Source organism: Nicotiana sylvestris, chromosome 3, assembly GCF_000393655.2.
Source record: "Nicotiana sylvestris chromosome 3, ASM39365v2, whole genome shotgun sequence".
Lineage (NCBI taxonomy): Eukaryota > Viridiplantae > Streptophyta > Magnoliopsida > Solanales > Solanaceae > Nicotiana > Nicotiana sylvestris.
In genome coordinates this window covers 11402307-11473760 of record NC_091059.1, presented here as the reverse complement: position 1 = coordinate 11473760, position 71454 = coordinate 11402307, and the positions used below count along the sequence as shown (strand labels likewise).

Sequence of the window (71454 nt, the reverse complement as noted above, 5' to 3'; positions counted from 1 at the left end):
CTAATTTTGTTTGGTCTTAATTGAAAAGACCCAATTTCGGATAGCCCAAAATATTGAGCCCATACTCATTCCCCATTTGACCTAACCTTATTCCTACCCCTATAAAAAAAACCTAAATTCTAGATTTCCCCATCTTTGAAAACAAGCACGGCAGCCACTCACCCCAATTCCAAAAGCTTCACCCATTTTCACACTTAAAGAAAAAAACTTGTTTGCAAAGCTTCTGCCATGGAATTTCTCTAAGCTAGCAACGACACACACCAAGAAAAAAGGAAAAGTTGGCAGTGTCATCCATTCCATGGATTGACAACCAAAATAGCCACCCATCACCCAAAAGAACGAACCCCATTCCCAAAATTAGAAAAAGCGGCAGACATCACCTTCTTTGTTCAAATTTCGTCTAAGAACAATTAGACATAGCAAATAGGCAGGGTTAACAATAGAAAGAGGCAAGTCTTGAACAATCGATGAACATAATCACATAGAGGTGGTATAAGTTAGGCTAAGAACTCAGTAAGAACACATTCGGGGCAGGGTAATCACAGAAACTTAAACAAGAATCGAGTAATCATGCTAACACACAGAACCAAACAAAGAAAATCTAGAAATATTAGGGATTTTAACATATGCGAGTTGAAAAAGCAGTAAAAACATAGAATCAGTCGAGATATGCAAAGTATAGAAGTTTAAACATAAAAAATGGTTTAAACAAGGTGTAGAAGAAGTTCCGAAAAACTCTAACTTTAAAAGAAAGTAAAAACAACTTGAAATCGATGATTTTTGTAAAAAAAAAAGGTTCAAGAAAAGTGTAAAACATAAAAGGAACATACTCGAATCGCTTAAAAATAGCACAGATCTAAGAGAGGCAAACAAAATTTAGGGTTTCAAAAGAAACCCAAATAGATATGGAAGAATCTGCTTAGAACTTCAAAGATCGTAACAAATACAGTGTGATTTTGCTCAAAATCACACCGGAGTATCCATGAACAGCCAAAACAGCAAACCCTAGATACAAGTCGGCGTGGCTGAGGGCCCTTAAAGGCCTCAGAGAAGATGAGTGATGCAATTGAGGAGCCATTGAAGGCTTGGGGTTGAAGGGTGGTCACCGGAGAAGACCGGAGAAGGGAGGCGGTTGAAAGAGGGTTAGGGTTAGGTTAAGAGAAGAGAGGAGATGAGAGAATCTGAGGGAGGCGGTCTTTTGGAAATGAGGCTAGGGTTATGGTCTTAGGAATTAAAAAAAGGTAAGAAATAATACGGGCCGTTTATCTGGGAGATCAACGGCCAGGATTTAATGGATTCTGGGTCGGGTAAATGTGTATAGGGTCTGGGTCGGGAAACTAGGTATGAAATTGGGCTGGGGGTTGGGTCCAATTTAGGCTATAATTGAAATGCAAATCTGGCTAAAATTTAAATAGCCAATTTTTCCCTTTTCAATTTATAATAAATAATAAATAATAAATAAATTCTAGAAAATAATTTTATGTACAAAAATAATTTAAAATATGTATTTATCATTTTAAAAATATAGGGACCAATTTAACGCGTGTAAAATGTAATTATACATTAAATGGGCTAATATTACAATTATCTGCAATTTAGCTTTAAAAATACCAAATGCAATTATAAAAATGCATAAAAAATATATTAATCATATTTTGGCATAAATATAAAAATTGAATGACTAAATCATCATAACAATAATTTGCGAAATAACTATTGGGGATTTTACGAATAAAAGGGGAGGAAATAAATCAATTTAAATTGATAAAATTATGGGAAAAAATTGTAAAACACGTGTGCATGCTTATATATGCATGTATATGCTATTTTGAAGAAATTGGGTTTCAACAATTAAAATCTCTCTTCTGACATTATTTTTTAAGTACAAAAATCATGAATAATGATACAAGCAAAGCTCTCTCTAGTGAGAAAAGTATCTTCCAAGAAAAGAAAAAAAGAGAAGTATCTTTTAGGTTGAAATATAACTAAGCTTATTTTCTCCAAGACCAACATTATGATTACCTATCCTCCCAACCACTCCTCCAATTGTGCTTCTTTATCAGCCATAATCTTCATAGGTTTCTGATGAAGAGAATTGTTGATCATTGGACATGCTTATATTCACCTGCATCACGTGTAGCTCATTATTAGATGGATTAGATAATGGAAACTCTTCATCGTTCACATCTGAAACTGTGAACAAAGATCTGACTGCTGCAGCTAACAGTGCATCATAAGTATAGTTTACATCAGATCTTTCGGACTTTAATTGAGGCCACTTGAAGATATTAGTTTTTTCTTTTGTTGGTCTGAAGCATAAGTCAATGGAGCTCATTTCACTGGGTTAAACTACATTCAGCACTTCTGACACATAGTATAGATATATACTAGTTTGCCCGAACTGAAAAGTTTACCTAGATTGATAAGGCACCGGATGCCCATCGCACCCCATCGGTTTAGGTCGTGACAGAGGTACTAGGAGAGAATGAGGAGTCTGAGGCGGGGGGAGTGAATTGGTCCAAGCTCGTGAAGACGAGCTTGATGTGGAGGATCACCACGAAGCCGAGATAGAAGAAAATATTCACCAGGAGGGAGGGGTCGAAACTGAGGAAGATGAAATAATAGAGGAGAAGCAGTTGGGATGCGGACACCACCAAAATTACACATCGGTTTGTTTATGTGATTATGCTACTATTGTTATCTATAAATTGAGTCTATCTTATCCTCTATCCACTTCACAGTATCACTCACGTACGCCTTATCCTTTTAACACAATATGTGAATTGCGATACTGCACCACATGAATCGGCTCATTTCTCTAAGGCCGTGAAATATGGCAAGTGGAGAGAAGCAATGAGATTAGAAATACAGACGCTGGAGAGTAACAGAAGATGATTAATAGAGGATCTGCCTCCTAACAAAAAGACTCTCGGTTGCAGGTGGGTTTACAAGATAAAGTACAACTCTGATGGAATATGCGCGACACAAGGCCCGACTAGTTATTCTCGGGAATAATCAAGTAGAGAGGATCGACTATAATGAAATGTTTTCCCTAGTGGAAAAAATGATGATTGTCCACACATTTTTGGTTGTAACAGCGGCAAAGAATTAGGAGTTACATAAAATAGATGTACATAATACCTTCCTACACGGGGATCTTCAGGAGGAGGTGTACATGAAATTACCTCTTGGGTTTCGAGTAGCAAGTCCAGGAAAAGTGTGCATACTTTGAAAGTCACTTTATTGGTTAAAGAAAACGCCAAGGTGTTGCTTCGCTAAGTTGTCGGTTGCCTTGGAGACTACGGTTCAAGCAGTCATACTCTGATTACTCTATTTTTATTCTGAAAAAGGCTGAAGTTCGAGTAAATGTCCATGTATATATTGATTATCTCTGGCAATGAGCCCGAGGCTATCCGCGAGTTCAAACCCTATCATGGAAAATACTTTCATATGAAGGATTTCGGTAGATTACAATATTTTCTAGGAGTGGAAGTCTCCAAAAATTCAGAAGGCATCTTCTTGAGCCAATGAAAATAGGCCTTGGATATTATCTCAAGGGATGGGTTATTAGGTGCTAAGCATGTGGGAATGTTGTTGGAACAGAAGCATTGGCTGGTATTTGCGGGTGGACGGGCGCTGGATGACCCTGGGCGTTATCGTCGTTTGACAGGACGACTTATTTATATATGCTTCACTTGGTCGGAACTGTCCTACAGTGTTTATATTGTATCTCAATTTATGCAGCAACCAAAAGAGGAGCACTAGGATGCAGCTTTACGGGGTGTTCGCTACTTGAAAAAGAATCCACGACAAGGTATTTTGTTGAAAAGAAAATATGATCTACGTCTCTATGGATGGTGTGACTCTGATTGGGCTAGTTGTCCCTTGATTCGACGCTCGCTCACATGTTGGTTTATCTCATTGGGTGAATGACCCATATCTTGGAAGACTAAGAAGCAACATACTGTCTCGATCATCTGTAGAGGTTGGATATCGTTCTATGGCAATGACAATCTGTAAGGTGAAATGCTGGAAGGAAATTTTATCTAGTTTAGGAGTGACTTACACTTCCTCTATTCATCTTTATTGTAACAGTCAAGCAGCATTGCACATAGCAAAGAATCCAGTCTTTCATGAGAACCAAACACATTGAAGTGGACTGTTATTTTATTCGTGACGAAATTGACAATGGGAATATCTGTACTATCTTTGTGCCTTCACATGAGCAATTGACAGATACCTTTACGAAGGCATTAGGAAAATCTCAGTATGTTACTCTCTTGTGTAAGTTGGCATTTGTAATCCGAATGTGCCAACTTGAGAGGGGTATTAAGGAATGTGTGTGCACATGTGTCTGGGTATATATGAATAGTAAATATATTGTATGTTTAGGACTAGAAGAGTTTTCCTTTTCCATAATTATTAGGACTAGTTTTCCATATTTGTTAGGACTAAGGTTTACTATTTGACTTGTATATATATTCTTGTTAATCAGTTGAAGAAGGCAAGACTTTCCCTTCCACGCTTGGCCATTGTGTGCTTGCTTGTTTGGCAGATTACCTTTTATACATCCCAATAATTTTTTGTTTCTTTTTTAAATTCTATGTCCAATCAAACACCTTAAGCGAAAAGACTATAATGTTTACAGTATGAAACAAACTTTATATTTGCTATAATATTTTCCTCCACAACAATAATTAATATACAACACAAGTCAAATTTTTTTAAAAAAAATTGCTTATAAATATAAAGGGTAACAAGCAAATTCAGTCTACTAACAATATTTAAACGCGGTATCCAGGTAAGCACTATCATAAGAACTACTAGTATTTAGGAAGTAATTTCTTTATTAAATAGCTAAAATTGAAATATTAAGAGATAATATCCAAGTCAATGGTTCTCTTTAGTCAAAAATCATATAATTTCACTCATTAGAACTCATCACAAAGTTCGAACTAAAATATATATAAAAAAAATAATCTACTATAAAGTCATATTCATATGATATAAAGCTAGCTTTGAAGCTACTGATAAATATTTTATTGTAAAATCTTATTTAAAGCTAGATTGTCCACAAAATGAAACTTAGCAAATAATATAATTCTTTAAAGTTGAATTAAATAACCTTCAAAATCAAGAGATAATAATTAGATTCGATATATAATAATCTGATTTGGTATTTAAAATCATTTATTAGAACCTACCCATCTGACTCATAGTATATAATTGAATGGTAGAACAAATACTTAACCGCGGACCCAAAATTTAAACAATGACAGAGGCAGCATCATCGACCACAGAGAAAAAGTTCTTGACTCTGAAGTCGTCAGATGGTGATGAGTTTGAGGTGGAAGAATCCATCGCCATTCAGTCTGTAACAATCAAGAACATGGTCGAAGATGGATGCTCCTCCAGCGTCATCCCGCTGAGCAACGTCAACACAGAAACCTTGATCAAGATCATCGATTACCTGAAGATGCACTCCTCGACTTCTTCAAATGAAGAAGAAATCGTGAACTTTGACAAGGAATTTGTGAGCATTGGCTTCAAAACCATCTTTAATATCTTAGAAGCTGCAAATTTCCTTGACATAAATAGTTTGCTTGAGTTGTGCGCTGAGACGGTGGCTAATAGGATTAAGAACAAGACGCCTGAAGCTGTTCGAAAGATTTTCAATGTCACTAGTGACTTCACCCCAGAGGAAGAGGCAGAGATTCGGAATGAGACTCCATGGGCCTTTGAAGGGGATCTTGATCACTCCCTTGATTAATTTATATTTGTGTCTTTACTGTTTATCGTTTCATGAGCTTCTAGTTTTGTTTGCGCCTCTTCTCTTTTGAGATGTGATTAATAAGTTATGGCATGAGTCCTAGTGTCTAAATAAAAGTTTTTTGGTAAATTTAGGGGTCGTCTATGTATTCAACGTATATTTATTATATATGTTGTTTCTTTCAAAAATAATTCATGCATTATTCTACTTTTCTTTTATTCGATGTGTCAGCAATATGCTTATTGACTAGTACTCTACCCATGAAAGGTGCTAATTCGTTCATTAGTTAATTAATCACTAGAACTCTACTATATTTTTCTAATCTATTAATTAATTAATATTGATAAATTCCCATTAGGGTGTAGAAAAGATACATTTTCTGAACATTTATAGTTGAAAACAAATAATGGCAAGGATTTGAGTGAAGAAAATAATTCATCTCGTGAGAATCCCTAACACCGAGAATTCACGTCCTTGGACTTTCTTATCCAAGCAATTGAAAGCCATAAAAGGAAAACTTTCTCTCATTTTCCTTTCCATGGTTTGCAGTGGCACCCAAGAATATCAATTAAACAAAAAATGACATATGGAGATTAATTTGAAACAAACTGGAGATAATTTTTTAGATTAATTTGAAACAAACTTGTTTCTAAGATTATTCACTTAGGGGTCGTTTGGTAGGAGGCATTGCAAGCATTAGCTCTATGCATTACTAATACCTTGTTTGGTACCTTTTTTCAACTTGTGTATACATCATACTTGGCATTATTCTATGCATAAGTAATGCATAGAAAACCATGGCATTAGTAATACCAAGGCTTTAATACATGCATTAGCATGGTCAAAGACAACATTGTCCTTAAAGCTAGAGAATATGGAGGGCATTTTTGTAAGCAACTATTTTTTTTAAAAATTATGCAATGCATTATAATTTTAATACACCACACCAAACAATAGATAAGAAATAATATTTGCATAACTAATGCTTGCATTACTAATACATGTATTACTAATACATGCATTACTAATACACATTATTCCGTACTATTCTTATACACCCTACAAAACGACCCCTTATAATTCTGGTAGGAAAAACTTCTCTTTTAGTGGGTATTATACGCCACGAATTCTAATTAGTTGAACAACAATGCGAGTGTTAAGAAAAAGACGGTTTAGCAACTCCAATTGGATGCGGTGCCATTTTAATTTTAGTGGAGAACATGCAATCTAGGTTGGATTTCTCATTTGTAGCTAAGATGAAATTTCAAGAGATCACAATCCTCGATACAGAAGGAACTCTTGCTCATCCAATCCTCCCATCCAGTTGAAGAAAAACTTAATACTCTATTCGTTCCAATTTATGTGACGTAACTCAAATTTCGAGAATCAAATTTCTTAATTTTAACTGTGAATTCAGCCATAGAATCTCTAAATATTTTGAAATAAAATTTATATATTTGAAAATGACATAAAAAGTGCTATAAGTCACGATAGTTAACAACTCAAAATATTTAATAAGTATATGTGAAAATCATGGTCAACTCAAAATCCTAACTGCATTACATAAATTTAGTCAGAGAGAGTAATATTTATGCACATTTAAATTTACTTGTTGAAAAGCAGGATCAAATCTCAAGACCATCAAACTCGAGTCTTTAATTTCCGTTTCCCTTACTATTAAAATCTCTCTCTAACATTTATTTTTATAGTACAAAGATAATGAATATTTGATACGATCAAAGCTCTCCCTAGTGAGAGAAGTATATTTCAGTTTGAGATTTAACCAAGCTTATTTTCTCCATGACCAGCATTACGATTGCCAATCCCTCCCAACCACTCCTCCAATTGTGCTTCTTTATCAGCCATAACTTCTTCATGCTTTTCTGATGAAGAGAGCAGTTGATAGTGCATCATTTGTAGCTCATTATTAGTTGGACTTGATAATGGCAACTCTTCATCATTTGCCTCTGAAACTGAGAACAAAGATCCGGCCGCTGCAGCTGATAGTGCATCATCAGTATAGGTTATTACATCAGATTCTTTGGACTCTAATTGAGACCACTTGAAGCTATTAGCTTTTTCTTTCGTTGACCTGAAACAGAAGTCAATGGATTTCATTTCATTGGTTTCAACTAAATACAGTACTTCTGACACATAGTATAGATATATATATATGTGTGTGTGTGAAAAATTACTAAAATTTCAACAAATATTAAATCTTGAACCCATAATTTCAAGAGTGCAGTGGACTCGATAAGAACCTTAAATTCTAGATCCGCCTCTGACCTGAAAACATTTGAGAGATAACCACTCTCAGCATCCAATTCTGGAACTGTACTTCGACCCCAAGTGGCAGGACTCCAAGAACTAGTTCGCCCTAACTGAAAAGTTGACCTGGACTGCCTTATTAACCCTTTTCTCAATTGCCTACTCTTCGACACAACAGCTAGAGAATGTCTCAGATCTTTAATCATCTCATTAGCAATTGGTGCACCACAATCTTTCATCGACCTGATCATGGTGATAGAATCCTCTGAATCTTCCGCGTGCAAAGTCACTTCACGAGATTTTTCCTCAATATTGTTCTTGAGATTGATAAGGTTGGGAGCTGCACTCTGAGTATGATGTTGAATGTAGAAAAGACCCATGGATGGCTCATTAGCGATGAACTTTATCATGTCCGCCAAGGATTCAGTTATCTCTACAAAGCCATCCGTCGCAGAAAATTCGTGCATTTTCTTGAAGGCCAAAGGTTCATCATCACTGGTGGTACAAAAACAAGGAGCAATTGAGTTATAAACAAATTATTAAATTCTTTTTTTAACAAATTATTATATTAGTCTCTTTTCCTGCAAATGAGAAGAAGCTGATACTTAGGTGTAAAAATTTGGCACGGTTTATTTCCAAAATGCAGACTAAGGTTCTTTTTCTTGATCAATATGATGCCATAATTTTGAACCACACTTTTCTTTAGTCACAGCAAGTATTTCATGCGCTTAGGTTGAAGATTCAATAGACGTGGCTAATTAATCCTTAATTCAAATACAAATCATCTCGGGCAACTATTGAACTCCAGTCTAAAACAACAAAAACATGTCAACTGGAGTTTTAAATAAGTCATTATGCTCTCTAACAATTGATTGAAGTACATTAAAAGTAATGTTGACCGACCAAATCCTCATAATCAGAAGCATGCAGACAATGAACAAAAATTACTCTTATTTCACAAAAAGGTCCTGGTAACTCAGCGCCTTTGGCAGATCAACAGAAATGAACCTCCCAGCCTCTAATAACAAGTATCATTAGAAGTACTACCTCGTGGAAAAACGAACCATTTGTTAGTTCCAACAGAATGTAACAGGCACAAAGGTGATGGATCGAGAAGAGACTCCATGTCGTATACACCAGCATCACGTAATATAGATAGACACAATTGTGTATCACGATTATGAAGATAAGGTTAACTGAATGCGCAACTGTCTTCCTCCTTTTCATAAGTTATCTTCATAGAAACTTTATAGGTAGAAATGCTTTAACATGCGTATTAGAGACCAAAATGAAAACCAAATGGATTCGCTAGTGATTCTGACTTCTAGTCAATTCATATCAGAACTAAATCAACCGATTATCCCCCATGTGACCCTCTTATCTACTACTCCTACCATCTAAAGCCGAAGTCAAACTGTCAAACAAAAGTTCTTCGACCACAGAGAAAAAGTGAGCAAGAGGTATTCAGGTTCTGCACTTATCATTCAAATAATAGAGACATTCAAGATGCACCAAAGTGCTGATATGGACTACTCAAGAATGTTAGCAGGTGATACCAATCATTACGTCTCCTCCTAGCTGTATTTTGTTGACTACACTAAAGCAACAGCTTATCTAGACTCCATAATGTATCATTCTATGCTACTTTCGATAATCATGGACTTGAGTTGCAGCTTCACATTATCCATAACGCCGTAACAACATACTATATTTCCAAAACAACTAGCAGTCCATTTAACCAAGAATAATCGAATGGATTGTCCCGGAGAAATATATCAATTTGTCAAACATGATTCTAAGGAAAAGAAAGAGAAAAGGGAACACAGGTGTTTATTCTATTTTCTTTAAATATCTTACTTGAACATAGATCTTGCCCACTGAAAAGCCAAATTGAAGCTGTAGACAATATAACATGCGGCACAACCTGCAGACTCAAGTATCAGCTTACAAAGAGAATTCTTATTTGGTAATATTTGCTACACTTTCCATCAAATATGCAGGAAAAGAAACATGCCTATGAGTAATATAATAAAAGGGCAGCCCGGTGCACAAAGTATCCTGCATTGACGCGGGGTCCTGGAAGGGCCCCGCCCGAGGGGTGTGACGCAAACAGCCTAACCTAATGCAAGCATTAGAGGTTTCTTCTACGGCTCGAAGTTGTGCCCTATTGGTCACACGGAGACAACTTTACCGTTGCTCCAAGGCTCCCCTTCAATATACTCTTAGGTGCAAAGACTTAGTTTTTTGAAGTAAACTTGCTGAGAGTAAAGGGCGCCCGGTGCAATTAAGCTACCGCTCTATGGGGGTCCGCGGAAGGGCCGGACCACAAGGGTATATTGTACGCAGTCTTACCCTGCAATTCTGCAAGTGACTGAGGTCACATGGCAGCAACATTACTCATATTTTATAAGTCAATGACACATATATATTAAACTCTTCACCTAATGTACATAATTTGAACAGAAGTTCATGCAAACCTCAAAACAATTTTCTGAGGGAGTTTTGCGAAGGGAATTTCTCCTTTAAGATGATGAATTCAATGGTATATGGGGGGTTTTAAATCTTCTGAGTATATAATTACGAGTAAACTGAAATTAAGTCCTATAGCTAGTCAAACTGCATAAACACAAAGATAAAGCTCCATTTATAAAATAAACCTAAAAAAATCCAAGTTCAACAAATTAATTAATGAATACCCACCAAGATTAAGAAAAAGACACAGTCATATTGTCTATTAATTATGTAATTAAACAGGAGTAAAATTTATTTATTGGACTTACCGGACAAACAAGAAAAGAAGCAAGTATCAAGTTGGGGAAGCCATGTTTAGATTGTAAGCTGATTTTTGTGAAGCTTTGGTTCTGCTTGTTGCTCTACTTTCACATCATTCGGATAAGTTCTTGTTTTTGTTTTTCCTTTTTGTCCTTTTTCGTGTAAAGGGTCAGTGTTTGTATGACATTTGACGCATGTGATAACAACAGGGTTTAAAGTTAAACGGACGACAGATAAAGACAAACTTCTTTTTTGAATAAAATAATTTTGTTACGAAATATAACTTAAAGTAACAATATGGAACAAGAAAATAAAAGCAATTAAGTAAAACATGAACAAGAAATGGAGATAGAGAGAAGGAAGAGATTTTCTTCTTCAATTGTGTGTATTTTGCTATCTATTACAAGGTCTTTATGTAGGCATAAAATGTGAAGAAAATATGTCATGGAATATGTCATTGAACATACAAAATATGTCATTGAATATGTCATTAAGCATTTGAGATGAAGATCATGAAAGAAGAATAGACATTCACCATAATGTGATATTTATCATAACACTCCCCATTGGATGTCCAAAGATAATGTGTCTCGTTAAAACCCTATGGGAAAAAATCCTAGTGAAGGAAAAGGAGTACACATGATTAGAAATACGTCCTTTTATTGCCTCGTTAAAAATCTTGCAAGGAAAACTCAGTGGGACAAAACCTTGTAAGGGAAAAAGAGTACAACGCGTATTAACTCCCCCTGATGAGAGCATCAAATCACATCCTTGAGCCTTCGCATCCCAATTTTGTACACCAATTTCTTGAAGGTTGATGTTGGTAGAGATTTGGTGAACAAATCAGTCATATTATCACTTGAACGAATCTGTTGCACATTGATATTACCATTTTGAAGATCATGTGTAAAAAATAACTTTGGTGAAATGTGTTTTGTCCTATCTCCTTTTATGAATCCTCCCTTCAATTGGGCTATGCATGGTGCATTGTCTTCATACAAAATTGTGAGTAGTTTTTCACACTTCAAACCACATTTGTCTCGGATAAGATGTATTATAGACCTCAACCAAATACATTCTCGACTTGCTTCATGAATAGCAATTATCTCAGCATGATTAGAAGAAGTAGCCACGATTGATTGCTTAGTCGATCGCCAAGATATGGCAGTGCCGCCACATGTAAACACATAACTTGTTTGAGATCGAGCCTTATGCGGGTCAGATAAATACCCAGCATCGGCATAACCAACAAGATCGGGATTGCAATCATTGCCATAAAATAAGCCCATATCGGTAGTCCCTTTTAGATATCGCAATATGTGTTTGATCCCATTCCAGTGTCTCATTGTAAGAGTAGAGCTATATCTTGCTAAGACATTAACCGAAAAAGTTATGTCAGGCTTTGTAGTGTTAGCAAGATACATTAGTGCACCAATTGCACTAAGATATGGTACTTTAGGACCAAGAAGCTCTTCATTCTTTTCTTGAGGTCGAAACGGGTCATTATTCACATCAAGTGATCGAACAATCATCGGAGCACTTATTGGATGTGCTACATCCATGTAAAACCGTTTCAATACCTTTTTAATGTAGGCAGATTGATGAACAAAAATCCCATTTGTCAAATGTTCAATTTGCAAACCGAGACATAATTTGGTCTTTCCGAGATCTTTCATCTCGAATTCCTTCTTTAAATAATCAATTGCCTTTTGGAGTTCTATAGGAGTTCCAATAAGGTGTATGTCATCGACATATATGGCAGGTACAACAAATTCCGATGTTGTTTTCTTTATAAAAACACATGGACAAATGGCATCATTTATATAAACCTCATTTAATAAATATTCACTAAGACGGTTGTCACACCTCCTTTTTCCTACGCCCGAAGGTATATAAGGGAGTTTTTCCAATTAAAGTGACACTATTCGAAATGGGATTATTTAATTATTTCAGAGTCGCCACCTGGGATAATTTATGGTGTTCCAAGTCACCGGTTAAAATTCCGAATCGAGGAAGTTGACTCTTATTTAATGGTCTACGAACACAGAAATCCGGGTAAGGAATTCTGTTAACCCGAGAGAAGGTGTTAGGCATTCCCGAGTTCCGTGGTTCTAGCACAGTCGCTTAGTGATTTATACTTGGCTAAAATTGCCTAATTACTTATTTTAAAACCTATGTGCATTTACCTTTTACCGCTTTTAATCACTTGATTTGTTTGTAATTAAAGAATTGAGTTATGCGTACGTATACCCTTTTCTTTTGGCGCGTCAGAAAATCATGTCACGCAAACGTGCCCACAATTAATAACGCTTGGTTTATTTATATTAAGGTTTAGTTGAAGTTGCGCGAACGCATCCCTCGAGTTAATTTTTGGAATTAAAATCGCAATTATGTTATGGGAACGTATACATAATCACAATACTAGTCTAAATCGAGCCTAAAGCAAACTACGATGTTCTTGAATTATTATTATTCCTAAATTAGATAACCACATGGACAAATCAACCAACGATATTCATGACTAATCAACCATCTATTGCGTTAATCTTCTTTTTCTTATTTTGAATTACAAGCAGCAGTAGTAGTGGTATCAATTAGGTAAGTAATTAAGTATGACTATTTTCCTTTTCTTTTTCTTGAGATCATACAAATATACATCCCCACATATGAATTACTACAATATAATGAACAAGTACGGATCAACATAGTGCAGATGCTTTTGTACCAAAGTCTCAATGTGAAATTAATTAACAAAGAGGCTACTAAAACAAAATATATGAGATGAATTGTTGGGATTAAATTAAAATCTTATTCTAACACTTTTTTTCATTTAGTGATCTTTCAAAATGGTCTTAACGTGAAAATGGATCATACAGACCCATAATTGGTACTAAAAGCAAAAAGTGAAAAATACTACTAATATTTAAGCCGCTTTTAATATTTTTGGAAAAAATTCAAAGTTATTTAAAATACATCGTAAACCACGCTACATAAAATGCACTCGTGGTTCACGACACATTTTATATAACATTGTTGGAAATTAGAACCGGGCCACATGAAATGTACTCCCGAATTTTAGTAGTCATGATAATTATATAATTAACGTGCCTAAAGCAAACTAAAAACATTATTTACTCTATATTACTTATATACACATATCAAGAACAACAGTAAATTAAAGAGTGATTAAATCACAAAACAAGGCTACAAAATATACTTTTTATTCTCGAGCCAACTTTGTACTACAGCTCTGTGAAAATTGCCCCTTGTAAAATGAATTATACACTTCCTTCAAAGATGATTTATTTACCACAATGGACAAAGGATTAAAACTAGAAAAAAGATAATTCACTAACAGTAGTACTTACTATTACTCAACCAAAAAGAAGAACTCATTTCCTAACTTAACACAAATAGTTAAATCCATTCAACGAGGAAGTCTTATAGTGTAAAAATTATTGACTAGTGCTAAAACTGTACGAAAATGAATGGCAGTCATGAGATAGTCCCTTGTATGTTTGTTCAACCTAGCTAGGAGTATTTCGTCCACTCCTAAAAGCTACCATACACACAAAATAAAAGATGAAACACCCATACCATGCGAATTACATGAACAAAACCAATACAGAGAAGCAAAATATAATCAAGATCTTTCACCAAACAAGTAAAATGAATATGAGATAAAATAAACACAAGGAAGAGAACCTGTAGTATTGCAAAGCAAAGTACTTATTTGATATGATGATACCAATCGTCCTCCAACCCATACAGCAAATCATTAGAACTATAACCAAACATCGTTGATCTCATCGACGGAACATCAGACAACGACCACCTCAACGACGGCTTGGATTTTCAAAGACCTTGGGGCTGTTTCGTGGCGTTAAAGGGTGGTTTAGGAGCTAGCTTCAGGTTGAAGCAGCAATGGACGAGAGATGGGAGATGACGACAGTGCGGACGAAGTTGGTGAGAGATCTGGCGGGTATGCGGCTGAAGCAGTGACGTTTCACATGGGTTTTTCGACTGTGATTACACGCTGGAATTTCATTGTATTTTAGTTGGGTTTTGGCTAGGACTTTGGGGTGTTTTATGGGGTGTTTTTCAAGTGGAAAAGATGAGCTCTCATGGCTCTTTCATGGTGGATGTTAAGCTCCAGATGTAGAATTTTTAGGAGGAAGAAGGCCCTCTTTTCGTTGGATGCCTCTGTATATCCAGTGTATATCGAGAGTATCTCTAGTGTATATAGAATGTATACTGACCGTATATCGACTGTATACCCTCTGTCTCTGTTAAGAAGAAGTCATCCCTTTTTTGTCTCTATATTTTGAACTTCTCCTCTCGTTTCTTCTTACTTAAATTATTGTTTTTCTTTTTTCTTTCACTAAGTCTTTGTTGTCTCTTTATAGAGAAGACAATTGGTAATTTTTTTGTTCCTCCCCTTTGGAGTGGAGAACGTGGGTTTTGAGTGGAGGAAAATGGGAATTGGCTTAGTGAAATTATGAGTGGAATGGAGTGGGGATGTGGGATTGTGAGTGGAGAACAAAGTGGGGGACAAGAAGTGGGGAACAAAGGGGATGGATGTGAGGAAATAAAATAGAGTGGGGGGACCAGTGTAGGGGACAAGGAAAAGTGGGAAAGATGGGTGAGAAGTGAGGTATTGGAGAGATAAGTGGAAAAAAATTCAAATACGGTCAAAATTAGGTGTTCACAACGGTTATACCACATTCTTCCTGATTGCTTTAGACCATACAAAGATCTTTGCAATTTGATTGAAAATATTTCCCGAGACTTTGAATTCTGTGCGTTAGGCATTTTAAATCCCTCGGGAATTTTCATGTATATCTCATTATCAAGTGAGCCGTAAAGGTAGGCTGTAACTACATCCATTAAATGCATGTCAAGCTTTTCATGGACAACAAAACTAATGAGATAACGGAATGTTATAGCATCCATAACAGGAGAATATGTCTCTTCATAATCGACATCAGGCCTTTGTGAAAATCCTTGTGCAACAAGGCGTGCCTTATATCTTTGTACCTCATTTTTCTCATTCTTTTTGCGTACAAAGACCCATTTATAGCCAACAGGCTTAACACCATTAGATGTTTGGACTACAGGCCCGAAAACTTCACGTTTTGCAAGTGAACTTAACTCTAATTGGATTGCTTCTTGCCATTTTGGCCAATCAAGTCATTGTCGACATTCTCCAACAGATTGAAGTTCAAGATCCTCACTTTCTTGCATAATGCTAGATGCAACATTATATGCAAAGATGTAATCCACCACTATATCCATTCGATTCAAATTTGTCTCAATATCGATTGGATTTATTGATAATTCCTTATTTTCTTGAGTCTCGGACTCATTGATTTCCTCATGAATCTCAGGATTTGGTTAAATCGTGAATTTCATTATGAGACTCTTTTGTAGTGTCATCTTGATCATTTATTTTCCTTTTTCTAGGATTTCGATCCTTATAACCTAATGGTCAGCCACGTTTTAGGCATGCTTTTGACTCATTATCTATGACACTAGAAGATTGTCCAATAGGGACATCAATACGGATTGGAACATTCTCTGCAGGGATATGTGATTTTGTTATCCTTTTCAGATCCGTAAATGCATCTGGCATTTGATTTGCTATTTTCTGCAAATGGATAATCTTTTGCACCTCTGTGTCACAAATAGAGGCACGTGGATCAAGATGAGACAATGATGTATTTTTCCACAAAATTTTACGTTTGGTTTCACTAATTTCTCCCCCTAATTTTGGGAAGAATGCCTCATCGAATCGACAATCTGCAAAATGAGCAGTGAACAAATCTCTCGTTAATGTTTCAAGGTAGCGAATAATGGAGGGCGATTCAAACTCAACATATATTCCTAACTTTCTTTGGGGACCCATCTTGGTGCGATATGGGGGTGCTACAGGCACATATACAGCGCATCCAAAAATTCTTAGATGAGATATATTAGGTTCATGACCCAAAACTAATTGCAACGGGGAATATTTGTGATAATTTATCGGTCTGAGATGAATTAACATTGCTGCATGCAAAATGGCGTGACCCCAAACAGAAGTGAGCAACTTCGTTTTCATGAGTAACAGTCTTGCTATCAATTGCAGACGTTTAATTAAAGACTCTGCAAGGCCATTTTGAGTGTGAACATGAGCTACAAGATGTTCCACTTTTATCCCAATTGATAAGCAATAATCATTAAATGCTTGGGATAAAAACTCAGCAGCATTATCAAGTCTAATAGACTTAATTGGATTATCGGGAAATTGTGCCCGTAATCGGATTATTTGTGCCATTAATTTTGCAAACGCGAGGTTGCGAGATGACAGTAGGCATACATGAGACCATCTAGAAGATGCATCTATTAAGACCATAAAATATCTAAACGACCCAGTAGGTGGGTGAATAGGTTCACAAATGTCCCCTTGTATACATTCTAAAAACGCAGGGGACTGAATCCCAACCTTTGTTGGTGATGGTCTTATAATTAACTTGCCTTGATAACAAGAAGTGCAAGAAAATTCATTATTTAAAAGAATTTTCAAATTCTTTAATGGATGCCTATTTGAGTTTTCTATGATTCGTCTCATCATAATTGATCCATGATGGCCCAATCGATCATGCCAAAGTACAAAAGTATTGGAAGCAGTAACCTTTTGGTTTAAGGTAGAATGTGCCTCAATTGCACTAATTTTTGTCCAATATAGGCCACAAGATAAAGATGGAAACTTCTCAATAATTCTTTTCTGGCCAGAGACATTCTTGGTAACGATGAGATATTCTATATTATTCTCATCTATTGTCTCAATATGAAATCCATTTCTGTGGATATCTTTAAAACTCAACAAGTTCCTCTTGGACTTGGAGGAGAAAATTGCATTCTCTATGATAATTATTGTTTCCATAGGCAGAGTTATAGTAGCTCTTCCAGAGCCTTCAATTAGATTACTACTACCAAAAGTTGTAGTAATATCTGCCTTACACATACTTAAATGAGAGAAATATTTCTTCTCTTTGAATATTGTATGTGTCGTACATCAATTAAGCAAATATTTTTACAATTGAACTTTGATCCAAGTTTGCTTTGAAAGATATCCATATTTGCTTCCCGTAGTTTGACATACAAAAGAAGTATATGAATAAATATTAGTATTTTTAGAGAAAAATGGAAAAGAAATAAAGTTAAACCAATAATTCAATATCAGCCTTTAATGCATTTTCTGGCAAATTCTAATTATTATACAAATAATTACGCAAAAAATAATACAAGTACACGTATGACTAATACAACTACAACAAATTTATTTATATGTATAAATTATTTGCATTTTCCTACACAACAACAACAACAACAACAACAACAACAACAACAACGCCCCAGTATAATCCCACAAGTGGGGTCTGGGGAGGGTAATATGTACGCAGACCTTACCCCTAACCCGAAGGGTAGAGAGGCTGTTTCCAGGAGACCCTCGGCTCAAAAAAGCAATAGGAGATGATATATTAGTACCATAAAAATGCGTAATAAAAATAACAACAATATATAAGAGATATGAAATATGAAATACAGAATACGAAATACGAAATACGAAATAGATGGCTGGTATAGTACAACTAGAAGGTAAAGCCCTGCATCAATAGACGACCAATGACATTCCTAGTCTAACTCCTAACTGGATAGTCTCCCTCTATTGTGCTGTAGAAATATTCACACTCTCCCCTAACCTACAACCTTAATGCTCGACCTCCATAATTCCCTATCAAGGGCCATGTCCTTAGTAATCCTAAGTCGCGCCATGTCCTGTCTGATCACCTCTCCCCAATACTTCTTAGGTCTTCCTCTACCTCTCCGCGTGCCCACTACAGCCAGTCGCTCACACCTCCTCACCGGTGCATCAGTGCTCCTCCTCTGAATGTGCCCGAACCATCTGAGTCTTACTTCCCGCATCTTGTCCTCCATGGGGGCCACACCCACCTTCTCTCGAATATCTTCATTCCTAATCTTATCCATCCTTGTATGCCCGCACATCCACCTCAACATCCTCATCTCTGCTACTTTCATCTTCTGGATGTGTGAGTTCTTTACCGGCCAACATTCAGTTCCATACAACATGGCAGGCCTAACCACTGCTCTATAAAACTTACCTTTTAGTAACGGTGGCACTTTCTTGTCACACAAGACTCCCGACGCTAACCTCCACTTCATCCACCCCACCCCTATACGGTGTGTGACATCCTCGTCAATCTCCCCGATCCCCTGAATAACCGATCCAAGGTACTTGAAACTACCTCTCTTGGGAATGACTTGAGAGTCAAGCCTCACTTCAACTCCCGCTTCCGTCGGCTCAACTCCAAATTTGCACTCGAGGTATTCCGTCTTCGTCCTACTCAACTTGAAACCTTTAGACTCAAGAGCATGTCTCCAAATCTCTAGCCTCTCGTTGACGCCGCCTCTTGTCTCGTCAATTAGAATAATGTCATCAGCAAATAGCATGCACCATGGAACCTCCCCTTGAATATGATGAGTCAGTGCATCCATCACCAGGGCAAATAGGAATAGGCTAAGCGCAGACCCTTGGTGCAAGAAAAGAACATACTCATAAAAAATAAATTGAGGGTGAAGTAACAAAAGTTGTTCCAGGGTGCTTGTAAACCTTTTCTTAAAGAGAATTAAAGTAACGTAAAGGAAAGTTAAAATTGTTAAAAGATCACTGAGACTAGAATACTAATTAATATGATATTACTCCTTGTTTGTGAAATTTATAAAATTTTAGAAATAAAAATATTCTTAAGAACTACATAAGGAGAATTATAAAGTGCAATAAAAATTACGAGATGTTTATTCATTACATACTACGAGTAGGAAAGCATAAAAATTAAATTGCTCAATCATCCCTAACCACAGATCCATCACCGATCAAGTGGTTTATTTTTTTATCAGGGTGCTCAAAAAAATCTGCCACATCCAAGTGGGTGATGTCAAATTCATTGTCATAGACAAGATTGGCTTCAGGGCCTTTATTCTTCAAAGATGCTTGATAAAGCTCAACCAAATATTTTGGTATGCGATAATTTTTTTGCCCAATACCCTTTTCCACCGCAACGATAACATTTAGTTTCTGAACTCTCTGCGTTTCGCTTCTCATCTTTCCCTTTCCATTTTTGGAAGTTATTTTTCGGTGGAGGATGATTAACACCAGGAAATTTTCTTCCTTGGATATGGCCACGACCACGACCACGACCACGAATATGACCACGACCTTTTCCACGATTAGCATAATGGGAATACACCTCATCCTCTTTAGGCAATGGTGTAGACCCAGTGGGTCGATTTTCGTGATTTCTCATAAGCAATTCATTATTTCGTTCAGCCACAAGTAGAAGAGAAATCAACTGAGAGTACTTTGTGAAGCCTCTCTCTCGGTACTGCTGTTGCAAGACCATATTGGAGGCATGACACATTGTAAACGTTTTTTCAAGCATATCATTGTCACTGATATTATCTCCACAGAGTTTCAATTTAGAAGCAATTCTAAACATAGCAGAATTATATTCAGAAACAGACTTAAAGTCTTGGAGCCTAAGATGAGCCCAATCACATCATGCTTGTGGAAGAGTGACCAACTTTAAGTTGTCATATCTTTCCTTTAAACCATTCCACAAAACAAGTGGATCTTTCACTGTGAGATATTCAATTTTCAACCCTTCATCAAGGTGACGACGCAAGAAAATCAATGTCTTAGCACAGTCTTGGGTAGATGCTTTATCTTTATCTTTAATGGCGTCTCCAAGACCCATTGCATCTAAATGGATTTCAACATTCAATACCCATGTCATATAGTTCTTGCCCGAAGTTTCAAGGGCAACGAACTTTCTTTTTATAATATCAGACATAATTAAAAAAATACAAATTTGAGAAAAATTATACCTTAATTTTCTCAAAGATCTTCTTGAGATGGTAGAGCCTCGTGCTGATAACATGTTATAAAATATAACTCAAAGTAACAATATGGAACAAGAAAATTTTATATAGGCATAAAAAGTGAAGAAAATATGTCATGGAATATGTCATTGAACATACAAAATGTCATTGAATATGTCATTAAACATTTGAGATGAAGATCATGGAAAAAGAGTAGACATCCACCATAATGTGATATTTATCATAACAAATTTTAAATACATACCAGATGTCAATCTTTTCCAGCATACAGAAAAGAAAGAAAATATTAGAATCAATTCCTTAAATAGTGACAACTTATAGGGATATTCCATTAAAGCCATTTTTGTTTCTTTCAGAACATTAAAGTTATCCAATAATTATTTTTTGACTCAACAAATGAAAGCACAATTAACCCCATTGAAATATCAATGTAAACAGTTTTCCAAAGCAATGCCAATTATTATATTTTTCAAACCATAATATATACTAAAAGAATTTCGTAAAGTAATCTTGGCGCACGTCATTATGAGTTATACTACTTAAATCATTACTCTACACTAACGTTAGAACCCGACATTTTGACAAAATATTAATCTTATAAAATTGTGATCTAATATATCATATTATTTTTATAAATCTTAATTGTTATTTTATTATTTAATATAGTGTGCAGAAATATAATACACTCTATACAAAATCAAAGGATACACATCATATAGTATAAAGAGGTAAGCCTTTTATTTTTTTTTTATTAAAAATACCTACCAATATTTTTAGTAATTATTAATTTATGTTATATATATAGTATACTTATTGTGAGCACGTGATTTTTGTTTTACGCGACAATCACTCCAAAAGAAACCAAAATAATAGCAATTGGTCTTGCTGTACAATTTTTGGATTTTTACGTGGCATGTTGTTAATTATTTATGATTTTGCCCAATTTTATTTATTATTAAAACAAAATACAAAAAATGTGTGTCATGCGTAGTTTGAACCGTAATCCGATTATTAAATGGAAAATTATAAAATATGCATTTTGTCCTAATTGTTGCCTTGTTTAATTTTACCTACTTTTAACATTTTAATATGCGTGAATAATTGTATTAAGTGTTTAATTAATGGAGTTTAATTTTGTTTAATTAGGTTTTGTTTTAAAAAAAATGAAAAAAATAAAAGAAAAAAGAGTGCAAAATTGGCCTGAAATCAGGTTTGGGCTTGTTCCCATTCAAAATCCGAGGCCCAAAACGAGCCCAAAGCATGTGCTTGCCCCGGTCCAGACCAGCTGACCTCAAGAGCGTCCAAACGACGTCGTTTTGATCTGGTCTGATCTGGGCCATTGATCTCAGAATGATCAACGGCCAAGATCGCATTCCCCATACCCACAAACAAACCCGACCCATTCCACCCGGACCGACCCAACCCCCTTTAGGTTGAAACGACACCGTTCCTTACCAGCCAAAAGATCCTGACCCTTCATCTCACTCCATCCGACGGCCAGGAATCGACCACTCACTTACTATATAATCCCATTCCTTTACCCCATGCCCCCTAGCCAGACCCCCCTACCTTTCATCGTCCTCACCACAAACCCCGGAACCCTAGCCTCCCCCATTTCCCTTCACCAAAAACCCGGCGGCATGAACGCCGGTGGCCCTCACCTTAACACCATAGATGCACCTCACCATCCTGAACCCAAATCCACCAGCCACTTAGCTCGAATCCCCTCCCACCTTCTCGAATCTTCATTTGAAGATTTGAGTCGGAACCTGACGTACACCGATTGACCCCAGTTTCACACCAGACAGTCCCCGGACCCCCCTCGTGACCAAACCATGCTTGGTTTGGTCCGAATCTAACCAGGGAAACATAAATCCCAGATCTGCTTTTAGGAGCCCTAGGGTTCCTCGTGACTGATCTGTGTCTGTTTGAGCCAAGTGATTAGGGTCTAATGGACCTTAATCGAAGTGTTTCTCATTTGAGAACACTTCGATTAAAGTCCGTTCCACCCTAAGAAAGATCAATTTGAATCCGAGCTAGGGTTTGCTGATTTTCAAGATTTCAGGTATTTTTGTGTTCTTTTCTATCAGTTCATGAGTCTTGTTGTAATTGAATGTTTGTTTATTGCCCCAAAATGTTAGTTGATTTTATTTCTGAATTGTTGGTCGACTGTGTCCTGTCCGCCTTGCCTGAACCTCTGTGTTTGATCAAGTCTTTCCTCTATTCACTGATAATGTGTATATGTGTATGTGTTGTGCAATCAATTGAACTTTAAATTTGACTGATTAATCGATTCCCCAGTACAATTGTTTGTTTAGTCAGTACAATTCGAATCATGTGTTTAATACTGTTAGATGTTCTGATCATGGCTTTCGATTGTACATGTTATGATTAGTATAGCCGAGTCGACATATGTCGTCAATTAATTTCAGTTGTTCGAATGGTAACAATTGATCTATTGCCTGCTGGAACTTTGTTTGAATCAAAGTAAGAATCAAGTATGGCTACTTATAGTTGTTGTATTTGAATCTGAAAAATAAAAAGATTGGATTGTTAGATGCAATCTGAATTGGTGGCACGTGCATTTGTGCACAACATGTGCATAAAGGCCCTTTTGAGATGAAGAATAACTTGACAGCATGTGCTGTCAGGTTATATTCCTGCTGCCCATGTCTGCTTTTAGTTTAATAAGGTAATTAAAAGGGTTTGTCAGGGAATATCATGGGAGGGTTTATACTTAAATAGTTGAGTGGAAACTGAAAAGAGGACAGACCACATGGAGGGGGGTTTCTGATGGCTTTACAGGCTATTGAAAGTGGTCTGAGATTAGGATAAAAGGAGGCTTTCATTAGTAGAGAGGGATCAGACTGGATTTTGAGGGATCTTAGAAAGCATAGATACATAGAGAGATAAGAGAAGTAAGGGATACACATTGGAAAATTTTGAAGAGAAGGGAGATATAGAGAGAGACCACAGAATAGGCATATATAGTCTGATTTTTTAGAGAGCATAGATACAGAAAAGAGGGAGCAAGAAATAAAACATACAGAACAATCAGAAACTGTTTCTTCCTATTGTTGTTTGGACTTCATTTGTTTTCAATCTGTTCAACCAATTCTGATTCTTTGAAGTTCCTATTTGAGTTTAATGGTTGTGGTTTGCATTGGTTTATTTCCTGGATTTGGTCTGTCTGGAGCTCGGTTTCTACTACACTGTTTGCTGCTGTTATTCTGGTTACTTTTCCTCGGCCATAACTGCATTTTACACTGGAACTTGTTCTGCTGTCATCTGTTATTGCTGTTTGTTCGTTTACACTGCTGCTCAACTGACTCTCCTGTTTTCTTCATTGTAAGCATCTTCCAGGTACACATTTCGAATCCCCACATTGGTATAACTGATTGTAACAATGGAAAGCATGAATTGAAAGACCATGGAGACGTTATCATCATCTGTTTGTTTTACTTACAGCCCTTTAAATGTTGTTAAGTTTTAGTCTGTAGTTCAATAGAGAATGTATCAGTAAGTTTGTGCTTAATCGACGCTTGTATTGATCTAAAACTTCGATAGGTGATTCGTTTAGTGGTATACAGGAGGTGAATACATAATTCGTGTAATGTGTAACCATTTAATGTAATCATTAATTCGAACTTTCCTTTAGTCGTATTGAGCATGTTAGGGCGAATTGTTTTTTTTTATTGTCGAAGACAACACTGTTTTAAATCTGGGAGTGTCGATTTCGGTAGGCAGTTTCCTTTTAGGATGAGTTTCCGAATATTATTAGTAGCACCATCTAATAAGAATCCGGATTTGGCCAAAGTATATAATTGAATTAGCATGTATCTTTTTCTTCTACTTTTTTATAGACAAACACATTAGAAATGTAGCCACTTTAGGATATCCCTTTTTAAAAAATAATGAGATGAGCCTCGTGCAAATAAAGATACACATTGCGGGGCCCTCAATAATTAATCATAATAAATATTTAGAATTTGGGATGGACTGTCCAGTGAATTTCCCCGCCTTCTCCAAAGACAATAACGCGTTAGACTCTTTAGGCGCGGTTTAATTAAATTACATTCTTAAATTCGGGTACACATTTATGTGACCCAAATCTCAATCTCAACGGAGCCGAAATGTGTTAACAACTACGGGTGCATTGACTGTGACGTGGTTCGAGATGCATTTTCACGACGTTGCAATTCTATAAAAATAAATGACAATAATAAAAGCGGTTTAAACTTAATAAAAGCACGTAAGTCATAACATGTATTTAAATCAGATATTTAGCCATTATAACAATTTAAGCGACCGTGCTAGAACCACGGGATTCGAGGGTGCCTAACACCTTCCCTCGGGTCAACAGAATTCCTTACTTAGAATTTCTGGTTCGCAGACTTCATTTGGAAAAGTCAAAAATTTCCTCGATTTGGGATTCAAGATAAACCGGTGACTTGGGACACCAAAAGCCAAACCTTTCCCAAGTGGCGACTCTGAATTAAATAAATAATCCCATTTCGAATATTGTCACTTAAATTGGAAAAACTCCCTCGCGCATTTAACCCTTCGGGGCGGGCGCGCAAAAAGGAGGTGTGACAGCTCTGGCGACTCTGCTGGGGATAGAACCCAGAACCATTGGTTCAGGGTTCAAGAATTCGAGCTTAGAATAATTGTTATATTTGGCTTTATTATCTGATCTTTATTACATGTTTTTGCATAACGTGCTAAATGTTGTCTTTTACCGCTTTGATATTATCTGAACTGTATATAAACTGTGCCGAAACCCTTCTCTTCTTACCTCCGGGGAGAAGCTCGCTGGTCGAGACTCCCTATTCTGTTAGTGTCGATACCTGAAATAAGAAAGAGGTCGGACAAGTTACAAAGCCGGACGATCTCGCGGGTCCCCGGTACGTAGCCCCCTCCTCGACTCGAGTTGTCCGCTCGGGTACACAGTCTAGAACAAATACCCAGGTTATAAACCTAGTATAACGAAACTTCATGCCGGACCCCTAGTAGGAACGCTTATTTGCATCATGTTGCATTTGACTTAGGGGGCTCAACACAGGGGTTGGGTCCGTCTAGAACAGGCAACCTGAAATGAAAAGACCATCCTGCTACATCCTATTTGTTTTGCGCATTTATTTGCTTCAGTTCCGCATGCTGACCGGTTTCTAAAAAGGAAAAAATAGCAGCGTAGGGAGATAATTACTTATTTTTGGAAAAATAAAACCAATGTCCAAGTAGTGTCAAAACCTCGCCGGAATTTTTCTAAAAAAAAAGAATAAAAACGAAATTTGTCTTCTAGTTTGATTTATTAAAAAAAAACATATAAAAATTTTCTTTTTAATCACTTTCAAAATAAAAAAAAAGGTATTTATTTAAAAGTAAAAAGAAAAAAAAATGGAAAATTCATAATTCAAAAAATAATGTTGTTTCTTTCGTAGTACCTCTTTTATAAATTCAGACTAATAGTCCAAATATTTCCTTAAAAAAAAATTCTTTAGTCTTTATCTCTTTTCAAAAGAAAATAAAATAAAAAACATATTCTTGCTTTCTGGGTTTAATTGATTTTCTCTATTCACGATGTACCGAACTACGCCGGTTTGATTCTCACACGGTGTGAGATACGTAGACAACTCTCATCGGGTCCAACCTCCCATTTTGCAAAAAAAAAAAAAAATCTCTTAAAAAAGGGGGATCTAGATAATTTTTAATTTTTGAGTCTAATAAAGGTTTTTTTTAATAATCACCCTAAATAAATGTGCAGGATGAGCACAATGCAAAATGAACACTTTTCGATAATGACTAAAATCCCTGTCAAGTTGCGACTATGGTGGAATGATCTAGGTGTTGAAGGACAAGACGAGGTCAAGAAATATCTGAAAGGTCTCACGGGTTTACTGGAAATCCTGCCTCGAGGGGATATCATAAGAGCTTTGGTCACCTACTGGGACCCGGCGCACAATGTTTTCCATTTCTCCGATTTTGAACTCACCCCGACTCTGGAAGAAATGGCTGGGTACATCGGAAATGCTGAACTTCCATTAAAGCATAAATACCTGGTCGCCCCAAGGGTCGTCACAGAGCATCGGTTCTTAGATTCACTAAAGATACCCAGGACGGTCCACAACCTGGATTTGGCTGCCGGTTTTTGTACTCCATGCTTCATATATGATAGGTACGGTCATGAAGGAGGATTCAACAATCCAATCAACAAGCTGTGCAGCAAAGGTATTCGTCAGAAGTGGGACAAGCACAGACGGGTAGCTTTCATGATGATGTTCCTAGGTCTTCTAGTATTTCCGAGGAAAGACGGAAACATTGATCTGAAGATATACGGGGTCGTTAGCACTTTACTCACGCAAAATGACAGTACTCTCACGCCAATGGTGGTATCTGATATCTTTCGAGCTCTTACAGCTTGCAAAGCTGGGGGAAATTTCTTCGAAGGTTGCAACTTGTTGCTACAAATGTGGATGACTGAGCATCTCTGCCATCGTTTCGAGATTTTGGGCCATGGTTCCCCAGAAAAGACTTGCATAGAAGAATTTTACACGAGAACCAAAGAGATCGGTTTGCCCATAGGAGTCATGGCATGGACCTCGTTCTTTCAAGCTCTTACTGCTAGCCAAATACAGTGGACACTGGGATGGTTGCCTGTTGATGAGGTACATATGCCAGCAACTAGAACTCATTTCTTACAGATGGGACTTAAGAGCATTCAACCTTACGCGCCCTGCCGGGTTTTGAGACAGCTCGGAAGATGCCAGACAGTACCATATGAGGAAGATCTTAGCACTCAAACAATTGAGATAAGTCCTGACGGACAGTTTCCAGTAGCGAAAATTCGCCAGATCTGGAGTGAGTGTCAATATTTGAAATCTGATACTTGCGTGCGGGATCGGGCCAAAAGTGAGGTGGCGCCGAGTTACCTTGCATGGTACAGAAGGGAACTCGAGCATGAAAGGCCGGCCAAGAGACCCCACATCCTGAAATTCGCCGAGTCATCGAAAAGGCAGTGGGATTGGTTGGCAAAAGAAAAAGGCTATCATACCAAAATCAGCAGGTTGAAGCAACAGGTGGAAAGCTTGAAATATGAGCACAACATGCAAGTCGCTACCGATCTGGGGGAACGAAACAGGTTGACTCAGGAAAACGAGATGCTCAGGGCCCAGATCAAACGGATGAGGATGGACGTTGATAAACAGCCAAGGAATCGATCGGACGAGCTGTTGATAAAGAGGCTAAAAAGTGAAGTCAGGGAATGGCAAGAGGGATTAGAGAAATCTAAAAACGTCATAGCAGAGCTCAAGGCACAGTGGGATACAAGAGCAGATAAGCATCGCCGATACTTGAATCAATTGGAAGGCGACCACGAGAAAACTGTTGCTAAAATGAAGAGAGAGATGGCTACACTGGAGATCAAAGCAGCTAATCAAGCCAAGGATTTCCAAATTGAGAGCAGATACTGTTACGACATGTTAAGCCAGATGAAACTAGAAGTGCGGCGACTAAAGAATCAGCATATACAGGATTCTCAGATATTCAAGACGTGCAGTGATCAGATAAGTCGCCTACTCATAGAGAAGAAACAGACCAGAGATAGGATCAGGGCCATTGCCCACGCCATCATCAGACGGTGTTTACGGTGTGAGAACATGACCAGCATTACCGTTCTCTCAGCAGTGATGGGTTATGTCAAGCAGACCATGCATGAGTTGGAGCAACTTGAAAGGGATCTCACACCTAGGACTGCGGCGAGGCCGAATGATGCCCCGCGGGCACCAATGTTCAAAACCATAATGTACTCATAAGTCAAGCATCTTCTGCCTGTTTTTCCCATTAGTTTGTTTTAGTCTATTTGAGTCTAGGTTTATTTTCAAAGTTTGCTCTTTCTTCTGCAAAATGTAGTTTGTAATAGACCGTTTTCAACAATAAAAAGGTTGCTTCTTTTTCGCTCATTTGTGTTTTTGAACTACGTAATGATCTGATTCACGTGGCATCATGATACGTAGGCAATCCTCATCGGACCCGGTCGCGGTTTAACCAAAGAGAAAAATTGAAAAAAAAGGAAAATAATAAAAAACCTAAAAGAATGCCGGAATGACGCATGCTTTCGTCGCAAACATGTAGGAATCCATTTAACTGTATAGGTGCATCATGCCCCAACGTGAGATTGCTTATCTGTTATTTGATTCGAATTAACCATTCGTTTGTCATTGAGTTCCTTCCAGGTTTTTGGAAAAGGTGGTTGGTTTGGTGAAAGTCTGGCCTCGCACCCGTATTTCACGAGATCGAAAAGGAGTGTTCAATTACCTATTGTTAAGATAGGAGGCAGTGCTCACACTTACTTCACAAGGTCAAAAAGAAGTGTAGAAATGTCTTCAGAGATTCCGTTGCCAACAATCCCTGTTTTCAAGGAAAGTTCTATCTCGGCCGTCCCCACGCCCGAATCCGCAACTACGGAGGAAAATAGAATCTTGCGGCTTCACATGCTCGAAATGCTTGATGACTGGAATAATGGAAAAGAGCCACCAAGCATCGTCCCTGGATTCCCTGAGTTATTCTCCAGGACAAGCGGGACTTCTAATGTCCCCATAAGTTATCCTGCTACCCCATTCGGATACCCAGCCATTTCAGCCTTCTCTGCTGGATCACCCTCTGAGTCTCATCCTCGAGTGTCAACGACGGATGTAAACACCAATATCTTTACTGCACCACCTTGCCCGATCACGGCACAACCTGCTGCATATAAACCGACTTTTGACTCGTCCTCGTTTACATTCCAAGCCCCATCTTTCTCGTTGGAACCAACTAGGTTCGCTACCAGCACTAATCCTCCACAGCCTCAGTGCGAGCTTGCACCTGGGCAGGATCAGAACCCCAGAATTGCAGAACAAAATGAGATGGCCAAAAGAATGAGAAGCCTTGAACAGAGCTTGAAGAATATGCAAGGATTGAGCGGACAGAAGAGCGTTTCTTACGCCGACCTATGCATGTTCCCTCACGTACACCTACCAGTGGGTTTCAAGACCCCAAAGTTTGAGAAGTATGACGGGCACAGTGACCCCATTGCTCACCTCAAGAAATATTGCAACCAATTAAGGGGAGCGGGCGGAAAAGAGGAATTGCTAATGGCATATTTCGGGGAAAGTCTGATAGGAATAGCCTCGGAGTGGTACATGAACCAGGACATGTCCCGATGGCATGTCTGGGATGATCTCGCTAGAGATTTTGTGAGACAATTCCAGTATAACATCGACATCGCACCAGACCAAAATTCTCTGTCGAACTTGAAGAAGAAACCTTCAGAAAGCTTCAGAGAGTATGCTATTAAGTGGCGCGAGCAGGCGTCGAGGGTGAAGCCTCCCATGGATGAAGTGGAAATGGTCACTACCTTTCTCCAGGCTCAAGAGTCTGACTATTTCCAAAACATGATGTCAGCCATGGGAAAGCCGTTCGCAGAAGCGATTAAGATTGGAGAGATGGTGGAGAATGGTCTGAAAACGGGTAGGATTTTGAGTCAAGCATCCATAAGGGCGACTTCCCAAGCCGTCCAAAGCGGGTCCGGAGGAATGGCAAGAGGGAAGAAAAAGGAAGAAACGGCCATGGCAGCCTCGGGAACAAGGGAATATCGTAATCCCCGACCCCGTTTTCCGGAAAGAACCCCACAACACTACTATCCCCACTCAAATCTGGCATATGCTCATCAACCCTATATGGTCATGAATGCCCAGCCTTATGTCCATCCGCCGCAACAAGCCAACCGAGGCCAAGCTCCATCTCCCAGAAATCAGCCTCCTTACCGCAACCACTATAACCCACAACCTCCGCAGAATAACTTCCGCCCTCAGGAGCCACCTAGAAGGCGGACTTTCACGCCCATCGGTGAACCATACTCTACTTTGTTCCCGAAGCTAGTCTAGTTGGGCTTCCTGCAACCAGTCCCTCAAACGAGACAAAACCCGACGTCACCTTCTTACAAAGCTGGAGTCAGATGCACCTATCATTCAGGGGCCGAGGGACACGATACAAATGACTGCTGGTCGTTGAAAAGAGTGGTCGAGAATTTAATAGAGCAAGGGAACATAGTGCTAAGGGACGAGGAGGTCCCAAATGTGACTAACAATCCATTACCTACTCATAATAACGGGCCGTTGATCGGGATGATTTGCTAAGACAAAGAATTTGACCCTGCTTTGAAAGCTATAATCGCCATTGTCGACGCAGGGAAAAAGCCTGAGACAGCCCAGAAACCAGAAAAAGGGGAAAAGGCCAACACTGTAAAGTGCGAGCCCGAAAAGAAGGTGGAGAAGAAAGCGGTACTGGTAAAGGATGGAGTTCTTTACATCCCACGAGGCCGAGCAGAGAAGCCGCAGATCTTCGAGGTCAAAAAGGCAAAACCTATGTACGTACCAAAAGGGGCCTATGTGGTCCGGGGGACGATTCAACCACCTCGGCTGAATGACCCAGTGGTTATCGGATGCGTGCCACAAAATCCAATGACAAACCCGTCCACAGTACCGTGGAACTATCAGAGGACGTTGGTAACATACAAAGGTAAAGAAGTCACGGGGGAACTTCCAGAAAGTACTCTCATTGGAAGGTATTCAAACACCCAAGAGCTGAACAACGCCACACGGAGACGCTTCCCACCAAAGAAGCCTGTAAGCGTTGAAGAAGCAGAAATTTTCTTCCAACAAATGAAAATGCCAGACTACGAAGTGGTAGACCAACTACGCCAATGCCCCGAGCAAATGTCCATGCTATCGCTATTGATGAGGTCGGACGAGCACCAAAAGATCTTGCTCAAGACTTTGAATGAAGCATACGTACCAGTTGAAACCTCAGTTGAACAACTGGAACGGATGACGGAGAGGTTCTTCGCCATTAACCAGATCTCTTTTAGCAAGAATGACTTACCTCCAGAGGGAGCAGCTCACAACAAAGCCCTGCTCTAACAGTTAAATGTGAAGACTACTATGTCAAGAGGGTGATATTGGACGGAGGTTCAGGTGTTGACATTTGCCCGCTCTCCACACTACAAAGAATGGAAATTGGGACCGGAAGAATTCGACCCAATAATGTCTGCGTAAGGGCTTTCGACGGCATCAAGAGAGATACCATGGGGGAAATAGACCTGTTGTTGGTCATAGGACCAGTCGAGTTTGAAGTAACCTTCCAGGTGCTCGACATGGATACATCCTACAATTTTCTCCTCGGCAGACCTTGGATCCATGCGGCAGGAGCTGTGCCTTCCACTCTTCACCAGATGGTGAAGTTTGAGTACGAAAGACCGAGAGATCGTGGTCCATGGAGAAGACGAGCATGCTATTTATCGGGACCCATCCATCCCATATCTTGAACCAAGAGAAGGGAGCGAACATACGGTCTATCAAGCTTTCGAGATTGTACTAGCAGAACAGCATGAAGAGGGAATACCTTGCCCCCAGCCTTTCTTGTCTAATGCCTCGGTTATGGTGGCCAAAGAGATGATCCGGCACGGATTTAGGCCAGGGAAAGGGCTTGGACGAACCCTGCAGGGAATAACAGAACCCATCACCTTGCTGACCACCAAGAAACCTTTTGGACTAGGTTTCAAACCCACTCTAGGAGATGAAGAGTGGGCAAAGAAAAGGAAAAATGAGGGTTGGAAATTACCTCGGCCAGTGCCGGACTTATATGAAACTTTCATCAGGCCAAGGTATACCGAAGAAGAAGACGATGAGATCTTCACGACAGAGGAAATCGAGGAGATATGTGGGGCAATAAGAGAAATGCTCTACGAGACTCACATGGTTCAACCAGGTGAAGGCACAAGCACTGCTGAGATGTTGTACGTAGGACCGAACGCAAAACTTCGAAACTGGGAGGCCACGCCGTTCCCGACTAGACGGAAGTCCGGGTAGACCTGTCCTGCCACCTTTCCTGTGACACAAGTTATCTCCAGGACATAACTTGAACGTTTTCTTCCTTTCAATTGTTGTTTTGAATTCCTAAGTTGTAAACATTGTTGTTTTCCAACTTCCCAAAGAAAATAAAAAAATCATCATTGCTTTCCCATTTTTTCTTTTGTTCTGATTTTTGTTATTTTTCCTTTTTTCCTTTCAGTTATAATAATGCGGCTTTAAATATGACATGTTTGCGGACTTCACGCCCAGATCACAACGAGCTATTTAATTGTGAATTAATGAACCCAGAACCAGAATATGATGAAGAAGAAGCTTTTAGGGAAATAAACCGAGAGTTGGAACATTTTGAGAATAAACCTAAGCCAAATCTGAATGACACCGAACCGGTTAATTTAGGAACTCCTGAAGAAATCCGGGAGACCAAAATAAGCATTCACACGGACAAGAAAACGCGAGACGCGATAATTCAACTTCTTTTTGAATTTAAAGATGTGTTTGCTTGGTCATACGATGACATGCCGGGATTAGGTGTCGATCTAGTGGTTCATAAATTGCCAATTCACCCTGATTGTCCTCCAGTTCAACAAAAGCAACGAAAGTTCAAAACTGAGATCAGTGACAAGATTAAAGAGGAAATCACCAAACAACTGAAAACGGGAGTGATTCGGGAGTCCAGTATACAACATGGTTGGCAAATGTGGTTCCAGTACCGAAAAAAGACGGGAAAACTCGGGTATGTGTAGATTACCGAGATTTGAACAGAGCGAGTCCCAAAGATAATTCCCACTGCCCAGCATCCACATCCTTGTTGATAATTGCGCCAATCACGAGATACAGTCTTTCGTAGATTGTTACGCTGGATATCATCAGGTATTGATGGATGAAGAAGACGCCGAGAAAACTGCTTTCACTACGCCTTGGGGCACCTACTGTTATCGGGTCATGCCATTTGGTCTGAAGAATGCTGGGGCTACTTACATGAGGGCCATGACCGCCATTTTTCATGACATGATACATTAAGAAATAGAGGTATACGTGGACGACGTGATAGTCAAGTCCAGGACGCAGGATAATCACATCCAAGGCTTGAGAAAGTTCTTTGAGAGACTGAGGAAGTATGACTTGAAGCTGAACCCAGCCAAATGTGCTTTCGGAGTTCCGTCAGGCAAACTTTTGCGCTTCATCATAAGCAGGAGAGGTATCGAACTAGATCCAACTAAGATAAAATCTATCAGAGATCTACCTCCCCCAAGAACGAAGAAGGACGTGATAAGTTTGTTGGGCAGATTAAACTACATCAGTCGATTTATTGCCCAGCTGACAAGCACGTGTGAGCCCATATTCAAGCTGTTAAGGAAAGATGTGGCGATAAAATGGACGGATGAGTGTCAAGAAGCCTTTGATAAAGTCAAAGAATACCTTTCGAATCCCCCAGTTTTGGTCCCGCCAGAGCCAGGAAGGCCACTGTTCTTGTATCTGACAGTCTTGGAGAACTCTTTCGGTTGCGTCCTCGGGCAACATGACATAACCGGAAAGAAGGAGCAAGCAATCTACTACTTGAGCAAGAAATTCACCGGCTATGAGGCCAAGTACACTCTGCTGGAAAGAACCTGTTGCACTCTGACATGGGTTGCTCAAAAGCTGAGACATTATCTTCAAGCTCACACTACCTTCCTCATAAGCAGGTTGGATCCTTTGAAGTATATATTTCAGAAACCAATGCCTACTAGAAGACTGGCTAAGTGGCAAATCTTGCTTACTGAATTCGACATAGTCTATGTTACTCGCACGGCAATGAAAGCCCAGGCGCTAGCAGATCACTTGGCCGAAAATCCGATCGATGAGGAATACCAGCCATTGAGTACCTACTTTCCAGATGAAGAAGTAAACACCGTAGAAGTGGTCTCGGAGGACGCTCATGTTTAGAAGATGTTCTTTGATGGAGCCGTGAATGCCAAAGGTGTAGGGATCGGGGCAATTTTGATTTCGCCTTCTGGTCAGCATTATCCCGCCACAGCTAGACTGCGTTTCTTTTGCACAAACAATACGGCTGAGTATGAAGCCTGCATTATGGGCATGCAATATGGCGATCGATCAGGATGTCGAAGACTTACTGATTATGGGAGATTCTGACCTGATTATCCGGCAAGCCCAAGGTGAATGGGAAACTCGGGATGTCAAACTTATCCCTTACCGACAGCACGTGGAGGACCTCGGCAAGCGTTTTAAATCAATAGAGTTCAGGTATATCCCGAGGTGTCACAATGAACTGGCGGATGCACTTGCTACTCTGGCTTCAATGCTACCCTACCCGGGCAACGCCCACGTCGATCCTTTGGAAATCCAAATCAGGGAAAGACACGGTTACTGCAACGTAATCGAGGTAGGATCAAATACTCAGCCTTGGTACCATGACATCAAGAGGTTCCTGAAGACACAAGAATACCCCGAGCATGCTACTGGAGATCAAAAGAGAACTATTAGGCGGCATGCAAGTGGTTTCTTTCTGCGCGATGAATTGTTGTACAAGAGGACCCCGGACCTCAACCTACTAAGATGTGTCGACGCCGAGGAGGCGAGAAAGATCATGCACGAAGTACACGCAGGTGTGTGCGGACCTCACATGAACGGGTATGTCTTAGCGAAGAAAATCCTTCGAGCAGGTTATTACTGGATGACCATGGAAAAGGACTGCTTTAGCTTCGTTCGGAAGTGTCATCAGTGTCAGGTGCACGGTGATTTGATTCATGCACCTCCCACGGAACTGCATCCCATGTCTGCACCTTGGCCATTTGTTGCATGGGGCATGGACGTCATTGGACCAATCTAGCCAAAGGCTTCAAATGGACACAGATTTATACTGGTTGCCATCGACTACTTCACAAAATGGGTAGAGGCTGTCACTCTCAAGTCGGTCACTAAAAAGCTGTAGTGGATTTTGTACACTCAAATCTTATCTGTCGTTTCGGTATTCCTGCGACTATCATTACAGATAACGCAACAAACTTGAACAGTCACTTGATGGGAGATGTATGCGAGCAATTCAAAATAACGCATAGGAATTCTACTCCTTATCGGCCAAAGGCCAATGGCGCCGTAGAAGCGGCGAACAAAAACATCAAGAAGATTTTGAGGAAAACGATCCAAAGTTCCCGACAGTGGCATGAGCAGTTACCATTTACATTGTTGGGATATCGCACTACGGTACGCACGTCAGTAGGAGCAACTCCTTATCTTTTTGTTTATGGGACTGAGGCTGTGATACCAGCAGAAGTAGAAATCCCTTCGCTTCGAACCATTGTTGAAGCAGAAATTGAGGACAGCGAATGGGGTAAGACTCGATTGGAGCAGTTGACTTTGATTAATGAAAAACGAATGGCCGCGGTTTGTCACGGACAGTTGTACCAACGAATAATGGCCCGCGCTTACAACAAGAAAGTCCGACCCAGGAATTTCGAAGTAGGTCAGCTGGTACTGAGGCGTATTCTGCCACATCACCAAGAAGTAAAAGGGAAATTTGCTCCAAATTGGAAAGGCCCATACATCATCAGGAAGATATTGCCGAGAGGAGCATTGTACCTAGGTGACATTGAAGGAAATGATCCCGAAACAGCAGTAAATGCAGACGCAGTCAAAAGATACTATGTCTGAGTGACGTCCCAGCGGTCCTGACACATTTGAAATGCTGAAGGTTTTGTTCCCACTATCAACTCTCTCTACAAGACTTTGAGCCGGTTACAAAAAAAAAAGCAAAAAAAAAACAGAAACAAACAAAACAAAACATTGATCGAGGCCTGAACTACGTTTGACTTGATTCCGAAAGGATACGTAGGCAGCCTCTCCCTGAGGTTCAGTCACACCAACAATAAAATCCCATTTACCCTGAAATTGAAACCGGGGCACGTCAAGCGATTTAGAAGTTAGTATCATCTACCTCTCTTTACCAAGCACAAGCTTTCAGATCAATTACCAAAGATAGCGGGAAGCCAAGAAGCGTCACGAATGGAGGACCGGCACACTCTGAATTGAGAGAGATAAAATGAGAGAGTCTCGTCGGTGAAAACCTTCGGGCACCACGAGGCGACGGGAGTAGAGAAACCAAAATGAGAGAGCTTGTTTAGTAAAAACTCGCAAAGAGTGCTATCAAGCGATGACAGGAAGAGAAATGAGAGAGGTCAGCCAGCGAAAACCCGCAAAGGGCGCTGTTGGCCGAAAGAATGACTCCACCCAAGGAGGTCTCGGCAAAGTTCCACCGGTTTGGGATCACAGATCCGTTTTGGTTTGGGGAAATGCAAGTTCATTGAAGGTCAGGCGTCCAGTCCAAAGAGCATGTCATGTCCATTTAAAGCCAGCATTGTCTTCCTCAGATAAGTCTTTCTCGTCCCGAAAGGGACACTCCTTTTCTGAAATTTGCTTTCTCCTTTCTTTGTTTTTCTTCGAATCCCTTTCATGTTTAACCCCAAGTTCCAGATATACCGGAAAGGACAGGTGGCAGGTTTGGTTTCACGGAATTCCATTTCATGAAGGAAAACACCTCGTTTCGTTGGTACGTTTGTCCAAACCTGATGAATCATGATGTTTGACTACGTTCGAAGTAAAGAGGAAAGAGAGAAATTTCCCCAGCAAGTCCGCCTCGTACAAATCCCCACAGGGTTTCCCTTTGTACAAATCCGCACAAAGAATCCACTGCGTAAAAATTCCCCAGCGAGCTTACCCCAACAAATCCTGGAAAGTCCGCTTTGAAACAAATCCCCAGCATGTTCCCGTTGTACAAAAATCCACACAAAGAATTCACTTTGTAAATATTCCCCCACAGAGCTTCCCTTTTTACAAATTCCCACAGAGTATCCCCAATAAAATCCCCGTTGAGAATCCCCAAGCAAAACGGGACACAAAAAGGGAGCCTTACAAGGCAAATCATCACGGAATTTGGAAATACAAGCCTGAGCAGTCCAAAAGGGTTTCGCCATTTGAATCCAATCAATGGCAGGATTTCTCAACAGAAATAAGGACGCAACAAAGCAATGGGAACAATCAAGGTCACCGAACCAACCACCATTTCTGAACTAACAATTGTTCTTTGTTTGAGAAGTTGAAACAGTTATAATCCAAGACAACCATGCAAGAAGCAGGTGTCACCCAACGAAGAAGGTACATGAGTACAAGAAATAGTTTGGCAATAAGGAATCCACTCGTAAGGTAAGTTTCCACGAGATTCCCTTTTATCTTCTACTAAAATAAGAAAATTCAAAAAAAAAAAGAGGTCAGTTAGTATCCTCGAACTTTGTCCCTAGCCAGTTAGCATTAGGGTTTTAAACCCTAAACTGATCTTTTCCATTCAGTCAGCATTAGGGTTTTAAAACCCTAAACTGAACTCTTTTCCTTCAGTCAGCATTAGGGTTTTAAACCCTAAACTGAACTCTTTTCCTTTAGTCAGCATTAGGGTTTTAAACCCTAACCTGAACATTTTCCCTTCAGTCAGCATTAGGGTTTTTAAACCCTAAACTGAACTTTTTTCCTTTAGTCAGCATTAGGGTTTTAAACCCTAAACTGAACTTTTCCATTCAGTCAGCATTAGGGTTTTAAACCCTAAACTGAACTTTTTCCTGTAGTCAGAGTCAGCATTAGGGTTTTAAACCCTAAACTGAACTCTTTTCCATCCAGTCAGCATTAGGGTTTTAAACCCTAAACTGAACTCTTTTCCATTCAGTCAGCATTAGGGTTTTAAACCCTAAACTGAACTCTTTCCTTTAGTCAGCATTAGGGTTTTAAACCCTAAACTGAACTCTTTTCCATTCAGTCAGCATTAGGGTTTTAAACCCTAAACTGAACTTTTTCCTTTAGTCAGCATTAGGGTTTTAAACCCTAAACTGAACTTTTCCTTTAGTCAGCATTAGGGTTTTAAACCCTAAACTGAACTTTTTCCTTTAGTCAGCATTAGGGTTTTAAACCCTAAACTGAACTTTTTCCATTCAGTCAGCATTAGGGTTTTAAACCCTAAACTGAACTTTTCCTTTAGTCAGCATTAGGGTTTTAAACCCTAAACTGAACTTTTCCTTTAGTCAGCATTAGGGTTTTAAACCCTAAACTGAACTCTTTTCCATTCAGTCAGCATTAGGGTTTTAAACCCTAAACTGAACACTTTCCTTTAGTCAGCATTAGGGCTTTAAACCCTAAACTGAACTTTCCCTTTAGTCAGCATTAGGGTTTTAAACCCTAAACTGAACTTTTTCCTTTAGTCAGCATTAGGGTTTTAAACCCTAAACTGAACTCTTTTTCATTCAATCAGCATTAGGGTTTTAAATCCTAAACTGAACTTTTTCCATTCAGTTAGCATTAGGGTTTTAAACCCTAAACTGAACTTTTCCTTTAGTCAACATTAGAGTTTTAAACCCTAAACTGAACTTTTCCTTTAGTCAGCATTAGGGTTTTAAACCCTAAACTGAACTCTTTTCCATTCAGTCAGCATTAGGGTTTTAAACCTTAAACTGAACTTTTTCCTTTAGTCAGCATTAGGGTTTTAAACCCTAAACTGAACTCTTTTCCATTCAGTCAGCATTAGGGTTTTAAACCCTAAACTGAACTTTGTCCATTCAGTCAGCATTAGGGTTTTAAACCCTAAACTGAACTTTTCCTTTAGTCAGCATTAGGGTTTTAAACCCTAAACTGAACTTTTCCTTTAGTCAGCATTAGGGTTTTAAACCCTAAACTGAATTCTTTTCCATTCAGTCAGCATTAGGGTTTTAAACCCTAAACTGAACTCTTTCCTTTAGTCAGCATTAGGGTTTTAAACCCTAAACTGAACTTTCCCTTTAGTCAGCATTAGGGTTTTAAACCCTAAACTGAACTTTTTCCTTTAGTCAGCATTAGGGTTTTAAACCCTAAACTGAACTCTTTTCCATTCAGTCAGCATTAGGGTTTTAAACCCTAAACTGAACTTTTTCCATTCAGTCAGCATTATGGTTTTAAACCCTAAACTGAACTTTTCCTTTAGTCAACATTAGGGTTTTAAACCCTAAACTGAACTTTTCCTTTAGTCAGCATTAGGGTTTTAAACCCTAAACTGAACTCTTTTCCATTCAGTCAGCATTAGGGTTTTAAACCCTAAACTGAAATCTTTCCTTTAGTCAGCATTAGGGTTTTAAACCCTAAACTGAACTTTCCCTTTAGTCAGCATTAGGGTTTTAAACCCTAAACTGAACTTTTTCCTTTAGTCAGCATTAGGGTTTTAAACCCTAAACTGAACTCTTTTCCATTCAGTCAGCATTAGGGTTTTAAACCCTAAACTGAACTTTTTCCTGTAGTCAGAGTCAGCATTAGGGTTTTAAACCCTAAACTGAACTCTTTTCCATCCAGTCAGCATTAGGGTTTTAAACCCTAAACTGAACTCTTTTCCATTCAGTCAGCATTAGGGTTTTAAACCCTAAACTGAACTTTTTCCTGTAGTCAGAGTCAGCATTAGGGTTTTAAACCCTAAACTGAACTCTTTTCCATCCAGTCAGCATTAGGGTTTTAAACCCTAAACTGAACTCTTTTCCATTCAGTCAGCATTAGGGTTTTAAACCCTAAACTGAACTCTTTCCTTTAGTCAGCATTAGGGTTTTAAACCCTAAACTGAACTTTCCCTTTAGTCAGCATTAGGGTTTTAAACCCTAAACTGAACTTTTTCCTTTAGTCAGCATTAGGGTTTTAAACCCTAAACTGAACTCTTTTCCATTCAGTCAGCATTAGGGTTTTAAACCCTAAACTGAACTTTTTCCATTCAGTCAGCATTAAGGTTTTAAACCCTAAACTGAACTTTTCCTTTAGTCAGCATTAGGGTTTTAAACCCTAAACTGAACTTTTCCTTTAGTCAGCATTAGGGTTTTATACCCTAAACTGAACTCTTTTCCATTCAGTCAGCATTAGGGTTTTAAACCCTAAACTGAACTTTTTCCTGTAGTCAGAGTCAGCATTAGGGTTTTAAACCCTAAACTGAACTCTTTTCCATCCAGTCAGCATTAGGGTTTTAAACCCTAAACTGAACTCTTTTCCATTCAGTCAGCATTAGGGTTTTAAACCCTAAACTGAACTTTTTCCTGTAGTCAGAGTCAGCATTAGGGTTTTAAACCCTAAACTGAACTCTTTTCCATCCAGTCAGCATTAGGGTTTTAAACCCTAAACTGAACTCTTTTCCATTCAGTCAGCATTAGGGTTTTAAACCCTAAACTGAACTTTTTCCATTCAGTCAGCATTAGGGTTTTAAACCCTAAACTGAACTTTTCCTCTAGTCAGCATTAGGGGTTTAAACCCTAAACTGAACTTTTCCTTCAGTCAGCATTAGGGTTTTAAACCCTAAACTGAACTTTTTTCCATTCAGTCAGCATTAGGGTTTTAAACCCTAAACTGAACTTTTTCCTTTAGTTAGCATTAGGGTTTTAAACCCTAAACTGAACTCTTTTCCATTCAGTCAGCATTAGTGTTTTAAACCCTAAACTGAACTCTTTCCTTTAGTCAGCATTAGGGTTTTAAACCCTAAACTGAACTTTCCCTTTAGTCAGCATTAGGGTTTTAAACCCTAAACTGTGAACTCTTTTCCATTCAGTCAGCATTAGGGTTTTAAACCCTAAACTGAACTCTTTCCTTTAGTCAGCATTAGGGTTTTAAACCCTAAACTGAACTTTTCCTTTAGTCAGCATTAGGGTTTTAAACCCTAAACTGAACTTTTTCCTTTAATCAGCATTAGGGTTTTAAACCCTAAACTGAACTCTTTTCCATTCAGTCAGCATTAGGGTTTTAAACCCTAAACTGAACTTTTTCCTGTAGTCAGAGTCAGCATTAGGGTTTTAAACCCTAAACTGAACTCTTTTCCATCCAGTCAGCATTAGGGTTTTAAACCCTAAACTGGACTCTTTCTATTCAGTCAGCATTAGGGTTTTAAACCCTAAACTGAACTCTTTCCTTTAGTCAGCATTAGGGTTTTAAACCCTAAACTGAACTTTTTCCATTTAGTCAGCATTAGGGTTTTAAACCCTAAACTGAACTTTTTCCATCCAGTCAGTATTAGGGTTTTAAACCCTAAACTGAACTTTTCCTTTAGCCAACATTTGGGTTTTAAACCCTAAACTGAACTTTTCTAGTTAGTCAGCATTAGGGTTTTAAACCCTAAACTAAACTTTTTCCAGTCAGTCAGTATTAGGGTTTTAAACCCTAAACTGAACTTTTCCATTCAGTTAGTATTAGGGCCCCAACCCTAAACTGAACTTTTCCCCAGTTAGTTAGTATTAGGGTTTCAACTCTAAACTGAACTTCTCCCCAGCTAGTTAGTATTAGGGCTCCAACCCTGAACTGAGCATTTTTACCTTATGGCAATATTAGGGATCCAATCCCGAAGTTGCATTTTGTGGTCCAATCCCTTCATCAACTTTGTAAACTTCCCGGCAACTAACTCACGAAATTTTCCTAGTAGAACTGGGGCAGAAAATTTCGTTCGTTTGTTTTTCCCCGCAGATCTGACCTCGAGACACATGGGTGGAGACGACCCACAAGATGAGTCTCAACTCAGAATAAAAGAAGAAAAAGACAAAAAAAGATATGCCGAGATATTCGGAAAGGCGAAGGGCGGATCGTTCAAAGGTTTGATCAAGGTCCCGAGTTCTACCAACCCCGTCTTACTCAGTGTCGCAGAAATAAATAGGCACCTACAACTTGCAAGCATCAAGATTCAGATCGGAGTCTACAAGCAGAATCAGCTAAGACCCAAGATCAAGTCGCCAAAGGATCATAGATAGGAATCTTGTAACTAGCGGTTGATATGCATACGTAGTTAGTACAGTTTCAATTTTCCTTTGTTTGTAATAAGGGAGTCGGTAAGCAGCAACAGCAGCGGCAACAGCAGTAACGGCAAGAATTGCAGTCCCATGGTAGTCCCAGCTACCAAAGCTTCCCGAACTACATTGACCTGATTCCTGTTTAGCCCAGGATATGTAGGAAATCTTTGAAGCAAAGATTCGGTCAGATCTTTCAAAACATGCTTCACACGGAGTAGTCCAATAGGCAAAAAATCTCTCATATCCGCTCACTTTATCTTTGCACGAAAACTCTTCGTGTTTCCGAACAAAGAGGGGCAACTGTGAGCACGTGATTTTTGTTTTACGCGACAATCACTCCAAAAGAAACAAAAATAATAGCAATTGGTCTTGCTGTACAATTTTTGGATTTTTACGTGGCATGTTGTTAATTATTTATGATTTTGCCCATTTTTATTTTTTATTAAAACAAAATACAAAAAATGTGTGTCATGCGTAGTTTGAACCGTAATCCGGTTATTAAATGGAAAATCATAAAATATGTATTTTGTCCTAATTGTTGCCTTGTTTAATTTTACCTACTTTTAACATTTTAATATGCGTGAATAATTGTATTAAGTGTTTAATTAATGGAGTTTAATTTTGTTTAATTAGGTTTTGTTTTAAAAAAATGAAAAAAATAAAAGAAAAAAGAGTGCAAAATTGGCCTGAAATCAGGTTTGGGCTTGTTCCCATTCAAAATCCGAGGCCCAAAATGAGCCCAAGGCATGTGCTTGCCCCGGTCCAGACCAGCTGACCTCAAGAGCGTCCAAACGACGTCGTTTTGATCTGGTCTGATCTGGGCCATTGATCTCAGAATGATCAACGGCCAAGATCGCATTCCCCATACCCACAAACAAACCCGACCCATTCCACCCGGACCGACCCAACCCCCTTTAGGTTGAAACGACACCGTTCCTTACCAGCCAAAAGATCCTGACCCTTCATCTCACTCCATCCGACGGCCAGGAATCGACCACTCACTTACTATATAATCCCATTCCTTTACCCCATGCCCCCTAGCCAGACCCCCCTACCTTTCATCGTCCTCACCACAAACCCCGGAACCCTAGCCTCCCCCATTTCCCTTCACCAAAAACCCGACGGCATGAACGCCGGTGGCCCTCACCTTAACACCATAGATGCACCTCACCATCCTGAACCCAAATCCACCAGCCACTTAGCTCGAATCCCCTCCCACCTTCTCGAATCTTCATTTGAAGATTCGAGTCGGAACCTGACTTACACCGATTGACCCCAGTTTCACACCAGACAGTCCCCGGACCCCCTCGTGACCAAACCATGCTTGGTTTGGTCCGAATCTAACCAGGGAAACATAAATCCCAGATCTGCTTTTAGGAGCCCTAGGGTTCCTCGTGACTGATCTGTGTCTGTTTGAGCCAAGTGATTTAGGGTCTAATGGACCTTAATCGAAGTGTTTCTCATTTGAGAACACTTCGATTAAAGTCCGTTCAACCCTAAGAAAGATCAATTCGAATCCGAGCTAGGGTTTGCTGATTTTCAAGATTTCAGGTATTTTTGTGTTCTTTTCTATCAGTTCATGAGTCTTGTTGTAATTGAATGTTTGTTTATTGCCCCAAAATGTTAGTTGATTTTATTTCTGAATTGTTGGTCGACTGTGTCCTGTCCGCCTTGCCTGAACCTCTGTGTTTGATCGAGTCTTTCCTCTATTCACTGATAATGTATATATGTGTATGTGCTGTGCAATCAATTGAACTTTAAATTTGACTGATTAATCGATTCCCCAGTACAATTTTTTGTTTAGTCAGTACAATTCGAATCATGTGTTTAATACTGTTAGATGTTCTGATCATGGCTTTCGATTATACATGTTATGATTAGTATAGTCGAGTCGACATATGTCGTCAATTAATTTCAGTTGTTCGAATGGTAACAATTTATTCTATTGCCTGCTGGAACTTTGTTTGAATCAAAGTAAGAATCAAGTATGGCTACTTATAGTTGCTGTATTTGAATCTGAAAATGAAAAGATTGGATTGTTAGCTGCAATCTGAATTGGTGGCACGTGCATTTGTGCACAACATGTGCATAAAGGCCCTTTTGAGATGAAGAATAACTTGACAACATGTGCTGTCAGGTTATATTCCTGCTACCCATGTCTGCTTTTAGTTTAATAAGGTAATTAAAAGGGTTTGTCAGGGAATATCATGGGAGGGTTTATACTTAAATAGTTGAGTGGAAACTGAAAAGAGGACAGACCACATGGAGGGGGTTTCTGATGGCTTTACAGGCTGTTGAAAGTGGCCTGAGTTTAGGATAAAAGGAGGCAGAACTTCCATTAGTAGAGAGGGATCAGACTGGATTTTGAGGGATTTTAGAAAGCATAGATACATAGAGAGATAAGAGAAGTAAGGGATACACATTGGAAAATTTTGAAGAGAAGGGAGATATAGAGAGAGACCACAGAATAGGCATATATAGTCTGATTTTTTAGAGAGCATAGATACAGAAAAGAGGGAGCAAGAAATAAAACATACAGAACAATCAGAAACTGTTTCTTCCTATTGTTGTTTGGACTTCATTTGTTATCAATCTATTCAACCAATTCTGATTCTTTTAAGTTCCTATTTGAGTTTACTGGTTGTGGTTTGCATTGGTTTATTTCCTGGATTTGGTCTGTCTGGAGCTCGGTTTCTACTACACTGTTTGCTGCTGTTATTCTGGTTAATTTTCCTCGACCATAACTGCATCTTACACTGGAACTTGTTCTGCTGTCATCTGTTATTGCTGTTTGTTCGTTTACACTGCTGCTCAACTGACTCTCCTGTTTTCTTCATTGTAAGCATCTTTCAGGTACACATTTTGAATCCCCACATTGGTATAACTGATTGTAACAATGGAAAGCATGAATTGAAAGACCATGGAGAAGTTATCATCATCTGTTTGTTTTACTTACAGCCCTTTAAATGTTGTTAAGTTTTAGTCTGTAGTTCAATAGAGAATGTATCAGTAAGTTTGTGCTTAATCGACGCTTGTATTGATCTAAAACTTCGATAGGTGATGCGTTTAGCGGTATACAGGAGGTGAATACATAATTCGTGTAATGTGTAACCATTTAATGTAATCATTAATTCGAACTTTCCTTTAGTCGTATTGAGCACGTTAGGGCGAATTGTTTTTTTTTATTGTCGAAGACAACACTGTTTTAAATCTGGGAGTGTCGATTTCGGTAGGCAGTTTCCTTTTAGGATGAGTTTCCGAATATTATTAGTAGCACCATCTAACAAGTAACTTTGGTAATCCTGTTTAAATAAGTTTAAAGCTAACTCGAGGAGTATTTGGGGTTTAAGTGTAGCGTTTCATCAATCTCGCATATAATTCTTCTATCAAATTAAAAGCATGTTCCATGAGGTATAATATTTCTTCACTTAGTAATAATTAATCAGATAATTAATAAGAATCCGGATTTGGCCAAAGTATATAATTGAATTAGCATGTATCTTTTTCTTCTACTTTTTTAGAGACAAACACATTAGAAATGTAGCCACTTTAGGATATCCCTTTTTAAAAAATAATGATATGAGCCTCGTGCAAATAAAGATACACATTGCGGGGCCCTCAATAATTAATCATAATAAATATTTAGAATTTGGGATGGACTGTCCAGTGAATTTCCCCGCCTTCTCCAAAGACAATAACGCGTTAGACTCTTTAGGCGCGGTTTAATTAAATTACATTCTTAAATTCGGGTGCACATTGATGTGACCCAAATCCCAATCTCAACGGAGCCGAAATGTGTTAACAACTACGGGTGCATTGACTGTGACGTGGTTCGAGATGCATTTTCACGACGTTGCAATTCTATAAAAATAAATGACAATAATAAAAGCGGTTTAAACTTAATAAAAGCACGTAAGTCATAACATGTATTTAAATCAGATATTTAGCCATTATAACAATTTAAGCGACCGTGCTAGAACCACGGGATTCGAGGGTGCCTAACACCTTCCCTCGGGTCAACAAAATTCCTTACTTAGAATTTCTGGTTCGCAGACTTCATTCGGAAAAGTCGAAAATTTGCTCGATTTGGGATTCAAGATAAACCGGTGACTTGGGACACCAAAAGCCAAACCTTTCCCAAGTGGCGACTCTGAATTAAATAAATAATCCCATTTCGAATACTGTCACTTAAATTGAAAAAAACTCCCTCGTGCATTTAACCCTTCGGGGCGGGGCGCGCAAAAAGGAGGTGTGACACTTATCTTATGATAATATCCTAACAATATCTTTATATTTTATAATTTTTATTATGAAATTATGAGTTCTATTTATTAACTAAATGTTCTACACGAGAAATTTAATTATTGTATACATTTTTACGCTACCGCTTGAATATTTTGTTAAAGTATTCTTCCTTCATAACTATAGCATGATCATATGAATTATGTTTTTATCTATAGTTTTATCTTATCCATATTGCATGACCATATGAATTATTATTAAAAAACTTTCTCATCTCAAAAAATAAACTAGTCTTATTATTTTATATATCTTTACATTAAATTTTTTAAATTTATATATGTTTTCCTTTTTGTAATAATATCCTAAAAGTATATATAGATATTTTTTATATTTTAAATTCAAATTCAAAAAGAGCAACTAATTATTAACTAACCTAACTAAGTTTGTGACATCTGGCATTATTATATTGATTTACTTCTCCTATTCTATATAGATAAATTAGTTAACAAAAAAAACTCTTAAGTTTAAGTTGCATCAACATATAACTAATGATACAGTCATACCTCTTTATAAAAACATCTCTATATAACAATCATTCACTATAAAAGTCAAATTTTGTCGGAACCAATTTTTATATTATGATATAATATATGTTCTTTATAATAGCACATTACTATAGCAGGCAAAAAGTATCGAAACAGACGAGTCTGTTATACAGAGGTTTGACTGTATATAGTTCTTTTAATGTTGATAAACTTTTCATTATGTTTAGCAAAATTAGTCAAGTTGAGGTATTGCCGGATTGTCGCATGTGTTTATATATTTTAGCTTTTGTTATGGTATGATTAAAGAGAAACTTTCAGAAACTATTATGTTTTAGTGGTTATTAGCTAGTTGTAGCTACCATTTACTATATGATTTCCAATAGCTATATTTTTAGATTTTTTTAGGATGTATTTAAGCTACTGTATTTATGAATACAGTATCATTTCTAGGCGTGAAACAGGGGATTACAGCTAGACAGATTTTTGTATTCGAGTGTATTCGACTGTATTCATGGCGTAAAACATGGGATTACAGCTGGACATATTATTGTATTCGACTGTATTCACGGCGTGAAACAGGGGATTACACTGTTTTTAAACGGAAAGTGAATTAATTAACATAATAGACTCCTAATATAACTCAACAAACTCAATTATAACACACAAATTTTGTATAAATACCCCCAAAACATAGCAATCTTCAGAGAAATTATATAATAAATCTGAATACATAAATTATATTAATTAAAAAAATAAATGAATATATTCATGGAATATAGCGAGACAGTGAATACAATGAAATACATGGAATACAACGAGATACACTAAAAAACAATTTAAAAAAAATAATGAATACAATGAAATACATGAAAATACAACAAGATACATTGAAAAAACACTTAAAAAGGTAACCAAATCTTCAATTTGCTCAAGGGTAAAACAATCACCCTTGAGGTTGAATCTTCCAACACAATCGACAATGTGAAAGCCAAGATCCAAGATAAGGAAGTGATTCCCCCATATCAGCAGCGTCTGATTTTCGTCGGAAAGCAGCTTGAAGACGACCATACCCTAGCCGATTACAACATCCAGAAGGAGTCGACTCTTCATCTCGTGCTCCGTCTCCGTGTGGTGCTAAGACGAGGAAGAAGAATCGGAATCGAAGAGGGTTGACGACGGCAAAGGGGTTGGATGCACTTTAATATAGTACTTCTTCTTCGAATAGAAAACAATTCCGTTAATTCCTACAAACTGCTGGAACGCCATCAAGGCATCAACCCAACAGATATCTAAAAGTAGAAATAAAGAAGAGCAAAAATAAGTAATTTTTAGCTTTAAAAAACAAAAAATAAGGGGTTGGAATGTGTAAGCACGTGATTTTTGCCCTATGAAAGAATTACTCCCAAAAAATTCAAAATAAAACGATTTTCCTTTGTGTGCAATTTTGAGAATTTTCGCGGCATTTTAGGATAATTATTTGTATTTGTCCATGCATGTTTATTTGTTAAATTAATAAAAAATACAAAAATATGTCACATTTGCATTTAAGATTTAATTCTACAATTAGGAGTAATTAATTTTGTTTTACAAGAATGAAAATTATAAAAATATGCATCGTTTGCATTTTTAACATTCAATGTCAAATTGTGCAATTTTGTTTAAATTGGTGTTTAATTATGTATGATAAATGTTGCTAGGAATTAGTTAGTATTTTTGATAAGTTAATTTAGTTTAAAACTTAATTTAGAATTTTAGTTTTTAGAAAAGTAACAGAAAAGAGAGCAAAAAATAAAGGAAATCGGAATTGGGCCACCCTAGTTGGACCCAAAATCAGGCCCAAAACACCCCCCCAGATCCGGTCCAATTTGGTCAAACTTTGAGACGCCTCAAACGACGTCGTATTGGCCCCTTTTAATCGGAGTCGTTGGATTAAATCGATCCAACGGCCAGGATTTCATCTCCCTACCCATTCCAAACCCGACTCATTACCCGGTTCGAACCGACCCCCAACCAAGGCCAAATGGCACCGTTCCACATTAAGTGAAAGATCCTGGCCATCTATCTCACTTCATCCAACGGCCAGGATCAAACCACCCCTTACGTATATAAGCATAACCCTTTTACCCTGCCCCCCTATCCGAACACCCCCTTTCCATCGTCTCTCTCAGAGACAAGCCAAGCATCCCCATTTCAAACCCTAGTCGCCACCTCTCACTCTCGCCGTAAACCCGGCAACCACGACGCCGATGACCACCAAAATAACACTCCTGATACACCGAACCACCCTGAACACGAATCCGTTAGCATCTTGCCTCGAATCATTCCCCATCGTCTCGAATCTTCGTTTGAAGGTTCGAGCAAAACCCCGATCTACCCCAACGAACCCTAGATTCACACCGGTCACTACCCTGGCCTCACTCGTGACCAAACCAAGTTTGGTTTGTTTCGAATCTAACCAGAAACCCTCGAATCCCCAAAAAAAAACACCCGTATGAACCCTGGAAATCCAAGAAGTTGGGGGTCTGTCCAAATCAACAAAGGTTTGGGGTCTAATAGACCTTAATCGAGGCGTCCTCAATTGAGAACACCTCGATTAAAGTCCGTTCGACCTCAAATGATCAAGTCTGGTTCAAGCCTGGGCCACTTTGTTTTTTAAAGCTTCCAAGATAAGTTTCTCTTTCCCCTTCTGTTGTTGTTGAATTCCATTTGGGTTTGTTAGCATGTCTAGTTAATTTGTTGATTTTACTGATATTTTCTGTCAATTTTCTCCATCTTCATAAGACTTTTTTTATTTGGTCGACTATTCTTCTGTCCATTGTTAAATACGTGTGGTAAGATACATATTCGATCTGATTAATATCGTCGAGTGTTTAATTCATGTAGTTTCCCTGTTTTGTGCAAAGCCGCTGGAACCTGTTGGTGGCCTTTTTGGTCTTATTTGTCTATCGATTAGTTGTTATATGTTATAACTAGTATAGTCGATTGGATAAATGTCGTCATATTAGTTTTACATGGTTGAATGTTCGAATAATCTGATTCATATAGCCTCACATGTTTGATCGAACCATTGTTTGAATTTAGCTATGAATGGTTTGTGGCTGCAGTGCAATTAGGAAATAGTTAGAAAACAGTCTTGGGCAGTTGTTGAGTTTGAACTTTCATAAGTTCAAACTTTAGGTTTCTGAAGCTTAGGGTAAAACAGTAATAACCAGGGGATTCAGGGTAGTTTGGGGATTGAAAAGTTCACAAATTGGTTAGTTTAAGAGGGCTGACAGTAGGGTACTGAAATGTGATTAAATTACTACAATTATTTATTAATAGTGGGGAACAAAACTTGATAGCATGAGGTAATTGAATATTATAGGCTACCCATACCTTTTGGGCAGAAAACACATGATAGGGGCTGTCAAGAGGATGGGCATTTCTGATTAGTTTTAAGGGGTATGGGCAGAATAGAAAAAGGGCAGTCTGTTGCTTGCTGATTTCTGCCTATAAATAGGCTCTTTTAGAATAAGTTGAAAAAAGAAAAAGACGAAGATTTCAGAATTTTAAAAGCTCTTAAGTGCTAGTTTTTGAATCTTCATAAGTCAGAAGATATTGTTTGAAATAGGAAAAAGTTGAGCTAATTTTCCGGAGCTAAAAGAGTAGTTTGAGAGATAAAAGAGGTCTCTTCTGTTACACTATTAAACATCAAGACTGTAGTTGGTGCTATTTTGTTGGTCTTTCTGAGTTTTCTTTTTTTCACTGTTTCTGCTGGAGTTCCATTATTACTCAAAATCTGCACTGGTTATTGGTTACTGTTAACACTGGTTGTTGCTGTTTGGTTTTCTGAAGCTACTACTAGGTTTTTCTTAAGTTGCTACTGGGTCTTGGTCTGTTATTGGGCTATCTCTGATACTGTTACTGGTCTGGGGCTGTTCTGTTGACTGTGTCGCTGTGTTGTTGCATACTGCTCTACTGATCATCACCCTCTTCTTCTTTTATTTCAATACCAGGTACACTTTCAAATAGACTATGATGTAGCTGGGAGGTGTACAAGTGAAATGAAATGCTTATGGGAATTAATGTATCATGTGGTGTACCTATGGTTTAACCAATTATGTGATAAATATTTGTATAGTTTCATTTTTGCAACTCAATAAGAATGCATGATGTACTCTTTCACTTAATTGGGACTGTTTTTTTTTTTTTGCTATAGTGGTAGCCATCAGTTGCAGCTTCAATTATAGTTAGTTATGTAGTTGGTAGAATGAACAAATAGTTAATGGGTTAGCTGTTTGGATTTCACCCCTAATTGGTTTTGGTATTTAAGGCAGACTTTAATAGGATTGTGTTTAATTCCATTAGTCTCAATCACATACAAATGATAGTTCAAATCGACTTGGAGAATGGTTGGTCTGTTTTCTTTAGTGTTTGGCCAGCCTCGTATGCATATTATAATTTCAGCTTTAATAGTTCCTTTATAGAATAAGGCACGAAACAATCTTCCATTTTTCGAGTTCGAGTGCATATTTTCTATTAACCTCTAGTGTAAACCTAATAACCAATAGGAAGCCCGAACTCGCTAAGCATATAAGTCAATTAAGACTTTTTCCTCTTTCGTATTTAGAGACGAACTTAATAGAAAAAAATGTAGTCACTTTAGGATTATCCTTTAAAAAATAAACGAGACGAGCCTCGCCAAATAAAAAGGTACAAACTGCGGGGCCCTCAATAAATGTACATTTTAACTACTTAGACTTCGAGAGGAGCCGTTTAGCAAACTTCACGGCCGTCCCAAAAATAAGAACGCGATAGGCTCTTTAGGCGCGTATTTAATAATCTCACCTTCTTAAATTCGGGTGTGCATTTCATGCAACCCAAATCCAAATCCCAAAACGTTGAATCAAATGTGTCCAGGATTGCGGGTTCATTTCATGCGGCGCAATCCAAAGACACTCAGACGGCGTTCAATTTTCTTCAATAAATTGAATAAAAGCGGTTAAAAGTTAAAATCGGCACATAAGCTACAACATGTAAAAAACAGATAAATAAGCTAAACATGACAGTTGAGCGACCGTGCTTGAACCACGGAACTCGGGAACGCCTAACACCTTCTCCCGGGTTAACAGAATTCCTTATCCGGATTTCTGGTTCGCGGACTGTAATACAGAGTCATTCTTTTTCTCGATTCGGGATTAAATTGGTGACTTGGGACACCCTAAACCTCCCAGGTGGCGACTCTGAAATAAATAAACAAATCTCGTTTCGATTGTCCTTTAATTGAAAAAAACTCCTTCACCCCTTGCGGGGACGGAAAAAGGAGGTGTGACAGAATGCTTACAATAACTGCTCGATAATTGGATCTGTCGAACAAGTGTAGAAAGGTGACTTTGGGGAGCGTTTGAAGAATGGTCAAATACTCCTGTAGATTGGCGTTGAGAGAGAGGGTGGAGAAAAATCTGAAAGAATGAGAGAGAAAAATAATACAAAGAGTATTTTATGGCCTAAGGGTAGGAGGTAAACATAAATAGATATTTGGCTATAAAAACCAAAAGGTAGCTATAAAATATAATTTTTTTTAAAAGGGTTTTATTGAAAATAAATAAGATATCAATCTTTGCTATAGGAGGTAAAAATTCCTTACATTGGAACTAAAGTTTAAACTTTTAAGTCAGTGTAACGATATTTTCAAGAACGTAACTCTGCATAGTAGCATTTGAGCATCAAACTAAACTAAAAGAAGTATGAAATAAATTTACTCCTGTAACAAGCGTGTTGAAATGTAAGCAAATATATGCAAGAGGTTAATCAATTTTGAGTTCCAACAAAGACAATGAATAGCAGTTATGATCGATTTTTACTTATTTAATTGTAAACCCATTTTCTTGTTGTGGGGGGGGGGGGTGTTAGATGGGAAAGAGTCATGGGTAAATGGATTTTATTATTAAAAAATAGGATTTTAATGAGGTTAATATGTGTTTTTTAATTTCTGAATCCAAAGAAATTGTTCGATAACTTTATTAGCCTAAAAAAAAAAGTTCCCTTGATAGAATATCGTCATAAGTTGGATGACCATTTAATAATTAACTCAAAATATTGTCATACAATGAATAAGGTAATTTTTATAATATTTTAAAAATAGAAAATCGATGTTTAATTTTATATTAAAAATAGATAAATCGACTACCGCATTTGAGATTCCACCTTCCATGATAGAGAGACATTTTCACATTGTTATTCTTAAAAGGGATTTGCACATTTAGTCACTCAAATGTTGATGAATTGTAATGTTAATCCTTGTGATATTTAAGTACGTTTAATCCTAAATTAACACACTTTTGATCTCTTCACTTGTAATATTTCACGAATTATACCATTAAATCCTTTAATTACCCATATATTGCATAGAGTTTGTATTATTATTCCTTTTTTTTGTTTCCCACCCGGTGTCCAATACCCGCATTGGAGCCCGAATATATCTGGATTCGCGCCGGATAGGGCCCCATTCGGGGGGTTACACTCCCTACTAAGAATTTTTCCATACACAGGGCTCGAATCTGAAACCTCTGGTTAAGAGAGGAGCAGTCTCATCCATTGCACCACATCCTTTGGTGGTTTGTATTATTATTCCATATTTGAGAATAATATAATCCTAAAAATAGTCGAAATATATTATACTTCCTATATAAAGGGACCAAAATACACACTTCTATTAATTGAAAATTAAATATGTTTAAGCATGTATCAAAAGGATCAAAATTAAAATTTTACCAATTATTGAAAGAGCCAAATGATATTCTCCTTATTGTTAACATTTCTCAGTTTACCCTTACTAAGAGTATAATTTATTAGATTTCACTTTTGATGTATAAGATATAATATTTTCATTGGGGAAAAGAACAATAAACACATGAAAATCTTATTACCATCATCTAATTGTTGCTAATAAATACATGTGGGCACTTCCCATATATTTCACTCATTCAATAAATTGTTTATTTCTTAAATTTCATGTTCAGTTACAATATCACATAAATGAAAATGGTTAGATTTTATTTAAAATAAAAAAGGGACCACAAATGTGGCAGCCACAATATCACATAAATGAAAACGGAGTTATTTGTTTTTAAAAAAAAAAAGGAAAAATGCACCAGCCGGGAATCGAACCCGGGTCTGTACCGTGGCAGGGTACTATTCTACCACTAGACCACTGGTGCTTGTTGCAATATGCATCATATATTATATTTATATAAAATATTAAAGGCAGGGGTCTTATTTGATTTTCTTAAAACTACGAGGACATACTGGTGCAACATATTTAAATGTAAAAAGAACTCAAAAAATGAGAGCAGTCGAGGGTTTCTAAGAGAGAAAACGTTCGACGCCTTTTTTTCCTCTGAATCTCCGACGTACTTTTCAGAATCTGGCTAGGGTTTAGGCTGTTGAAATTCGGTGGTTGCTCAATTTTTGGGTTTCTGAGAATTACTGGTTGAATTAAGATGTCAGGGAAGGTGGGAGATTATCGAATTTTTGTAGGAGGGTTATCATCGGACATTACTGAACGTCAGCTGGAAGATGCCTTTAGCCCTTTCGGTAAAATTGTTGATTGTCAGGTTCGCTATTTTCCGTAAAATTGACTTGTATTTTCTGTTTATCTTTCGAATTTGATGCAATTTGTTACCTTAATTGGCGATTTTCTGTCTGTTTGTGTGTAGCTGAGTTTCTTGTTTGGCTTTGAAAATTGGAACTCAAAATTGATCATTTATATGATAATTGTAGTAATAGATATAATAAAATAAATCTATGTTCTTTTTAGAAATTTTTTGTGAGTTTTTTTATTGAAGTTTATTGACCTTTTGTTCTAGCAAGTAAGGGATGTATTTGTTCTTGATTATAAAAAGTCTATTTTTGTGGCATATTTTTAAGTGAGGCTCAAGAAGATTCAAAATCCATCTGGTTATCTATATTGTTGAAACTCTTTTATTTGCTTCTTGTGATTAATAATTGGCTTAGTTAGATTTAGACAAAAGGTATTTCTGACCATGGTATGTAAAGCGTCCCTATTTTTATAGCGTGATGCCTAAGTGGTGCTTCTTTATCTACATCCAATAATAGCTGCGGAACAGATTGTATGTTATTCCTTGTAGCTTGTCCCTGGAACTGCAGAAATGGTGGTGAGATATATGTCTGCTGAAGCAAAGGAAATGTTTTAAAGATCAACCATGAGATCAAAATGGTTTTCTGTTTTAATTTTTGTTTCTTAGTTTTTTTATAGTTTGTGTTCTGTGGGAAGGATTGGCTGGTACAGTCTTTGTTTTTTGAAATCCCCTAGATTGCTTGAAGTTGAGGACTATGTCTTGTTATGTTCTGTATTTGTCTCACTTTGATTACTTATTAATAACTTTCCTCAATTTGCTGTGCATCGGCTGCTTATAGAGTCAAAATGCCTTAACTGGATTAGTATGAGGAAGTTGTTAGTTCATCGGGATGTGCAAAGTTTGTGGGAGTTCACCATTTGAGATACTAGAATCTGTTCAGCAGCTTGTTTTTTATTCACTCGCTAGACTATTCACAAAAGACAGTTGACCTTTAATTGCATTTAAGATTTGAGAGTGGTTTGCGTTAAAGAAACATTTGAGAATAGTTTGGATGAAGATCAGATTCAATTTCAGAAATAACATTCGGAACTTTGCTCTTTGATGCGGGTTGCAGCCGATTCAGAAATTGTGCTCCGGGTCCATGTATGAACTATTTGAATAAACATCCTTTCTCTTTCTGGACTTCATTGCGTCATCTGCATGTTGGCCTCGGATTGAAGACAATTTTCTTCATTCAGAGTTAGATGCATAGCAGTCAACTGACATTAACGTTCAGTAAACCTCTTTACCTTGCGAGATGCATCAAATGTGGGAATAGAGGGTAGAATTAGCTTTATATGCAAGTTGCTTCTATCATGCGTAGCAGTGGCAAGTAATCATGCATTTTTCTGCTTTAAGTGGGAATAAGGTCCATCAAGAGATGAATTTCAAATGCATAAACTACGGTTTATGTCCAGTTCGAACATGTCTTCAAGTTGAGTTGGCAGACAGCTTCCGAGAATGGCACCTCCTGGTTTTGGCGTCCTGCAAGATGAATATGATTGGAAAATGTTGTCTGCTCTTTTTACTAGAAGTTGGTGTCATATTCCCTAGTTCGAGGGACCAGATGTTAGACACGAATTCTAAGTGCTTTGGAAGGAACATGAGAAAGTATCATTTTCTCTTTTTAGCTGATTTTTCAAATCTGCTATTTCTTTGCTAATTTCTGATCTCTGAGATCCTTGGAAATTTGTCCCGTCAATAATTTCTTTGGACTGTAAGCTGCATAAGATCTTGGTGCGCGAAGTTCACAAGAGAAACATAACAACTTCCGTCCTTCTGCTTTTGATGTTATGAGGATATTGAGACCTTTAGCTTTCTACATTGTTGTTCGTTTCACCTCCTTATGTTTGTGGTGCTCGTAGTCTGTGCGTTCTTTTGAGTTTGTTTTGAAGAAAAATCAGTGAACAAAATTTTGAAGCTGTAGCGGCTCTTATCAAACACCCTGCTTCACTATATATGTTCCACAATCAAGAGGGAACTCGATTCTTGACCTTTTGAAAGCCATAAGATCTAGATACCTTCAGTTTATTTGAAGGTTGGATTGTTGCTTCAGTGTTTTTAGTTCGTTCCCACTTTGGAACATCAGAAGATAGACATATTCTTCAAGGCTGAAGAGTAGTAGTTCTTCAAACAACCTAGTGAAAACAATGAAGTGTTTTACTTTTCAGATTTTTTTGGTCAATGATATATTGATTTGGATTAGTTTTTTGGCATCTTAGTTGTCCATTCGCTTTGAAATGCATTTTATATGCTGAAGCTGGATTAAGATTTTGAAGGTCAGCTTCATCTTCTTTGACGGCTTTCTAGTCAACAACTGAAGTGGGGAAAGTTGAAATGTCGCTAGTTGGTGGATGTTCTTAATTTTGATTACTTGAATTGTTAAAGTTAGCTAAATGAAGATCAGTGTCTTGCATAATAACTGAAATAAAAGCATATGTTTTTGGGAAATCAAACACAGAGAGCTCCTCAAAAAGGTATCTTGCAGCTGAGTTCTCTCAGTATGGTCGATCACCTATGGCTTAGATGTACTTCTGCCATAAATTTGCTTGGCACTCGTTAGTTGGTTGAATAAGTGAAGGAAAGTATATGACCTTAAATCGGATCAATTGGCATTGTCAAGAATTTATCCGAGATGTTAGAATGCCTTCATATTTGTTGTTTTATGTTTTGCTGTTATTGGCATCGACTTCATTGGGTACATTTGATCTGAGTCAACCTAATGGGGTCAGATGAGTGAAATCTGCAGGACTGCAGATTCTGCTGCCCAAGTAAGACTCCTTTGCTGTTTTAAATGTATTATCATCCTTAATTACTTTTATATTCCTAGACCTTGCTCTAAATATGATTCTTCGGGATCCTCCATTCTCATTTTAGTAATGTGATTAAGAAAACGTGTAGCAGTCGGTTTTACCAACTTTATTTTCATTGCCTACCATTTGTGTCATTGCTGCATGTACAGTTATAAAATTGGAATTTGACTTGAGAACTGAAGTCTCTATCATGAATTTAGTTAACAAAGATTTCCATTTTTGAAAAAAAAAAAGAAGAAAAAAACAAAGAATTTTGAAGTTGAATGCTAATGTTTGATTTTTCAGCATCAAAAACCTTTTGAAAGAAATAAAAAATTCAGCCCTACGAAGGTACTTTCCGAGTACAAAAGTATCAATGACTTTCTGTCTTTTAAGTATGCAAGGAGTTCAGGAATCTCAATACATGATCCGAATAATATGCAGCATTTCTACTGCACTCTATATAGCTATCAATTGCTTTACAAAGCACAAATTAAAAGCCATAATTTAAGGATAATTGAGGATTTTGCAACAATGGCTAAAATCTGAATAACTTTCCTGGGAAGTCAATATTTTCCTTTCATGTAAACAAAACCGTGAAATTTGTCAACACCTTCAGATCAGTAAATGAAGGTTGAGGCATGGCAGAAAGGGAAGGTACTTGAGCAAAAAACCTTGAAAATGATGGAAGCAATACGATAGAAATGTCCCTTCCTTTTCCTTTTGGTCCCAAGATTAATCTTGTATACCAATTATGACGGGCCCAACGTGAATCATTCTAAAGCCTTTGAAATTGTGTTACACTTACTGTTTCATGCCTATTTATAGACTTAGATAACAATCTCTGACTTAAAGCGTGAAGCATTCTATTTTTGACTTCTTTGATTGTATCTTGGGTCCAATCATGTCTCGGTATGTGTGTAGGATAGGTCATCATTTTTGCAGATATGGACAGAGAGCAATAAGGTTGTGATACTGACTTTTTTTTTTTTTCTGAATTTTGGTGACAGTCCATTGTGATAGATTGAGTCCCCGTGTTTAAATTGGCTGGGTTTGAGCAAATTTGTTTTCCTCAGTAACGTTCTGAAAGAAAGCTCTTGTTTTGCTGGTTGAGATAGCTTCCATTATACATGTATTGATCCAACAATTTATACGCTATGCCTCAACCCAAGCTAGTTGAACAGTTTCTAATAGTATAAAGAAAGGAGCCAAAACATTTTTAGTCTTACAGATATTTAGTTTTACCATTTGATGCTCCAGATATTTGGTGAAAAGAGTAAAGGGTAATATCCTGATACATAATGCTCATCATCAGTTCGACTATCTCACACTTATATATATTATCATGGGGTTCGAAGAACTAAGCTCTTCTATTTGATGTGTGTTTTCTGGCATTAGTTTCTGAACTTTTTGTCCCGTAGGTTATGCTGGACAGAGACACTGGTCGCCCTCGTGGATTTGGGTTTTTAACGTATGCAGATCGCCGGGCAATGGAGGACGCGATAAGAGAAATGGATGGTGCAGAGTTTGGTGATAGGCCAATCACAGTGAACAAGGCCCAACCAAAGATGGGAAGTGAGGATCCTGACCATGGCTATGGTGGAGGTTACCTATCAGGTGGCAGGGCAAGCTATGGTGGGGGTAATAGGTCAGTTGGGCAAGACACTTGCTTCAGCTGTGGTCGCCCTGGCCATTGGGCCAGAGACTGTCCATTAGAAGGAGGTGGCCGTGGTGCTCGACCACTAACACCCCCTCGTTCTAGGTATGGTGGTGGTGGACGTGGCGATAGGTTTGGAAGTGACCGTGATAGGTACATGGATGACCGGTATGATAGAGGGAACTATGCTGATAGGGAGCGCTATGACAGCAGATACGGGAACCGTGATCGATACACTAGTGACAGGTACTTTATAAAAACTGACAATAATGCAGTGGTATCACAATTTGACCCCCAACTCCCCAAGAAATATAATTGTTTGAGGTGGTGCTGCTTTTTAATCTTCTTTTTCCCCTCTTCTTCTTTTCTTGTTTAGTATTAAGTGTGAAGTGGTATTAGTTGTCTCACCAAATATGACTTCTTTTTGATATCTAGGTACCCTCCTGGTGGTGATCGCTTGGGCAACAGGTATGGAGGTTCTGACCGCTACCCTGAGAATGGTTATGGCAAAGAGAGAGGTTTTGATAGGGATGTAGGCCCGAGAGGTGTGGGTGACAGATATGAAGCTGGAGGGCCAGCCCGAGAAGGAAGAAGCTACAGAGATAGAGCAGGACCCTATGACCGCCCTCAAAGGGGAGGACGCCCACCTTCCTTTGACCGTTATTGAAGTGCCATCTATGTAGAAGATGTTGAGTTTTAGTTGGTCTCTGCCGCAGTTTGGTGGTATGGAGTACAGTAGGGTAACTGTATGCCGTCTTGTTTGGAAGCAGCTAGTAGTTACTATGCATGAATACTGACGAGTAGAGTAAATTAGTAGAAAACGTCGCAGCGTTATGTTTATTCCTAGTGAAACAGATTGGACGTCTTTAGTGTCTTTTGGTTTTGTTTTTATGCTTTTGTAGAAGAGGGAGCCTTCCTCTATTGGAACGCATTATGGTACCCTGTGTGCCATTTCCACTTATTGCTCAAATCATACTCTCTCATCGTGAATAACAAGGTTGTCCTTTGTAATCAGTTAAATAAAATTCTTAGTCTAATGCGTCTCCATATATTGTAAGAAAGCAAAGCATGCGATTCGACTCTGAATACATGTATTATAGAACGCTACTGAGCCTGTGATGCCAACAATTCGTTTAGCCATATCGTTTACAAATTTGAAGGAACATGAAGCCCGGTGTAATCCTGCAAGTGAAATTTGGAAAGGGTAGTGAGTACACAACTTGACCTTCACCTTATGATGTTTTCTGTGGACCTTCGACTCCGAGCAAGCATGCAAATCAAAGCAGTATACAAACTTGATAACTAGAGTGAGAATTAAAAGCCTATCGTGAGTGAAAATAATGCTAAATTTACTGATAGAATGTCATTATCATATCTCCTTTATGATCTCCAATTACTGGCGCTTTATGATTTCCTCTTAAGGAAACAAGAGGAACTAAAAACTAGAGGATCAGCACAATCGATGGAGACGAAAACCCAATCAATAAGCCCACAAGATAAATAAAAATAGGAGAAAGCACAGTGCTCATTCCATAATTAACAGCCTATATGATGCCTCTCTAATATTCCTACCAATCAATCAATGTACAAAATGCGGGGCTCCTATGAATATGACTAATCATGTGAAATGAAATCTTTCATTTCCATAATAATTGAATAATACAACAAATGTGCTGTCCTAAAATGCTATAGCAAAAGAAATAATGGTATAGATAATTGACCACCTTGTTTGGTGAATATGTACAAAGTCAGAATAATTAAAAAGGATAGTAAGATCGGGGTGGTTGTATGCGATGGAGATGATCCAGCAGAAGATGCACCAGTACCGCTGAATATCATTCCGAACATGTCGACATCGCCGCTGGTGGACTTGGCATGACCGCTGCCGCTGCCGCTGCCTCCGGTAATGCCCCCTTTGGATGACATGCTCATACTGTTGTCCCTGTTATATAAAGGAAGATTGTTACACCAGTCCATGAAAAGTTAAGAGAGTTAGATAACTAAAATGGAGGACTTGGAGACCTCTCAGTACGTTATCACCTTTAGTAGTCGAGGAAACGCATGATCAGCGGCGGAGCTAGAATTTGAACTTTATGTGTTCGGAATTATAATCCATTTAAATTATTGCATTTGAATAAATATAGGGTTTGAACAAAAGTTATTAGGCTCGGACGAACCCTCAACCAACTCCACCTCTGTGCAGGTGGCATGTGGGAAAGGAAAGAGTATAATAAATTAGAGCTTAATTTTATTCATTAACGAGTTAAAAACTATTTATAGGTAATTTTGTAGAGAGATTAGTGGATATATTTGACATCGATGGGTAAAAGTCTTAGAAAACTTAGCATATGTGCAAATATACGCACAATACCTAAAAATTCCTCTATATTTGGCATGCACAACTAATTAGACATTGTAACACTAATAGGTCCTTTTATAAAAATTAACAACTACCACATAAAACATAACAAATTGTTTAAATAATAACCGTGCACAATAAATTTTTACTACTATCAAAATATAAAAACATTTATTTAACAAATATCACAGACATGTATTTTTCTTTTATTGAAATTGGCCTTAAAAATGAGCAATTTCGGTAAAAGATTCAACCAATAGGACCATACTCCCTCCACTTTCCTGACATAAAGTTGTCCAAGCTTGATTTATTAATATCAGAAGAGGGGCCCCTGAAATTTTTCGTTAAAATAGCAGTGGGCCCACATTCATGGCTGGAAAGCAACAACCAGAGAATATAACTTCATCTCCCACATGCTAAACAGCTATATGACCTTTTTGCCCTAGCCCCTACTACAACTCTCTAACGAGTAACAGTCTGTTTGACCAAGCTGCAAAAATAACTTATTTTGAGATTTTTTTTTTTTTTAAAAGTGTTTTTCTCAAAAATATTTTTGGTGAAAAGCAGTTTGTGTTTGGCTAATTAGTTTGAAAAACACTTCTGATCAGCAATTAGTGTTTGACCAAGCTTTAAAAAATTGATTCTAAGAGTATTTTTCTCAAAAATGCTTCTCAAAAAAGTACTTTTTGGAGAGAAACTACTTTTGTCTGATTCTCCTCAAAAATACTTTTTTTTTTTTTCCAAAAGCTTGACCAAATAACTCAATTTTTGGTCAAAAGTACTTTTGACAAAAAAAAAAAAAATTTTAGCCAAAAATAAGTTTGGCCAAACAAGTTATAAATGAACACAGGTCGTGGTTACAGAGCAGCTTACTGTCTGAACATTTGACTATTTCATAATACTCATATATATTTTTAAATTAAAAAAAAAAGTATTTGTCACGAAAGTATCACTAACCACTATTCATAATCATATACTTTTGTGAAAGGAGTAGGCCAAAATTTAGAAATCACAGCTAAAAAGTAGCTGGACTCCATCCTTCCCTATCACTCTCACAAGATTCACATAAGTTCATTAGTATATATATTTACTGTGAAAATTATTTTATTAGCTGTACACAATTCTATATTACCAGCTCTGGTTTTAAGTTCACTAGCATAAATAATCATATATATCCTTTTGTTATTAAAAAGTTACAATAAGTCATATAATTCATATTATACTCATATAAGTTAGTTAAAAATTAAAATTTATAATTGAAAATTTTATTAATTATTTTAAGTAAAATATTATTTATTTGGAAGATAATTAAGATACCAATAATTCTTTATCATAGTTATCAATTCAAATACTCCCCATTTATTTTTCAAGAAATTTTGGTCTATCTGGTTTGTGTAGTAATGTCTTTGAGAGGCTATATTTAAGTTGGTCTGTTGAGTTAAAACAACTCAAAGAAGAGTGTATATTGTTTGCACTGTTTTTTTCAAAAGTTCATACATCGTTAAAAATATTTAGATCTTGTATATAATTTCTTTTTTAACTATTAATGCGAAATTTTTATTACAACCCCAACAAAATCATTACCAAAGCTAATAAAAAGGACCATGATCCCCGACTTCTAGCCCGTTTGGCCAAACAGCAAAAATCAGCTTATTTTGAGAAGTGCTTTTTTTCAAAAGTGCTTTTCTCAAAAGTATTTTTGGTGAGAAGCAGTTTGTTGGCTAATTAGTTTGAAAAGCATTTCTGAACAGCCATTAGTGTTTGGCCAAGCTTTAAAAAACTGCTTCTAAGTGTATTTTTCTCAAAAGTGCTTTTCAAAAAAGTATTTTTGAAGAGAAGCTACTTTTTTCTGTTTCTGCTTCTCCTCAAAAGCATTTTTTTTCCTTCCAAAAATTTGGCCAAACACCTCAATTTTTGGCCAAAAACATTTTTGGCAACAAAAATAAACACTTTTGATCAAAAAAAATATTTTTGACCAAAAAAAAAGCTTGGCAAACAATCTCATCTTGAATTGCAAATATGCCATGGTCCCTACTCCCTATACTTTCCTAGAATCAATGACAACTGAAACGCGAAGGCCGAAAAGACAACTCAAGACTACAAGGCTGGTTGAATTGCAAATATGCCATGGTCCCTACTCCCTATACTTTCCTAGAATCAATGACAACTGAAACGCGAAGGCCGAAAAGACAACTCAAGACTACAAGGCTGGGTTGGCCATTTTTTGGGATTATACTGCAGCAACCCAGTATAATTTCATTTGATGAGATTTGTAGAGAGTAGTATATATATAGATCTTACCCCTACCCTGGATTAGAGAGAATATTTTCAATAGACGCTCGACATTCTTCCCTCCAAAAACTTCTCACCTTACTCTTTGGGTCACTCGAACTCGCAACCTCTTGGTTGGAATTTTGGGATTATACATATATTATATATTCGCCGATTATTTTTAGTTTAATTGATCGAATGAATGGCTATTTAGGTTATTTCTTCAACTTTTTTAGAGTTAATACTCTAAAATCCGCCTAAATTATACAACATTACTAGTGAGTATAATACACTATCCAAATTATTTTTAAAATCTGCCATGTGGTAATCTATATGGATATTTGTTTAGCTTAACCTAAAAAACATACTTAATTATGATTTTAATACTTTTTACTATATCATTGTAAAAAATAACATGATAAAAATAGAAAAGGGAGATAGGGTTAAAACTAGTGGGTTAACGGTAAAAAACTCATCGGAGACTTTGCTCTCATTAGAGAATGGCTACTCTAATCTCTCAGTAGTGATTTTCCCTATTAATCTTGGTTCTAACCTCGATGGTTCGTCTATTCTTGCTTCTGTTCGAAAATCGGGATAAAAATCAGGATTTCTGCTCCTAAATCGATATAGGAGATTAGGATTTTGACATACCTAAATACTGAAGATTGTTGAAAGGAGATATCTAAATTGTTAAAGAAGATAGCTACACGCAAGTCCTATATCTTTGTTCCCTAATTTCTTTAAAGACATTAAACCTCATGCTCTACAAATACTTGAAAGGGTGTTTCTTCTTTCAAACAAATTTAGGTGAGAAATAAAGGATGTAGAAAAGGAGAAAGATAAGAAAGAAGGTGAAATATAAAGAAAAAGAGGAGAAAACAAAAAGAAATATAAATTTTAAAAAAGAAGAGCTAATTCCCCGTTAGACACTGTCAGATGGGCCATTTTAATGGCTATTTTTTAGCTTTCATGCTCTCTTGGGTAATTTGTTACACACATTATACGACAAGGAGGTTTTATTCTGAAGGGGAATATAGTTTAGAAGATTTTCAGGAATAGGCGATAATTTAGATGGGCAACTAACAAAAATTGTATAGTTCACCAACAAAAGGTGAATGAAAGCCAATTACATTTTTGACACCTGGTTGATGGATCATCTGGCCACTTTAAATAACTGAAAGCAAACTAAAAAAGAAAAAAACAGATAAAGAGGGGGGACGGGGGTCAATTCAAACTTACTTTTTGTTTAAAAAAAGATACTTAAATTATACTAATAATTTTAATAGAATAAACTAGACAAATAATAAATAATACTCGAATTACATATCTATATTACTAATCTCTACATAACTAATTCTTCCATAATTAATCTCTACATAACTAATCCCTATATAATTAAATCCTGCAATGACTGTCTAACTAATCTCTACACACCTAATTATCGTGTAAGTAAATCTTACTTAACTAAGCCTTCCATAATTAACCTCTCCATAACTAATCCCTATATAATTAAATCTTGCAATGACTGTATAACCAATTCTTGCTTAATTAATTTTTGTATAACTAACACCTGTATTACTAACCCCCGGCATAACTCGTGTTCGAACCAACCGACCCTTAAGTGGTTATTTGGTACAATGGTGGGATAAATAAGGATATCACATCCCATGGGATTAGCTATCCCACATTCTAATGGGATAGCTAACTCCACCATTTTGATGTAAAATTTATCTCGAAATTAGTTAAACCTATAATCAAATATGGAATAAATACAATCTCAAATTGTAACAACAACAACCCAGTGAGTTCCCACAAGTGGGGTCTGGGGTAGGTAGAGTGTACGCAGACCTTACCCTTACTCCGAAGGGTAGAGAGGTTGTTTCCGAAAGACCCTCTGCTCAAGAAAACGAACAATCTCAAATTGTATCTCGGGATTATTATCCTTATACTTTGTATCAAAGGACACCTAAAAGTCTTTCAAATTGTAATTATAACTAATTTCTGACTTATAGTAAATGGGTTGAAAGTAGTAATAGAGGAGAAGTGTTTGTTAGGGTTGGGGGGGGGGGTTACCTGGGACCACCAAGGACACCGGCATTTTTGGTGAGCTGATCGATGAGAAGGGCAGATTTGGGGTCGACGCTGTAAGCTTTGACATATTGGGTGCTAATGCCTTGGCCCGAAGGCACAAAAAATGCTCCATTAACCATAACGTCGCCATCGCTCCTCCAGTTCCAGTCGTTCCACTTCCCAGTGTCTGTGTCCTCCCGCTTTGTCACCTGTTCCCCCAAAAAACAAAGTTATAAATGAAAAAAAAAATTTTTTTTTGGGGGGGGGGGGGGGGTATCGTTCTGCAACATTTAATTAAATACATTTCACTTTTGTGCTTTAAATTTTGACATTAACAATTTGTTAGTTATCAGTTGATGGTTAAATAATTTTTTTAGTATCATGCGAATCAAAACTAGATGACTGATAATTGAAATGCTAAAACCACAATTATCACTAAGTTTTTATTAATTGTTGTCCCACAAAAATGTAACCATGAAAAATACTTAGTACTCCCTAGGTTCACTTTTGGTGGTTTATTTTTGACTTTGCATTCCCCTTTAAAAAATATGTATTTTATGATTTTGCCCATAATAAAGATAGGCATTTTCAAAAGTGTTTGATAAATGATTTGGGAAATGAGTACTTAATAATAAGTGTAAAACAGAAAAAAAAATCTTCTTGATTTAGTATAATGGACAAATAAAAATGAATATATTTTTAATATAATGAACAAGAAAAAATAAACGGAATACTATTTTCAACACTTGTCAAACGTAACAAAAATTACTATTTTCAACGTGCTCCTCCATCTTGCTAGAAAACAGTGTGAATCAGTGGTAGCGTGTTCACCACGCGCAGGCTTGGCAAGTCATCCAAAGAGCACCAAATGTGGCGACATAAGTCAAAAAAAAGTTTACTAGATTTCCAACACATCATTAAGCCATAATTTTCAGTTCGTGGAAAAGATAACATTACTAATTATGAGTACTTCATTTGAAGTTAAATAACAAATTTCATTTACCAAGGGTTAATTTGACTAAACTTTGAATCTATATTCGATAAGTTTAACTCAATATTTTAAAATTAAAATTTAGATACTCGAAAACTATAGGAAAAATATTACTGTAAGTTGCAATTTTTTGTTTTAATATGATAAGAATAATATTTAAAAAATTTGGTGAAATCTCACAAATTTGACTTTCAATAAGTAAAATGCGTTGTCTAAATTGAAGCGAAGCTTTTAAGAAGATAGAAAAATTAATCCAAAATAAAAGATAAAGAAAGAAGAAGAAAATTTTACCTCCTTCAAATTAGGGTCATCAGGAGCAGTATAGCGATTGCCCTGACTATTAATAGTAGGACTTGCACTACCACCGATTGCATACATTTGCCATTCTGTGAAATCGTTGTTCACCACATGTACATATCCTCTTCTAATCCTTGGCATTCTTTGCACTAACCCTTCTCCAAAATGATTAAACGCTATCGTCACCTGAAGTTTTCAAAATTACACTTACAACCCCAAAAAATCATATTTTTATACACAAAAAAAAAGTTAAAATATCTAACCTGCATTCCTGAATCTGGCAAGTATTTATCATCATGTCCCAAGAGCATAACATCATCATGATGGCTAAAATAGCTATTCGAAATAGTAATAGCAGTGGACCCCATGATAGCATCAATCAAGCCATCGGTACAATGAGACAATGCACAATGATCAACCCAGATATTTCGAGATCCAAAGATGGATATACCATCACCGTCAGATTTGCCTCTATACCCAACATGCGTTGGACTCGACCGTATATTAGTATTACCCGAAGGGACACAATTGTAAATATGAACATTGTGTATAATCACATTGCTCACGTACTGTAACGTTATGCATCCGCCGCCGGTAATGTGAACATTCGCGCCGCGGCCGTCGATAGTTTTGTAACTGTTCACAATAAGCTCGTGTTTTAGCTTAATAACCATGTCGGCGGCGAACACGATCCAGAGAGGTTCCTCTTGAACGACGGCGTGCCGGAGAGTGCCCGGAGTAGGGTTAACGGTGTCTCTGTCGGAGGAGTCGGTGACTACGTAGATCTGACCGTTTTTTCCACCCATTGCACCTAGACCGAACCCAATGCCGCAGTCGGCTAACCTCTGTCGGTTTTTCGCCCAGTTTGAGTCGCATTGCCAGCAATCGTCTATTGGATTTCCGGTTAGACATTTATTACTACTGTCTCTAACAGTTGTTTCAACTATTTGTCTTCTCACAATAGACTCATTTACCCTCCTGAGAAACATAGAAAGTGTAGAAAATTAACAACAGATAGATCTGTATCAAATATTGCCGAATAAATGCAGATAAAATACAGTACTGAGCTAATTAAAACCCACATTTTTACCTCTGTACATCTTGAACCACAGATTCAGGGAAGGGTTGGGTAAGATTGAGTGTAGCACTAATTAGAGGGGGAAAGGAAGTAATGAAGCAGAATAAGAAAATGCTAATCACAGGAGGCATAGTTGATGAGTAAAAGGAACTCTTAAGACAGGGGAAGCTATGTCTCTTGTTCTTAAATGCTTAGTCAAAGGAAGCTGCAGATATTGGGAAAATGTAACTTGCAATATAAAACTAAAGAATTACTACTGTTTATTAGGGTTTTGGATTTCATAGATGTTGGTAATGGTGGCTGTGATATAGCCAAAACCCAATAGCCATGAAAGGAGGGGGAGAGAGAGAGGAGATGAGGAGCGATTTGTCTTTCTTCTCTCCTTTAGGGGTGTGCATTCGATTTATCGATTCGATTTTGACCCTTATCGATAATTACTTATCGATTATCGATTTGTACATATGCTTATCGTTATCGTTTCAATAAGGTTTCGATTTTTTCGATTTCGATTTATCGATTTTTGGGGCTTATCGATTCGGTTATCGATTACACCAATAAGAAAATTTACGGGATTCCACGGAAAGTATATCGCTACAAACACACCTAACTAATATGGACAAAAGGAAGCTAAAATAAGAAGAGCACCGTTTATAACATAAAAATTGTGTCAACAAGCACATGCAACGAAACTAAAGTAAGGGATCAAATGTATGCCACCAACACTCCAACGGTATAAACAAACAAAAAATCAAAATACATCATCACGGCTAATTCTGTTTTCCATTAATTTGAACTTCATTTACTTGAGCTTTAAATATGATCATTCCTTAAATGTGGTAGAGGAAATAATAGGGTTAGGGACTTAGAGTAAAGGAAAGGGTATTATAGAATAAGGGTAAAAAAAAATTAAAAAATTTAAAAAAAATTTAAAAAAAATAAAAAAATTAAAAAAATTAAAAAAAAATTAAAAAAATTACTGTAGCTTATCGGTTTATCGATAAACCGATAATCGAAGAGGACAAAATCGAAATCGAAATCGATAAATCGATAAGGAAAATTTTGAAATCGAAATCGAAATCGATAAACCGATAACAAATAATCGATTCGATTTATCGATAAACCGATTCGAATGCACACCCCTGCTCTCCTTTGCAAGTTCTCTCTGTGTCTCACATTCCTGACTTGGTTATTAAATAATTGTTGGATCCATTAGTAAATGTGTAAATGATAAAAGAAACTTGAGATTTTTAATCAAGAAAGTGGCTTAGATGCAGTCCCCTTTTTAAGGCCATGTTGCAATAAAATACTAAAATAAAGGTCTATCTGACCTTTTGCTAACCTAAATTTCTACTACTGTACTCGAGGAATTGCAACTTAACAATTTAATTAACATGTTTGATTGTCACCGAGGACGTAATCCTTCATAAAAGAACGTGGAAGTCGATGATTAGGACAGTAGATTAGCAAGTAATTGAGAGTATTTATTTTTCATACTTGTATTTCTTTTCCATGCACATAGTAATTAGTGTTATTCTCGTATTTCCTATTCTTAGGGCTTGTTTGACCATAAGAAATTTTTACTTTTTTTCTTTCTGGAATTAGTGTTTGTCGATAAAAATTTTAAATTTCACTTGAAGTTGAATTTCAGAATTTTTCGAAAAACTGTAAAACTCCAAAAAATTATTTTTTAAAATTTTCACTTCAACTCACTCACAAAAGTTCGAAAACAACTCCAAATTGTATTCATGTTCAAACACAACTCTAATTTCAAATATCATTTTCACTTGAATTTTTTTCCCACCTTTTTTGGAGTTTCATATTCTTATGTCCAAACACCCACTTAGATTTATATTACTATCTGTTATTTCTTTTGCTTTGGTTATATTATTTTCCTGGATGTTGTTACTGCTTCTCTTTCTGTATGTTTTTGTTATAACTATTGCGATTACGCTTTCCTTGAGTCGAGGGTCTATTGAAAATATCATCTCTACCTTCAAAATGTAAAAATAAGGTTTGCATACACACGGTCTACCCCATATCCACTTGTGGAATTACACTAGTTATGTTGTAGTTCTTCGATTGTCAACCATTTAAAACAAAGTCAAGGGCAATTATGGAATTGAACTTCAAATTGTAAAGAATAGCAGAAGAAGAGTATTATTCGGAGACCTTCTGCTAGCCCAAGATCGTTAACTAAGATTGGATGATTCAACTAAAGAAGAGGAAGCTTGAAAATAGAAGAGAGATTTTTGAAAAGAGAACTTTGTTATTGAAGAAGACTTTCTTGATTTTTGGCTTACTTACAAATGAACAAGATACCCCCTATTTATACTAGCCTATGGATGATTCTAGAGAATGTACAAAGAAGATTCTAGCAACCTTATCTTCTAACAACACTCTAGAATATCTAGATATGTCTTATCTTCCCATAACATTCTAGAACATATAGATATGTCTACTAGATAAATATCAAGGATACTAAACTAGGACATTCTAGAGAATTCTATATTATTCCAAAAAAGTAACTTTAGTTTTTTTCACACTCCTCCTTAAAGTGATTTTTTGGAAACTACTCCAAGCTTGTCACGGAAGAACTCGAACGAAGCTTTAGCAAGTGACTTGGTGAAGATATCAACGATATTCTCATGACTTCTCACTTCCAAAGTATTGATAGTGTAAGCACGTGATTTTTGCTTTACGAGCAATCACTCCAAAAGGAAAACAAAAATAAAAATAGTGACAAATGACCCCGCGATACAAATTCTGCATGACATGTATTGCTAGTCATTTGTGGGTCTGTCCATTTTGCATTTAATCATTATCAAACAAAATACAAAAAATATGTGTGTCATTAAAAGAAAATTCGAAATATATATATGTGCATCGTTCGGTCTAGGTTGTGATTTAACTTACTTAAATATTTTTTGTGATAACTATGTGAAAATGTTATAGTATGGTTGATTTTAATTTCACTATTTTATTTCATTTTTTGTTTAAAAGAAAAAAAAAAGCAAAAGAGTGAGGGAAAATCGGTTTGGGCCC

At 37.4% G+C, this 71454-nt stretch overlaps 5 protein-coding genes and 1 non-coding gene across 10 annotated transcripts; 2 read left to right on the top strand and 4 right to left on the bottom strand.

The window, feature by feature from the left end:
• Positions 1-5217: 5217 nt before the first annotated feature.
• Positions 5218-5988, top strand: LOC104216933 (SKP1-like protein 11). Its single transcript, XM_009767065.2, has one exon. It carries the CDS (start codon positions 5273-5275, stop codon positions 5768-5770), a length of 498 nt encoding a protein of 165 aa, XP_009765367.1. The 5' UTR covers positions 5218-5272; the 3' UTR covers positions 5771-5988.
• A 1365-nt stretch (positions 5989-7353) lies between these two features.
• Positions 7354-10969, bottom strand: LOC104216931 (uncharacterized). 3 transcript variants are annotated; one of them, XM_009767063.2, is made up of 4 exons: positions 10819-10969; positions 9896-9934; positions 8057-8533; positions 7354-7862 (listed from the first exon to the last, which is right to left on the bottom strand). In XM_009767063.2, exons 2-4 carry the CDS (start codon positions 9901-9903, stop codon positions 7550-7552), a joined length of 798 nt encoding a protein of 265 aa, XP_009765365.1. In that variant the 5' UTR covers positions 9904-9934; positions 10819-10969; the 3' UTR covers positions 7354-7549. The 3 variants fall into 3 exon arrangements, with proteins under 3 accessions (XP_009765365.1, XP_009765364.1, XP_009765366.1); XM_009767062.2 differs by having other exon boundaries at positions 9896-9962; positions 10819-10958; XM_009767064.2 differs by lacking the exon at positions 9896-9934 and having other exon boundaries at positions 7418-7862; positions 10819-10917.
• An 8906-nt stretch (positions 10970-19875) lies between these two features.
• Positions 19876-20724, bottom strand: LOC138887042 (uncharacterized). Its single transcript, XM_070168754.1, has 2 exons — positions 20456-20724; positions 19876-20362 (listed from the first exon to the last, which is right to left on the bottom strand). Exons 1-2 carry the CDS (start codon positions 20722-20724, stop codon positions 19876-19878), a joined length of 756 nt encoding a protein of 251 aa, XP_070024855.1.
• A 33682-nt stretch (positions 20725-54406) lies between these two features.
• On the bottom strand, positions 54407-54477 carry TRNAG-GCC (transfer RNA glycine (anticodon GCC)). The gene has a single exon. It is a non-coding gene; the product is annotated as a tRNA-Gly (tRNA).
• Positions 54478-54574: 97 nt separating this feature from the next.
• LOC104227768 (glycine-rich RNA-binding protein RZ1C-like) lies at positions 54575-60383 on the top strand. 2 transcript variants are annotated; one of them, XM_009780082.2, is made up of 4 exons: positions 54757-54873; positions 55697-57668; positions 59111-59592; positions 59782-60383. In XM_009780082.2, exons 2-4 carry the CDS (start codon positions 57630-57632, stop codon positions 60011-60013), a joined length of 753 nt encoding a protein of 250 aa, XP_009778384.1. In that variant the 5' UTR covers positions 54757-54873; positions 55697-57629; the 3' UTR covers positions 60014-60383. The 2 variants fall into 2 exon arrangements, with proteins under 2 accessions (XP_009778383.1, XP_009778384.1); XM_009780081.2 differs by lacking the exon at positions 55697-57668 and having other exon boundaries at positions 54575-54873.
• Positions 60384-60969: 586 nt separating this feature from the next.
• Positions 60970-69608, bottom strand: LOC104227767 (probable pectate lyase 5). 2 transcript variants are annotated; one of them, XM_070170661.1, is made up of 6 exons: positions 69550-69608; positions 68425-68786; positions 67598-68312; positions 67329-67520; positions 66050-66255; positions 60970-61288 (listed from the first exon to the last, which is right to left on the bottom strand). In XM_070170661.1, the coding sequence occupies exons 2-6, from the start codon at positions 68541-68543 to the stop codon at positions 61033-61035; spliced, it is 1488 nt and encodes a 495-aa protein (XP_070026762.1). In that variant the 5' UTR covers positions 68544-68786; positions 69550-69608; the 3' UTR covers positions 60970-61032. The 2 variants fall into 2 exon arrangements, with proteins under 2 accessions (XP_070026762.1, XP_009778380.1); XM_009780078.2 differs by lacking the exon at positions 69550-69608 and having other exon boundaries at positions 68425-68798.
• Between the last annotated feature and the right edge of the window lie 1846 nt (positions 69609-71454).

What these genes read in the sequence shown, in the direction of transcription:
- LOC104216933 (XM_009767065.2), top strand. Translation starts at nt 5,273, where the DNA reads ATGACAGAGGCAGCATCATCGACCACAGAGAAAAAGTTCTTGACTCTG.
- LOC104216931 (XM_009767063.2), bottom strand. An exon ending in TATCTCTCAAATGTTTTCAG is followed by an intron (nt 7,863 to 8,056) that starts GTCAGAGGCGGA and finishes CTTCTGTTTCAG; the next exon opens with GTCAACGAAAGAAAAAGCTA.
- LOC138887042 (XM_070168754.1), bottom strand. Translation starts at nt 20,724, where the DNA reads ATGTCTGATATTATAAAAAGAAAGTTCGTTGCCCTTGAAACTTCGGGC. An exon ending in GAAAGATATGACAACTTAAA is followed by an intron (nt 20,363 to 20,455) that starts GTTGGTCACTCT and finishes TGCTATGTTTAG; the next exon opens with AATTGCTTCTAAATTGAAAC.
- LOC104227768 (XM_009780081.2), top strand. Translation starts at nt 54,760, where the DNA reads ATGTCAGGGAAGGTGGGAGATTATCGAATTTTTGTAGGAGGGTTATCA. An exon ending in GTAAAATTGTTGATTGTCAG is followed by an intron (nt 54,874 to 59,110) that starts GTTCGCTATTTT and finishes TTTGTCCCGTAG; the next exon opens with GTTATGCTGGACAGAGACAC. An exon ending in GATCGATACACTAGTGACAG is followed by an intron (nt 59,593 to 59,781) that starts GTACTTTATAAA and finishes TTTGATATCTAG; the next exon opens with GTACCCTCCTGGTGGTGATC.
- LOC104227767 (XM_070170661.1), bottom strand. Translation starts at nt 68,543, where the DNA reads ATGCCTCCTGTGATTAGCATTTTCTTATTCTGCTTCATTACTTCCTTT. An exon ending in GTGGTTCAAGATGTACAGAG is followed by an intron (nt 68,313 to 68,424) that starts GTAAAAATGTGG and finishes TATGTTTCTCAG; the next exon opens with GAGGGTAAATGAGTCTATTG. An exon ending in GGTGTCCTTGGTGGTCCCAG is followed by an intron (nt 61,289 to 66,049) that starts GTAACCCCCCCC and finishes TTTATATAACAG; the next exon opens with GGACAACAGTATGAGCATGT.